This window comes from Archocentrus centrarchus, chromosome 3 (genome assembly GCF_007364275.1).
Source record: "Archocentrus centrarchus isolate MPI-CPG fArcCen1 chromosome 3, fArcCen1, whole genome shotgun sequence".
Lineage (NCBI taxonomy): Eukaryota > Metazoa > Chordata > Actinopteri > Cichliformes > Cichlidae > Archocentrus > Archocentrus centrarchus.
The window spans coordinates 3,362,786-3,426,445 of record NC_044348.1 but is presented as its reverse complement, the minus strand read 5'-3'; the positions used below and the strand labels follow the sequence as shown (position 1 = coordinate 3,426,445).

General features: G+C 40.9%; 1 long non-coding RNA gene across 1 annotated transcript; it reads left to right on the top strand.

Annotated features, from left to right (window-relative positions):
• The first annotated feature begins 5,572 nt into the window (after positions 1–5,572).
• On the top strand, positions 5,573–14,591 carry LOC115778391 (uncharacterized). The gene is made up of 3 exons (XR_004019776.1): positions 5,573–5,882; positions 14,278–14,346; positions 14,478–14,591. It is a non-coding gene; the product is annotated as an uncharacterized LOC115778391 (long non-coding RNA).
• Positions 14,592–63,660: the final 49,069 nt, after the last annotated feature.

Here is a 63,660-nt window from a genome sequence, read left to right as displayed (position 1 = left end):
TTTAAGTATAGAGAGAGATGACTATTCAAATGGCTATACATTATTTGTCTTTAATCTCAGCCCCACCGAGGATACAGGAGCCCTCTCGGCTGTGAGCTCTGGGAGCTTAAGACTTGAAATGCGTTTCAGGAGGCCCTTAAGCCATACAACAACTTTGATTGTTTATGCATGTTATGACAGCATATTAGAAATTAATGCTAAACATCATGTCTTAGTTGATTATTACTGAATAATGAATAATCATCAGCTGGAGAGTATCCTTCATACTCTAATTGGGAATAAATTCTGCGGAGTTTGGGCATCTGATGAACTGGTTTCCCTAAATAAGACTTTTAAGTTACCAGCATATTTTGTAGTGAACACCGACCCGAGAAACCTACCAGGAACTCACTGGCTTGGATTAAGCTTGGATGAAGATGGATGTGGTACATTTTTTGATTCATTTGGACTTCGACCTGATTATCCATTTTATCCTAAAAGCATTTTACAGTTTCTCCAGACACGTGCAAAAAGAATATCATTTCACGAGAAGCAGCTTCAGCATGTTAACTCCACTGTATGTGGCCAGCATTGTGTTTTTTATCTAACCAACAGATCAAGGGGATTATCGTATCAAAATGTATTGTCTTTATATCATAAAAATTCTGAAAAAAATGATGTCATGGTTGATAATTTTGTTAAAAGATATAATAATTGTATAAGAAAATGTCGTTCAGGATCCTTTTAATCATTCATCATGCTCTTTGAAGACATTTAATAAATATTGTTGTGATTAACAAAAAAAAAAAAAAAAAAAGTTAATAAAGTATTCATGTCTGAAATTTAAGATTTATGTGTGTGAATTTGCTTTCATAAAATGAGCCAGAACACAAGTAACTTAAAATAGCAAAAATCTTTATTGAGACTTTACTGAATTACTTTGATCACAAAAAAAAAAAAAAAAAAAAAAAGTCATCTCTGTCTCATGGGAAAGTCACCCAGTTTGGTGACATCTGGAATATCCTCTTCCTAATCCTCTTTCTTTTATTTGGAGGGTCTTCAGATGACATTTGTGATGTCCTGAGATCAGGAGCGGTTGTAGAATCAGATTGTCTCATATCTGAAATCTCCATCCTAACTTGGGTGTTACCCACTGTGGTTAAAGGTATTTTTAATTCTGTTAATACATTCAAAAGCTCCTGCCATCCTAGAGGTCTCTGAGAATGCTTAACAGACCTTGGGTTTGATATAAATTTCATTAAATCAAGCATGTGACTTCCACGAACTGGTATGTTGTTATGTATTAATTCCCCATGAGTATTCCAGCCACTCTTGCTTTTAGAGTCCACAAGTTTACGCATAATATATTCAGTGTTTCTCTTAAATCTTGGATTTATATTGCTTAATACGTCTGTAAGCACAGTGTTGTCCTCAATCTGAGGACTTGTCACAGACATGTCTTCTCTCTTGGGCTCTTCAGGCAGGGTCAGAGTTATTTTCTTGGTTTCAGTATTTGATTGTTTTTGCAAATTGAGAAAACGGTGCAAAAGTAAATTAAACTTTTTAATTTTTTCATCCGGTAACAGTTCAATTTTATGCAGTAACTCTTGCATCTCACGTTCCAGATCATCTTGCGCTTTCTGGAGAATATTTTTTGGTCCTGAATGAGATCCTTGATCATGCAGATGTTTAAGCTGATCTTGTGTCATTAAGTACATTTTTTGCATCTTCACAATAAAATAATTTACCCCCTAATAGCCCCTGTAACTAAGCTTGAAACGATAGGTAACAGAGTACTAAGGTAGGATGAAACCTCCTTTTTGAGTCAGTATCAGTCTCTTCTTTTTGATTCCTGTACGTTTGGTAGCTAGAAGTCTGATGTTTTTCTTGTGTACTTTAAGCTTTTTAATTTGACATGCAGTTACGGGTATATTACCTTTCAGAAGATTAATACACAGTTCCCCTAATGCATGTATAGCATCATCTGAGCAAGTACCTAATAGTACTTTACGCTGTGAGGGTGTACATTTGACCAAAGTTTTCAGCATTGGGAGGTTTCTGTTCACACGATTCGACATATTATTTCCTCTTGGGTATATAAACGCACTGTAGTTCATGAGGGAGTATACTGGACCTCAATCTCAGATGATCTGGGCATGTCGGTGTTAAATCAACTAATAAATATCCGTGAGGGGTTTTGGTTGCCTCTTCAAAGCTTTCCATGAAAAAGTGTTTCCTTCCAGGATAAATTTGCTGGGCCAATATATTCATCTGTAATTTATCACGGGGGTTTTTAAATAACACAAAATAATTACTGTTTAAACTAATTGTTCTGGAGTGTTTACCTTGCATAAACACATTCTGGGTAAGCAAAACAACACTCATATTTTTATGGTGTCTGTATTGTGTAAAAAGCCGTACGACTTCTGGATGGTTAGAAGCTTGAAAGATGACATCATCCAGGACAATTAGATGGTTCAGGCCATGCGGAAAGAGATTCTCATCGTCAAATGAATCAGGCAAGCCTTCAATAAATTTTATATTTTTATTGTTCTTGCGCAGTTCATCATACAAAGGCTGAAAAGATGTATATATCCACACAATATTTTCAATTGGCTTATTCAATACACACATTGCATTATCCAACAATGATTTTACAAAAAAAGTTTTCCCAGATCCACTTGGGCCAGAGACCAGACATGAAAAAGGCACTTGAAGCCGATGATCGAAATCCACAGTATTAAACATCTTTTATCTCAGTATCCAAATGGCTGTGTCTGGCCGTCTGATAGCAACCTTCGCTTGTCAAAAACAACCCTGAATTTTTTAATAAACCTGGAATTTCTGAGTGAAAACTCAGATTTATCACGGACTATATTGTGCTGTGGTACTTCTATTACAGAATCCACCTGTGATTTATCAATGTACCCTTCAACAAGAGATTTTATACTCTCGAAATTCACTTTTTCACAACAATCATGTGTCTGTGTTATTCCTTTAGCTTTTAAAACAACTTTTAAATTTTTGGTTTTATAACCATAACTTTTAGCCCCTGAAGAGACAAAATCGATAATAAAATCATCAGGATCTAATTCACTTGTTAACTCCCCTAGATATTTACCTAAAGGCAGAGGACAATCCCCATCTCTATTAATATAGATTAAACTGTCTGTGTCTTAATATAGAACTTTTTCCTGTAGCTTATCTAAATACTTGTACAGCTCTAGGCGGCCATATGCTGTGGTGAAAACAGCAACAAAGATGTCTGTGCGGTTTGGTATGGAGATACAGATGCAGCCACCTAATGTTGCCGCATCCAGCCAGACATCGGCCAGCTGAAGTCCAGCTCCCAGCTGGCCGACGTCCGGCTGTGGTCGGGCTGGAAGTCCCCCTCCTTCTCCTGGGCATATCTACTTTCCAGCATGAACACACCCCTTTTACTTGTTGCTTCTGTGGCTAGCTTGGAAATTAGCAGACGAAACTTGAGCATCGGTAAGAGAGAAACTATTCTAATAATCGATTTGCAAAATGTAAGGTCCAAAATAGTAATTTCATGCTTATCGAACTGTAGAAGCTTCTGATGCGACCGGGTTGGAAGCTGGAAATCTCTGACGTGATTGCACGTGCTCAGTTAGCATTTTAGCGCAGGCAATGCACTGAAAAGTGGCTAACATCCTTAGTCATCACTAAACTCAGTTAAAGATAAGTTAATGCTTTATGGTGTTGTATAACTATTGTTGTGTATGTTGTATTTTTCATAATGTATTTGCCGTATTTTATTATTAGCACCTGTCTAGCATTTTCACTGATGCTAATTCCGTTCATGGTGCTACTGCCTATGTGAAGTGCCTTTTATTAGCACTTGCTAGTATTTTAATGCACTTTGCTACTGTTCTGATTGAGATAAAGCTAATGTGTTTTTACAATCCACCTTCTGATGGGAAATCATTACACTACCATTAGCTGTATTGTATTGCATGTATTTCATTAGCTCTTTAAAAGATTTGAATCGTATTTTTGTATTACCACATATAAGCTAATATAATTAGTTTTATTGAAGTGTTGGTAATATTTGACAGTGAACTTTAACTATATTGTTGTACAACAGAAAAAACTTGAAAAGTGACTGAAAAACCCTTTAAATTGTAGCTTTAAGCTAATGGATATTAGTTTACAAGGTTTTAAGCTACTTTATTCTGGCCTTGTTCTAGGTCAGGTTTTTTGTTGGTGCACTATTTGATCCATAGTGCTACTGTGAAGACTGGATTGCATTTCCAGAACTGGATGGCGAGCCCCAGCCCAAGGATCGGACAAACCGGTAGATAGTGACCCGACTGGTCACTATAACTGAGACATTGCATGAACAATTGATGGACACTGTGACAAAAGACTAAAAAGGAAAAAAGACTACATACTGGATTATTTATTTCTAATTGTTTATTTTCCTTGTGTTGTTTTTGCTTTGGGTTTCAAAAGGGAAAAGCGCGCAGTTTGTTAATTGTATATATATATATATATATATATATATATATGTGTGTGTGTTGGTTTAATGACATTTCATTCAGTATATTCTACTCTTTCTATAAACTGTGCATCTTCCTCTGTTGTTGCTCACACCTAGGCTCCCCCATGAATCCAGAGTCTTCTGATTAGGCCAACATCCCTTTATGTGTGTGGTATTGGTATTAGTTATTGAAGTAATTTACTCTACCATATTTCACAACTGTCAAGGGTACTTGAAGGTAACCTCTTGTGGGTTACACATGTGTTACACACGTGTTACAAATGCACGAGGAGTTCAGAAACAATTTGAAATGAGGCGCAGAATCTTTTTGTGGTACGCCGTACCTGACCGGCTTACTTTCAGCCCTGCACATATAGTCTATAGATGCAGCTTGACCAACCCAGTTTACTTTCTCACCCTATAAATTAGCACTTACTACTATACTGCGCAGAACCCTCAAGCTCCCAGGCCTCTGGTACAGGTACATTTTGATTTGAATGGTTTCACAATAAAATTAGTGAGCTCACAAAATGCAGGTCATGCTTTTACATTTGATATCGTCACTGCATGTCACTTCAGTCATGACTGTAAATTAAGCAGAGAACCAAACCAAAAAAGTAAGGAAATGTATGTTTTGTTGATTTTTTTTCTTTGTTGTAACAATGCTTCTTGGCAATACATCTTATACTGTTGGTTTATTTGCCCTTAAACGTTGCCACATTTGTAAGGAAAATGCAAAAATTGTTATTATACAACAAGCTGAAGTTCTCTCCTTACCTACAACAGCCGAGTCTGTTACTGCAGAAAGCACCTGTTTGATTTGTGTTCAAATGAAAGTTGAGCTTTCTCTGAATGAGAGGCACAGCTGGTTTGATCTAAAAATCCACCTCCAGCTTGTTCTGTACAGTCTTGTCATCCCCTCAAAAGCTTTTCCAATAATACAACATTACTGATGCTAGCAGTATGGTTTGCACAGTTTCCACACTGCCGCTGAGGTTACAGGCATTTCTACCTATTCTTATATATCAGACATACTTTATGCTTTAAGGCTGCTGCTGCTGACACTAACACTATAAATGATGTGTTCAATGGAAGTTCACTGAAGTGTTGCTGCTTGTGTGGTTACAGGTGCAGAGTTGTGTTTCCCAGGCTGCCCCTGAACACATCCTAAAGCCTTCAACCTGCAGCAGATAGAAGAAAGCGTGCTGCTGTCCCTGTATAAGAAGATGCTGCTGCTGCTGCTCCACAGACACAAACAGATTTGGATGGAGGACTTTATGGTGCCAGAGCTTTTTGTTAGACATGTGAAACTCTGACATTTCCTAAAAACTGGACTCACAGATGAAGCAGTGACTTATGTCCAGAGATGCAAACAGTAGCTGAAGCAGTTTGTTCCTCGGTGAGTCAAACACAGTTCTCAGTGGTTCCCACACATTTACAGTCTTTCTGTGGGGTGGGTGGGATGTATGAGGAGGTTTCAAAACTCCAAACTTGAATGTAAGACAGTCTGACTGGTTTCCTTAGTTTGGTTCATCTGAGCTGTAAATAATGATTTAATTGCCCAAAACTGATGTCTGGATATCTTGAACTGCTGTTGAAGTTCAAATGTTTAAGATGAAGTTTTTGCCACAGTTTATGATCGTTTCCTTTATGAAATCATTGTTCAGTGAACATCACACTGATGGGCTGCAACAAGTTTTTTTTTTATAGAGGATTTCATTATTTCTGCTTTACTGGATACAAAAAGCTTTAGCAGATTTCCAGACAAAAACAGCAGCTTTGCTTTAATGTAAACATTTATAATCTGATCTAAGATCTGCCTTCACTGATAGATGATGGCTCTCTGACAGCCACAGCATAGTAACTATTAAGAATAAACTCTCATACAAATGTGGCAGTTGGTACTGAAGGATGAGCATCTACTGAGGCGTTCATGCAGAGGAACAAGTCCAACATTCAGGAACGGCCATCTCAGTCCGCAGACCTGAATATTATTGAAAATCTGTGGTGTGATTTAAAGCGGGCTGTCTGTGCTCAGAAACAATCAAACCTGACTGAACTGGAGATGTTTTGGAAAGAAGAATCGTCCAAAATACCTTCAACCAGAATCCAGAGTCTCATTGGAAGCTATACGAAGCATTTAGAGGCTGTTAATTCTCCAAAAAAAGTGGCAGTGCCGCAGTGGGTAGGTGCTTGCCTTGCAGCCGGAGGGTTGCCGGCTCGAGCCCCTGTCCCTGCGCTGCATTGTGTCCTTGGGCAAGACACTTAAACCACATTGCCTAACAGTAGCGCCAGTCTCTGGCTGCATGACCGCAGATGCTCGTCTCTGGAGTGATCTGGAACAATCATTTCGTTGTGTGCACAATGAGTTGAATCTAACATCTAAAAGGAGGATCTACTAAATATTACATTAGAGATTCTGTTGGGGTGCCCAAAATTATGCACCTGCCTAATTTTGTTGAAATAATTATTGCACACTTTCTGTAAATCCTATAAAATGTATTTCTTTATTCTTTATTTCACTTCTCAAATATCACTGTGTTCCTCTGCTATATGATATATTTAACTGAAATGATTTATAAAGGAAAATCATAAAAGTTATCAAACTTTTACATACCACTGTACAGCATCTATTTATGATCCCCCCCACCCTGTGACCCTGAACTTGAAGGATGGGTGGGATATATAAAAAAATAGCAAATTGTAGGAAATATATACCCCATCCCTGAGCAGTCCTGGCATATCACCTGATGTCAGTGCCAGCCCAAGTCAGCTGATGGCTCTGCTAAAACCCTAATAAACATGCACAGCAAAGCTCATATAGAACGTGCAGTTTAAACTGCTTAAGCCTCTGCCCATAGTTGTTGCACATCCACAGCCAACCTCCACCAAAGCTACTCCGTTAATGCTAATCAGTGTCACTGAGATCTGCTGGGAGCTGGGATCTGCCGCTCACTACTACTGCAAATGGAAATAATCTTTTGACTGTAGTGGTGCACATGAAGTGGAAATGCAGGCTACCAGCAACAAAAGAGAAGTGCAGTGGTTCCAATTGAATATAACATAAATCCCAATTTATATGAAAATCATTTTATTTGTATTACTACTACTACTACTACTACTACTACTACTATTACTATTATTCTAACTGCTGCAACAAAATTACTTCTTACCTTCATAAAATATTAGCAAGACAGAAGCTTTAAATGTGTTGCTGCTGTATGGAGTTGTGGGGCGTTATCTCCTTCCCTTTGTAAAGGACGCTCACACAAACACACAAATGTAGTAATCTCACGATGGTTCGTGACAGGAAAAATCGAACTATTTTTTTGGGCTTACTGACATGAACTGCCACTTTTTTTGGGTCAGTGAGCACAAGCTGGTTAATAATGTATTTTTAGATTTCATGTGAGAATCATGTATTTTCTCTAGAGAACAACACTTTAAAAGATGTGGCAAACCTGGATTTGAACCCAAACCCAACTCTTTTTTTTTTTTTATGTAACCAAATGATTTTAATGTCTAAACCTAACCAGGAGCCATATTTTTTAGGTAATAATGCATTTAAAAATGATGTAGATCATGTGTGAAGTCTTTTTCTTCACTGCTTGTTTGCAAAAATCACTGATTTTAAAATTCCAAATCTTGTTATTTTGTGTGCAGGGCCTCTGAACAGCAGCATGAGCTAACTATGTAAAATTAAAATGTACCAAAGCTCCCACTGTTTTCATTGAATACCTCATCATCTTTTGGCCATCCACTCCATCTCTCCCATTTGCATTTTCGTACAAACAGTCTACATCACAGTGGAGATTGTTCCTTTCTTTTAATCACAGCCAACTGGCCGTGCAGCAAAACAAATAGGGTATTTTGAAATTGACATAGACAAACATTACAGCGCAATCGAAGCCATGATCTAAAGTGTTCTATTTAATGTCAGCCATTCATATGCTGATTTTAAATTGCTACAGCACCATGCTGTGCCAAGTGTCTATAATCACAGTGACAGTATACAATATTCTGGCCTGTAGGCGAGAGCTCCCTCGCCAATTATGTTTCTCTTGGCCTGAGATTGAATCTATTACTGTGTAATTGCCTCTATATCTCCAACTATCACCCGGAGCAGTTCCGTGGATTATTCACACATATGGTGAGTAAATGTTTGGTGGAAATCAATGCTATTTTTAGGATGTTGTTGATGTTGAAGGAGCAGTGTCCTGATACTCCCAGAAATTGCTGAACAAAGTTATTCAATGGACTGTTATATAACTGTTAATAACGGTGACCTGGGGAGTACAACTTCTTTGGATTGGAGGAGTTTTTCTTTAATGTTTCCTCTCGTTCCCTGTTCCCAGGTGGGTGCACTCACTGAGTAGCTTTAACATTCTTTTACATCCGGACAAAAAGTCCCACCATCATCCATCGCATAAACTTTTTTTCTTCAGTATCAAGGTGTTGCCATTTTTTTCCAGGTGAAATGACTGTGCAGTAAGCACAGGCATTTATTGGCTCCACCTCAGCTCTGATGCATACATGACACCTGTGTGGAGAGTTTTTGCTGTTTTACCACAGTGCCGTCCAGGCTTGCTTTGGTGGTGCTTTGCTCAAGGGTGCAACATTAACATAAAAAAAAACAAAAACACATTTGCTGATGGAAGGAGGAGTAAGGTGTTCTCAGTGGGATTATGCGAGGCAGTTTGGGAGGTTCGAACCAACACGAGCTTCAGGTCTCCTCTGCAGAAGGGAACAGAAGTTCAGCAGCGATCTCATAACACAGGCAGACAAACGTGCAGATTCAGAAGAGCCAGTTCTACTAACGAATGTCAAAGCAACAATCAGGCACTGGTGCCTTCCTCCAGCGTAAACAGGGAGCCACTGATCTCATAACTCCTCACAGGTGCATTAATCAACCCAGGTGCATGAAGGAAGGCCCGCCCCTGGAACACAAGGTGTGGTTGACACAGAGAGAGAGAGGGAGAGAGAACTAGAGAGGAAATCTGAGTGAGTCAGCCAGGAGGACCGTGACAGTGAGAGTTCTGACAGTGACAGGAGCACAGATCTGTGGGTGCAGAGAGCCATAACAGATCCATTTTATTAGTCTGGAGACCAGCTAGCAACTCACTGTTGCTGTGGCCCAGCCCAAATTAACACAACACTGAACACGGCATTATTTTTAAAAGACATCATGACAACAGGAAAGGAGTTAGTTGACATTTTTAGCAGGTGTTCCCCTGTTTATTGGCACATCAGTTTGGTAAGTTTGGTAGCATGGTATGTTGCGTGTGCATCTCAGTTAAGCATGCTGAAAAGCCCATAAACAAAGCAATGTTTGTCATTCAGTGTAATGATCACACTTTCCTGGTCAGCGATGTGGAGTTGGTTAATCAGTGGACGTTTCCGTCTGTTTAATACAGCTAAAATGTCTGGGGAAAAAACTGCAACATCAAATAGCTTCTTGCCATTTAGCAGCTGTGTTCCTGTTCTGCAGTTGCACAGCAGATGATAGCTCAAATGACCTCTTATCACCACACAGCATGGACAATGGGAGGGGTCAGGCTGCATGTAGAGTCACTTGCATTGACCAGCTATCGCCCAGGAGACAATTACAAATGAAAAAAAAAAAAGGAGCACTTTCTTTCTTTCCCATCCTGCATCCTATTACATTTTTTTTTTCATGTGCAGCTTCTATTCTGAATTCAATCACCCAGTGTTGATAAAGAGGCTCTCTAGGCATCTTCCAGTTCCTGAGAATGATTTACCATCCTGTTGTAACAACCATTACTTCAGTGATTGTGAAAACATGCTCCAGATGACATGTTCCAGTCTTGAAATATATAAAATGCTGGATATAACACCAACTACATTACCTCCAGTGAATCTTCGATCAGTACTGACTGATTCTGGCCATGTCCACAGCACGTTACACAGTGTACCGCTGATGTAAGTTTGACGTGAATTGATAAAGTAACAGTTTTAGCAGGATATCGTGACTGTTTTAGCTCTGATGTTGAAAACAAAAGTTTGGAGATGTTGTTTTTACTCATTATTTTGCCACAGAAAGGTGACAAAGAAAGAACCAGCATGAATGTGATGAACCTCCACAGAACAGCTTTGATTGATTCAACAAGTCTGAAACTCTACAGAGGGATGGAAAACCAGTCTTTCAAAAGTTTTCCTTTATTTTGAGGTGTAAAACAGAAGTCCAAATTCTAACAGTAGAGAAGTAAGGGTCAACTTTAAAGGATCACGGTCCTATCAGGGAAAAATCTGATAGATAACAGGTCCACAGTCGATCTTTAGATGTGATTTCAGCAGCATCCCTGATGGTGTTTATTGTCTGAGAACATGTAAAGATTAAATATCAGAATTCAACATCAGCTTAATAAATCAGCTGCATAAATCATTTATAAGATTTATTAGTTCTTATAAATGCTTCCAAACAATAAAGTTGATGTAAAATTGTTTGCAGCCAACTGGGAAAAAAAGAATAAAATGTAATATAAGATTCTAAATTGATCACAGATGCACATCAAAGAAAGCTTTTAGATTCTATTAAACTTTAGACCCACTGATCATCTGTGTATAAAGGAATCATCGGGGAACAGTGTTGTTATTTTCAAGAGAATTGATTGTTCAGTAGGATCAAGGTGATTTCATACCTGTTGATTTTGAACATGGCAGTGTACTCCAGGAGGAAGTGAGCTGCTTTGGTAATGCTGAAAATCCAAGGTTAACCCTTAAGTTAGCTAAATAAGAACAAATCCTTCTTCACAGAACAGGCCTCAAAACTCATGTTAACTATTCAGAACTACAAACAAGACTGAATTGTTGCTCTTTCCTCCTCACCTGGTGATAAGTTGGCCCGTTTATGGTCTGCAGGCTTGCTCTTGGGAACTACTGGCAATATAGCACCACTGCCAGCTTCAAATTTCCTCTTTGTTTTAATGTAATGCTCACATTTCCAAATTAGTATTTGATTGTAAAGATCCCCAAGAGGACGAACCACAATATTTTCTTTGACCACAATTTCTGTCCATGATCTGGTCATTTCATGTAAACAGAAAAACATCTGTCATTTAAAATCATTTCAGTTTGGTCATAGAATTTTAGTGACATTAATCTTTAGTCGGTTACAGTTTGGAACTATTAAATTTCCAGGCTTCAGGCACACCAGTTAAAAAATGATATGCAAAGGAAGACTTCTACGGTTTGTCTAAAACCCCCCAAAATCACGTGACCAATGTGGACACAATTGTCTAAGATGTTGTACTGAAATATTGAAGTTGCACATTGTGGACAGCGAGCATCTCTATTTGAAAAGTGCAAAGCATCATTATGTGGACTTACAGCTTTGAAACAACCCAAATCAGCTGGCTAGACTCGGTCACAGCAGTTCCAGTAAATGATGGCTGGTCCTTCAGGGCAAAGAGGAAGCAGATCAGAGTCTGCTTTCACAGTCACAGTCCTGCAGGTGATCATTTGTTTTTGAATATCTGAGAGGAAGCTGGGGAAGTGCAAACACATCTGACCTGGTAATGATGCTGCAGCAGTTGTCATCTCACAGCCACCGAATGAAAGACATGAATAAGTTTTCTGAATGCATGGTGTGGGTACTGAAAGGTGCTTTCATGTTGTTTTCTGAAAGCAATAAAGAATAATACATGAAGATTGTGGCATATTTCATCCAAAAAAACACCTCTGGACATTTAAACAATGAACTAAACCATAACTGTCTTTTTCATTAAAAAAAAAAAAAAAAAAACATACACATACATTATGCATAGAAAAAAATATATGAACATTTACATCTAAAGCTTCACTCTTCAGATACTGCATAAGGTATGACAGCAGTGAGAGTTTAGGTTACAAGAGGGGAAGAGTTGGAGAATGTTAGTATCTGTCAGCAGTAATAGTAACCAGTCACGCTCAGCAATGTCAGACTGCCTTTTGATTCAGTTTCTTGTTTATTGGTTCAGTCACACTAAAGTAAAAACAGCACCGCATCCTCCCTGCGAGTAGGGAACAGTCAGAGGTTGCCAAGTGACGGCATTAATTATCCCACCACCAGAGGAGGGAGCGGGGATTGTTTTTCGTATGTCTGTCTGTCTTTCTGTTTGTTTTTTAACAAAATTACAGCAAATTATACCAGTCCAGTTCATAACGAATTTGCATGAAAGATGGCCCCTAGATCACCTGATTACATTTTTGTCATAATCGGGTCAAGGTCAGAGGTCAAGTTTTTCTTAAAATTGTGTGAATGCAATAACTTGATAATGATGTCACCTACGATGCTGAAACTGACACCGTCGATGCTAAAAATCTTGGATGAGTTTGAATCATCGGAGGTCAGAGGTCGGAGTCAGAGGTCGAGTTTTCTGAGCATCTTGTGAACGTGATAATTCAAGAACGATGTGACCTAACATGTTCAAATTCATACCATGGATGCATCTACTAAACATCTTGGACGACTTAGTTCTCACCATAATAATACCAATCACAGAAAGTGACAGTATTTTCACTGGTTTATATTTATTATGATTTTAGCCTTTTTATATTCCTGGTTCATATGCACCCTATTAAAATCTATTGAGACCTGTAATTATGTGTTCAAGAACTTGTGCTTCCAGGGGATTTGTGTCACCTAAATATTCTACTGCCAGGAGGCTGAGGGGGAGCACTGGCATCTGGCAGTATTTTTTTGTTCAGTCACTGAAAGCAAACTGATCCGATCCAGATTCTGGCTTTGCAGACTACTTGAATTTAACACAGAAAACTCTGTTTACATTCATGAATGAAAGTTATTTTAGTCCAACTTTTTAAACCTTTGAAAATTATAGACACATTATCTCAGCGATTCAATATTTGGAGAGGGACACTCACATGAACACTCTTCCAGAGGCGGGGTTTGGTGTGCCCAGCATTTTTTGGCATTCAGCAAGTAATTGCAAGTATTTGCAGCTGCCAAGTGGTCACCAGAGGTTGAGTGTGCTACACCCCAACCTGTGAGCAACCACTTTGGATGACAAGGCGATTGCACAGGTTGCCTGGTGGGAGGCAACCTGTCTCTCAGCAATCGTGGTCTGACTCAGACTGACAGCAATCACTCTCAGACAGGTTGGTAAAGATTTGCAAACAATTGCCATCTAATTTATAAGCACAGACAGATTGCTACCACATTGCAATCAACTGGAGCCAGTCTGCCTCAATGAGCACAATTCATCTGCATTGTATCTCATTGCTATAAGGGGGCTTGACTGAACTGGTCGTCAGCTAGTTGTTTTCTGGTATACAGAAGCAAGGTTGACATTTTGCAGTTAAATCGTTGTGCTGCAACAACTGTTTGTGGAGGAATTTCAGTTTCATATCTGAGGTTCTGGCAATTGCCAGCTTGACCCATTCAATCACGAACTGATAGTATCTCCATCTTATTGTTGTTATATTACTGTCTCGATGCACCAGAGCTGCTTTGAAGATCCAGAGTGACCGTGAGTGGACACAGACCTGGTCCTTGCCTTTGAAGCAACCATTTCAAAGCCACAAAGATCCCAAGTTTATTGTTTTGGTTGTGCCGAGGCCTCCAACCACTGTTTTCCCTAGTGTGACTGTAGCATTAAACAATTGTCATTTTTGACCTTGGAAACAGTACCTGCCAAAGTGGTCTCACCTAAAGTCTCATATTCCTAGTCCTCATATGCTGACTCACCATATTCTATCTTTAACTCCTCTTTCTCCCGCTTTTCTCTCAGTGCGAATGTATATATGTGTCTGTGCATTAACCCGGTCTTGTGTTTCAGGGGTGGTGTCTTTGTCTGGACTCACGCGCACTGGCTTCATGCACCTGGCGGCAATCATCACACCTGTTGGTAATCACTCGTCACTGGCTGCTATTTAAGTTGGAAGAAATCCTTAATTCGACTCCTGATCATTGAACTAACCACAGTAGTTAAAGTCTGGCTCCTCACGCTTTGGACTCACTCTGCTTGCTTTGGTGCAGAAACCCTGGAAAGAAACTTGGAAAGATTGTTTGGAGATATTCCTGTGGCGAGAAACGTACAGTAGCTCTTTGCCTGACCTTGGACCTCTCTTCAAGAAGCCTCTTACCTGTGTTGTAAATGAACCTTTGAACTTTTACTTCAGAGTCCTGCATTTGAGTCCACTCGCACTCCTAGTTATGACATAAAGGTTTTATCACAGAAGATGCTCTTTTAGTCAGAACTGTTACCATAAATTTCTACTATATTGGGGTGGCTATGGCTCAGGAGGTAGAGCAGGTCACCTACCAATCAGAAGGTCGGTGGTTGGATTCCTGGCTGCTCTGGGCTGCATGCCAAAGTATCCTTGGGCAAGTATCTTGCCCAAGTTACTCTCCAACGCAACTATGAATGTGTGTGAATGTTAGGCAGTAAGCACTTAGCTTAGTTTCATATAGAAGGGAATTTGTAAATAGTTACATTTACCCATTCACACAAGTTGTGTAAATGCTTTGAGTGCTCAGACAGAGTCGAAAAGCGCTATGTAAGAACTAGTCCATTTACTATGGGATTGCTAGTACATCAATAAGTGATTAGTAACTCAAATCAGCTTTATCAGGACAGTGTGTGTATGGTTTGATCAAACTTGATTGCCATGTGAGCGATCATTTGCTGACATCATTCATGATTTAAAAGGGAATGTGACATCAGGTTTGAAATCACTGGAGATGTTTTTCCTGTATTAAACCAGAATATAAACCTTGACTGACCTTAACTGAGAGCTGTGGGTTTCTAAACTTGAGACTGTCTTACACTGAGATTGCACCAGTCATGACATCATTGAGCCACCACACCTCTCTTTGAAAATACAGTGAAATACTGATAAAGATGGCTCACATGCAGTATTCTAAATGATATGTGCAATATTGAAAACGGTGTGAGAATGGTGCAAAGTGCAAGGTCCTATACCTTTGATGAGTCTGACACTTTTTTGTAGCTGTGTTTTTGAGGAAATTCATTGGCATAATACGTCCTCTAGCACCATATCCTAGCTTTAACCATTCTGACTTGGTGTCAGATATAAGTTAGACTTAGGGTTAACTATTAAGTCTTGGTATTAGGGACCCTCAAACAGTCATATGAAAGAGCATGAAAACAATAACAGCTCCACTAACCTGTTGTGGCTGGCAATAAATGCACTCAGTATGCACAGATGTTGTGTTGCATTATTAAATACATGGGTGAAATATGCAGCTTGCTAGATCCCTTAATCACCAGCAGTTCCTTATTATATGCATATCATATTTGCTTTGGCTGTTTCTTTCATGCAGGTATGTAGTATGTTTGTTTTTGTTTATGTCTCACTGTTCTATCAGCTTCCTGTCTAGACCTGGACCAATCAGCGCCCTCATGCATGAGTCTCCACGGCAGGTAGATATGAAATTGGTTACTTACAGTATTTCTGAATTTCTGCAACCTACATGTACTGTTAAAACAACCTTACATATACAGTACCAATCAAAAGTTTGGGCTGAGTATGTCCAAACCTTTGACTTTGACTGGGACATTGTTTCAAACCTTATTAAAAATTTCACATCTGCTGGAGAATAGGTGAAGGAATTTCTTGTCATCAGCTGCAAAACAAGGCTGCTGCATTTTTAAAAATGCATGGCTTCATGTGCATCACCACACTGCCACTCTTTGTGTTCCCAGATCTCCAAAGCTAACGTTCTCTGTGGAAATGGAGCTGACTGCTGCTGAATGAATGCGTTGGCGTTCCTCTGATGTTTGTGACATCTGATTGATTTATTCATCTTCCTTGGCTCTGCCTCGCCCAGAAACTATGAACATTGCAGTCCTGATCTGGCACCCTGACAGAGGTTGGGGCCTGGCTGTGACAAATGCAATAGAAGTGAATTGCAATGCTGCTTCTTTTTTTTTTTTTTTTTTTTGGATGAAAACCCTGATGTAGTTTTAACAGGGAAAATCCTAGAACCTCAGTCCCGGGAATTTTCATGTTTACATTGAATTTAGGACTTTATAGGCAAAAAAGTATCACAACCTGTTCAATAAATGTATAAAAATGTCACTCTATGAAGCTCCTCTGCAGAACTTCTAAAAAACTTTTTGATTTGAGGACAGCGCACAGCTTATAATGATGTGCTTATTAGTGCTTCTCAAAAGGCTGGCAGACCATGTCTCACTAAACCTGGGCCACCAGCGTTCTTACCACACAGGTAAAGAGAAAGAATCAAACCAGACAGCAGGGTTTATAATAGAATAACAGACCTGGATAAAGGCAGGTTTAAATACTTGCAGTTGTTTTAGACTGAAGACTCAAAATGAGGAATTTCACGACATCAGGATGGTCGAGGTTTCACCAATACAGAAAACCAAGGCAGAGGTAGAGGCTGGTTTGGAATCTGGGGGAGGTGGTGTTCCTGTTGCACCCAGTTGGATTCTGCACAACTCCACTTTTTGCATTTTAACAGATGATTTGCATCTGTTTTCAGTTTTTTCACCTTGCCCCACTGGAACACTTGAGTTGAATTCTTCCATTATAAAACAAGAAGTTAAAATTTATTTCCCTAAGCATTAGGGAATACTTGGATGAATGAACCATTAGATAAAATCTGGAAAATTCTGTAATTGGCAGCCAGGGGGGATTTTTTTATTCTAATAACCTGATTCCCATCAGTTTAGATCTGTTTATGTGAAATTTCTCACAGCACATTTGTGTATTCCAACACGGCTGCTCTGTGAGTTCTATAATCACTGATTGCTGGTAAATACAGCTCTACTTTTACATATATTCATTTGGTAGTGAACCAGTTAAAGTCACAGAAGAGGAAGCATCACATGCTCATCCCATGGCATCACTGTTTTGCGCGGTGCTGCCTGCATCTCACGATTACACACAAGCTGTCTCCTGTCATTGATTCTTTGATGCATTAGGCTGTTGATGGGTGGCAGCGGCATTACTCACAGGTTTATCAGCATGAAGACTTTGGTTCACATCCTGTCTGGACCTTGTGTGTGCTGCACTTGGTTTTTCCCTTTTCACTTCCTGTTTAGCTTCATTTTCACTCACTTTTCAGTTTCACTTCAACCTTCTGGTCAGTTTAGACAATTAAAAGGACTTGTTTGTGGTTTGCAAAAGAGCGTTTTTTTGGTTTTCAGTACACCTGTTTCCACTAGTGACCTTTTGCATTAATGCTGTAACATGGTGCATCACAAGCCGCCGCCATAGGGCACTTCATGGGTAACTGAGACGCACCAGTGGTTTTGACAAAAACAGCACCACCTGGAAACAGAATAGCTAAGTGAAAAAAAAAATATCCATAAAATATTTAGTACAATTTTGTTTTTTATTTTTGTAGCACTGGCCAACAGCTTTATCAGAACAGACGTTATAAAGCAGCAGAATCACTACAGAAGCAACATGTGTATCAGTTTATGTTTTTTACTTCCCAGTTCATATATGTGAAATGACACACAGAGTGATTTTATTATGAACCTTTTCTGGATTGACTGGGATCAAGTTAATTGGTGATTCTAAATTGCCCATAGGTGTGAATGTGAGTGTGAATGGTTGTTTGTCTCTCAGTGTTAGTTAGCCCTGTGAAAGGCTGGCAACCTGTCCAGGGGGTACCCTGCCTCTCACCATATGACATCTGGGATAGACTCCAGCCCGCCCACGACTCTGAAAGGATAAACAGAAGAAGATAGATGGATAGATGGATAAATGGATGGATGGATGGATGGTTGGAGTTGTTGCATTGCATTTGGCAGGTTGACTGTTAATGCCAAAGGAATCAAACATCAGAGTTTAAAGGAAATCTAAAGTATGAATTGCATTAAAACTGTAGTTGTCATTTAACTTTGGCCAATAAACATATCTTAATGTGCAAAACGGCCTCATTAGAGTGTGTCTAAGTCTGTTTCTACATTAAAAGCTTTTCATAAGTTAAACTGTAAGTGCTTATATCACCTTGTTGACCTTGCATAATGCTATCTTGGTTGAAGCTGTGATGAAGTAGGAATGTATCTATCCAGTCGTGATATTTTTCAGGAACAATAGCAGCACTCAGACATTCTTGTTTACTGTCATAAATGTATAAATTTGCCTCAGCAGCATTGTGAAGCTGGAGCAACCCACAGCTTTTTGTGCCTAATGAGGTGTCTAATGTATCTGAGAACAGTCAGGCTTTGTGGTTTGCCAGCACAACATTTTCATGAATCTTTGTCTCCTGTGCGCAGGAAGTAATGGAAGATGTTACAGGTAACAGAGGGTAAGCATCTGATGATGCAAGACTGCACGTCAAAGCAGGAATCTGATCAAAAATGACTCATATCGTGACATTTTCTGATGTACTGTAATGTCAGTTTAACCAGAAGAAAAAAAATCTGGGCCAAAAATTTCAATATATTATAGTGGAAGAAAAGTTGTTTTACTAAACACTCACAGCGACATTACATATGTGTCACATGTCCATACTGATAAAATGAATCATACCCTGTACTGTAGAAAGGAAGAAGTCTCTTGCTTAACATGCCCAGATCATCTGAGATTGAGGTCCAGTATACTCCCTCATGAACTACAGTGCGTTTATATACCCAAGAGGAAATAATATGTCGAATCGTGTGAAAAGAAACCTCCCAATGCTGAAAACTTTGGTCAAATGTACACCCTCACAGCGTAAAGTACTATTAGGTACTTGCTCAGATGATGCTATACATGCATTAGGGGAACTGTGTATTAAGTATGTGTCTTATGTGGTGGCAGCATTGTGCTATGGGGGTGTTTTTCAGCTGCAGGGACAGGACGACTGGTTGCAATTGAAGGAAAGATGGATGCGGCCAAGTACAGAGCAGGGTTATTATAGTTAACGAAAACGAAATAACGAAAACTGAAATTGAAAAAACATTGTCGTTAACTGAAATAAATAAAAACTACAATTAAAAGGAAAAAACGATAATTAAGTAAAACTGTCACTGCACGAAAAGAAGCATATCCGTCCCCGTATACTGACGCGGGAGCCGCTAGTAAACGGCAGCTTTCGTCAGCATACGGGGATGCGCATATTCGTTCGCCTGAGACGGATATGGTCGTTTACGTACCACTAGAATCAGCGGGGGGTAGAGGTACGGGGGGAGCCGGCAGTTGCGAGGTGTTAACGACTCCACTTTACATATGAATAGCAGCGCCTCAAGCCAAAGCAGCGGAAAGAGACCCACGTGGCTTCTCAGTCATTGGATGATAAAAATGACATCAAAATTTAGTATTCACATGTGATTGGTTGGTAGATCTGTCCCCCCATTGGCCTTTATAAAGACAGGCCTGGGTAAGCCCCTCCCTAATAAATAATAACCCAGTAATAAAAATTATTTTTAATTATTATTTCTGTGATATACCTTGTATGTTATGTTGTATTCATGCCATGCTAATAACCTCAACTAAAAGGAATTCAATTAAGAGAAACAAATTGTGAGGCACAAGTTTGAATATTTTTTTTTGTTTTATTTATAAAGCAATATGCATACACACACACACACACACATCATATAATCTATATATATAAAGAAAACAAAAACATTATGACATATAATGCTTTGCTACTTCTGGGCCATGTGGTAGTGGCTTTCTCTCAGCGCATGGTCCAGCATACAAACACTTATGGTGCACGGCGTTGTATTTAGGGTGAGCTTCTAGTCTGTCTTGCAGTTTGGCTCAGAGGTCACTGAGCTCCTGGCTGGGGAAGCTTGGGGGTCTTAATCCAGCCCAATACGCCCTCTGAGACGCCATCCTCCTCATCCAACATGAGGTCAGTGGTGACACCGTCCCAGAAGGCAACCTCCTCCACTGCCAGGACACTCGTCCTCGCCTCCAGCAGCTGTTGACACAGAGCACACATTAAGTCATTATGAAACTATATGAAATATTGTGAAAAATCAGGAAACTACACTGAAAGTTTGAGTCTCTTGACTTTGAATGTACACATAGCAGATAAGACCCTGAATGCAAAAAAAAAAAATTAATGAGCCCATCTTTGTCATCAGAAACAATGGTTATGTGACAAAGTACCAACTCCTGTGCATCCTGTGAAAAAAAGACAAATGAACAAGTACTTTGAAAACATTTACCACTGATAAAAGTACTAAAGTGATTTTGGTCATTAACCCTTGAGGCACCTTTAAACTGATTATACAATTTTTATCTTTAGGTCCCAAAATGTTACAGCTGCTGAAACTATAAACATTCAGTGTTTATTATTTTCCCCTTCACTGCATAACCTTTTTATATACATTTTGGGTTGTTCAAAAGAAGCCAGATTTTATATAAAGTTAAAAAAAAACAATAAGTAATATTTCCCAAAAATAAAACTGCATTTCCAAGCTAACTACACAAATACAGCAGACCAACAATACAATCCAACACGTCTTACCGGCTTCCTTCTTGCACGTCACCGGGCAGGATTTTTAATGGCTGCCGCCTTTTCCGGAACGTTAGGCTGACTGTAGCAGAAGCTGCGGCGGACCGTCTGTAGGTTTAACAAGAAGCTGGAAAACATTTTTGTACATTGTAAATAAAGAGCATAAACACAGTGTATACATAAACATATTCAGGCAAAAAACACACAAACAAACAACACCAATAGATACTTACACACAATTATATCACGGTCCACGCATTAGGAACACTAACACTCGCGTTGTGAGGCGAACACAGTCGGTGGAAAATAAAGGTGAAAATAAATAAGAGTAAAAACATTTGAAGTTCTTCTCTCCTCCACACATTGAATACTGCTGCTTTGTTTCTGATTCTTACCTCTGCAGAGGATCATACAGGCTTTTATTGGATTCGGAGTTGTGCAGGAACTGCTTCCTATAAGATGAAACCAAATAAAAATAAGAAACCAAATCACAATACGTCTGTCAGCTTACTGTGACCATTCCTCCACTCTTAGTATTTATGTTTTAGAAACGACCAAGTCTTACCGCAGTTTTCGGATTGTGCTGCCGTCTTTTCCTCTTTAGTAGGTGAGTCTTTGTTAGAGCATCGAGTCTGTACACAATAGACGCCATCTTATCTTTCAGCTGCCCTAGTAGAAACTTGAGTTAACTGAGGAGATAACCCACTCACTGCAGCCAGCAGTGTCTTCTCGTCTACAGCGGGGCTGGTTGAAGCTGGCCGGTAGAGAGGCCCGCTTTCACGAGGAGCTTCTGGGGTGTTGAAAATATAGACGACGTCCTCCATTGTACCAGGAAAGCAGCGTAGACAAAGACCGCCATTCAGTTTGAACGGAAGAGAACGACCGCGCTGATTTCCTTTGGTCTTGCGAGACCGACCTTCAGCGCGATCCTGCACGTGATCTGTATTGTCCAATCACAGGCGAGGAAGTTGCCACACGGAATTCAATTAATTTCGTTTCAACTCAATTAAATTTTATTTATATAGCGCCAAATCACAACAAACAGTCGCCTCAAGGCGCTTTGTATTGTGGGTAAAGACCCTACAATAATACAGAGAAAACCCAACAGTCAAAACGACCCCCTATGAGCTGGAAGACACACATCCACTGTCCGTTTTATTTATTTTTTTTACATTTTACTTTTACTTTTTTTTTTTTTTTTTTTTTTTTTTTTACATTTTTCTCATGAAGGTTTTGCTGATATCTCTTATGTACATCCATGTATAGCAAAATGAAAGTTTATATGTTTTATATGTTTATATGTTTTCTTATTACATCTGCCTTGGTAGTCTTTAATGTCATTAATGCATGTGAACATTAGATAGAATAGAATGCCTTTATTGTCATTATACAGGATGTACAATGAGATTGGAGACATTCACTGAACGTTTATAGCAGCGTTCATGCGATGTTGTCTGAATGTTCAATGCTAGCTGGGAAGCCACTGCACAGAAGAGGATGACGGTGTGACAGACTTTTTGTTACAGTGAATTAGACTGAAAACTGAGTATGCTTTTCAATGAAAATAATGCTTGTGGTGTCACCAAAATCAAGTTATAGCCTTTGTTTATCTCCCTCAGTCCACTAAAGTTCAGGGTTCACAAAAAACTCCATGACAAAGGCTCACAAAACAGAAGCTCACAGCCTTATTGGAAAAAGGGACAAAAGCTGAAAACGTCCAAAAGTATATTTCTAACTAGATAATACTAATTTATAAAATAGAATGACTTCTTCTGAGTTTAGTCTTGTTTGAATGTTTCGCTGTATAATTTATGTGTAGTCACATTGTAATGGAAAAAGGCTTAAAAGATGATAATGTAAATTTGATTATATATATCTCAAAATAAAAATATGTTACAACTGTTGGGAGGGGTAGACCTCTGGTGAGTACTGGTGACCACTGGTGAGTACTTGATTTGCATTTGTATGACTCACAGAAACCTCCTTTACATATGAGAGCCTGCCCCAGACCTGAGGAGAGGGGGGGGGGGGGGGGGGGGGGGGGGGGGGGGGGGGGGGGAGCTGAGGGAGCACTGACACAGAGAGTCCATGGCAGTTTCCCTACAGTTTATTGTTCTGGCCAAAGCCTCCTGCTGAGAGCCCTAAAGCTCAAGGCGCGCGTCGATATTACATACAAGAAACTGTCAAAAAACCCACTTTTCATGCAGTGTGTATTGTGAGTTTAAAAAACTAACTGAAATTATTGTGAATTGATCATTTTTCCACTCTCCAAGTTTAAGCTGGGAGCACCATCGGGCAGCTGTGTGCGTGCGTGTGCATGAGAAAGCGGCAGAGTCGGGTTCAGAGCGGGTCCACGCTGCCACAACGCTGTGATTAACCTGTTCAGTTCTTGTGCGTTTCCGGCTACTTTATCAGTGAGAGAATAACAATCAGGAATATAATCAAAGCATCAGCATAAGGACTCACAAATGTCAGCAAATTCCTGGAGGGAGACTGCTGTCGGAATGGACGTGAGGAAATAAGGAAGTGGAAAAACAGGGACAAATATGTTTGCAGCTGTTGGAATATTCATAGTATATGCCACTTATATATATATCTTACATACATTTACTTCCCTGAGAAATTTGTCTGGAAAATAACTTAACTGACTAAAAATACAGAAGCTTATAATGTTCTGTGTCATCATGACCTTTGTATTCTGACTGTACACTGATGAAGCAATGATAGAAATGGAGAGTTCGAGGTCACCCTGTTGTTGAAATTCTCTGTTTTCCATATTCTGTTTTGTAAATGATGTAATCAAGACTGATATGCTGTGACTATATGAAAACTGTAACTTGAATTAGAAAGGGCCAATACTTCATGCCATCTCACACGAGTATGGTAGGCAGTTCTGACCCGGATTAATCTGTAACCTGTTTGGAAATGGCTTTATTAAATTTAATATTTGGACTCCTTATTCCGTTGTGTATGTCATTCCTGTTTGAGAAACGAACACGCAGAAACATAAAGGCTTAAACAAGCAACAGAACACACACTCTTCTTCTTATTATTTTAAATTCCTTCACAGCCAAAAAACTGAGCACAAAGAGCGAGGACCAAAAAAGTCCCAGCTGGCACCGCAGCACACGACCACAAGGTAATTAATACACACAACACACACAGCTACACCAACATAAATGCCAAACACCACATGTAGGTGTTGTTAATCTACTGCACTGACGCTGAACTTTATTGGGAGTTTATTGAAGAATTTATTGAGTTTGGGAGTTCGTATTTTTCTTTGTTTCTCCCTGTTGATGTTCAGGTGTGTCCTAATTATTACACATTTAGCATGTAGTGCTGCTGTCTTGTGAACTGTTGGTTGTTGAATATATTTCTTTATGGTATCTTTTGTTGAGCTTTTATTACACAATAGTCACTTATGCGCATTGAATCTTGCACCTGACAAAGTATGAAAATACTAAAACTAATACTGAAACTAACGAAACTAAACTAAAACTAAGCATTAAACCTAAAATAAAAACTAATAAAAACAAGCAAAACCACTCTGAAAACTAATTAAAACTAACTGAATTAGAGAAACAAAAGTAAAAACTAACGATAATGTAAAATCCAAAACTATTATAACCCTGGTACAGAGATATCCTGGAAGGAAACCTCTTCCACAGTGCTCAGGACCTCAGACTGGGCCGAAGGTTCACCTTCCAACAAGACAAAGACACTAAGCACACAGCTAAAATAACAAAGGAGTAGCTTCGGAACAACTCTGTGACCATTCTTGACTGGCCCAGCCAGATCCTGGACCTAAGGTCTGAATACTTATGACCAGGTGATATTTCAGTTTTTCTTTTTTAATAAATTTGCAAAAATTTCCACATTTCTGTTTTTTTCTGTCAAGATGGGGTGCTGAGTGTACATTAATGAGAAATAAAATGATCTTTTTTTAATTTTAGCAAATGGCTGCAATAAAACAAAGAGTGAAAATTTTAAAGGGGTCTGAATACTTACACACTGTATATATATATATATATATATATATATATATATATATATATATATATATATATATATATATATATATATATATATATATATATATATATATATATATATATATGTATTACATTCCCAGGAGAATGTTTTTAGTACTACTCTTTTAGCCTCAGGCTGGAATTTGCGCTTTGGTTTTGTTGATTGGGTTTCCCGCATCCCATTTGGGGGATGCGTCTTCAAATGGGTTGGTTCTTAGAGGGGTTTGTGGTATGTGTGTGTGTATGTGTATGTGTTGTTTTGATGGCTTCGTGTTTTTGTCTCTGTTTTTTTTTTTTTTTCCTTTAGGTGACCAGGGTGATTTTTTTTTTTGTACATTTCTTGCTTCACTCTGTCCTAAGGTTATTCTTCACTCGACTCCATCTACAGCAGTAGGACAAGATATCTGTTTCATCAGCTTTAACCACAAGGAGCTCAACAATCCCATAAAGCGTAATAAGTTATTTCACCACATGCAATGATTGGGGCATGTATAGCTTTTCTACACACCTGAAGACTGTAAACTATGTGAAGATAAAGCATGGCTGGGTCAGTCCTCATTTAACAGTAAATCTAGAGGAGTGGCCATTCTCATCAGTAAATCTGTCCCTTATGTGCACTCTCAATCCATTTCTGACTCTTCTGGTAAATATGTTATCATTACTGGTACCATTTGCAACATTCCTGTGGCACTGGCCAAAATATATGCTCCCAACTGTGATAACATATATTTTTTTAAATGTATTTTCCAGCTACTCCCTAATCTGTCCACATACCATTTAATGTTGGGTGGAGATTTTAACTGCTGGCTTTATCCTCAGTTGGATTGTTCCTCAATAAACATACCCACCCTCTTACGCTTAACTAAAATCATCAACTCCTTTATGTTTGGATTTGGTACGATGCCTGGTGTTTTCTCCACCCCTCCCAGAAGGTATATTCGTTTTTCTCTCCAGTTCACCACACCTTCACACGTATTGATTTTTTTCTTGATTGATAACAGATTACTGTCCTCTCTCACTAGGTGTAAATATGATGCTATTGCTTTATCAGATCACGCCCCAGTTTCTTTAAGTATTAGATTTGACTCACACCCCACTGGATGGCCATTGTGGAGGCTAAGCACCCATCTGCTATCAAATGAAAAATCTACTTTACTTACTTTACTTTATTACATTTTTAGAGCACTTTAAGCACAGGAACTGTAACAAAGTGCTGTACAGTCAACACACTTACACATTCACATAAAATACAAAACACATAGCAATAAGAACAAGCTAAAAGCAACAGTCTTAACTCGGGGTAAAAGCCAAACGGTAAAAATGGGTCTTAAGAAGAGTCTTAAAAGTAGATAATAAAGGAGCACTCCTAACATTTGATGGAAGGTCATTCCACAGTTTAGGAGCAGCAATACTGAAGGCTTTATCTCCTCTGAGTTTAAGCTTTGACCTAGGTACTCTCAGGAGCAGTTGGTCAGCTGACCTGAGTGAATGAGTCGGAGTATATGGGTCAAGTAGCTCAGAGAGATAAAAAGGAGCAGAGCCATGTAGACATTTAAAAACAAGTAAAAGGATCTGTTATTGAATTCTCAAATGTACTGGCAGCCAGTGCAGGGAAGCCAGCGCAGGGGTAATATGTTCTCTCTTTTTAACTCTGGTTAGTAACCGAGCAGCGGCGTTCTGAACCAGCTGGAGATGCTTTATGGACAACTGGCTAATTCCAAAATAAAGAGCATTACAATAATTTAAACGGGAAATAATAAAAGCATGAATTAAAGTTTCAAATTGTTGCTCGAGGAGAATGGGCCTTACTTTAGACAGCTGTCTGAGATGATAAAAACAAGACTTAACCACTGACCTGACTTGGCGATCTAATTTGAGGTCACTGTCAATCTATTGCTTTTGTTGCACAACAAATAGATATTTTTACAGATAATAGAGGACCTGAGGTATCAGCTTCAGTATTGTGAGAGACGCTTAATACCTATATTAGAGGGGAGGGGAGTTTGATGCGCTTATGACACAACGTACTACTGAGCTGCTGCCCAGTTTTATGAACATGGGGACAAGGCTGGTAAACTATTATCCTGTCAGATTTGATGGACATCAACCTCTCGTCACATCTCCCAATTCCAAACTACCCAACAACTAATCCAGTGGAGATTAATCTGACCTTCAAGGACTTTTACATGTCATTATACTCCTTGGAATGTGCTCCTTCTATAGCCAATTTTGATGACGTTTTTTTGATTTGGAGATTCCTACCATCAATCAGGATGTAGTGGATAACCTTGAGAGGCCCATTGTCATTTCTGAACTCAGTGAGGCAGTCAAGTCCCAGCGGGGCAAATATCCAGGTCCCAATGGGTACCCTTCTGAGTTTTATAGAATATTCTGGGACAAGCTTTCTCCACTACTTTTAGAGGTATATTATGAGTTCTTGACTTCTGGGCATCTACCTCAGACTCTTAATTCTTTAACACCAGGCAGTCGCCGCTGAAGCCCTGGTTACATGCCCTTACTAGCGACGAACAGCTGTTTAAGACGTAATGTATCAGTGAAGAGTCGGCTGATCAAAGGAACTTTGATCGGCTGGCTTCTTACTGTAACTCTGCAACCGTTTGTCTTATCGGAAAAAATTCAAACAGTTCCTGAAAACTTAGAAACTGCACTTCACAGCCATATAGGGGTATTACGGTATTTGTTGCCAGAAGTCCGCGAACGGTGGCACTTTTGAAGTACGCTGTGTCACGTTCGACACGTTCGGAGGTATAAGGTTAATCAGGTAGTTACTGCTTTACTTGCTAAAAAAGGCAAAGACGCCCAATTCTGTTTTTCTTATCGTCCAATAAGTCTGCTCAATGTTGACTCTAAATTGCTAGCAAAAATGAGAGCACTTTGGCTAAAAACCATGCTTTCCAATGAGGTTGGGACTGATCAGATCAGCTTTGTACAAAATAGACATTCCTTCTCCAGCATAAGGTGCCTTTTCAATGTAATATACAGTCCATCCTCTGTCAATACTCAAGAAGTTGTGATCTCTTTGGATGCCGAAAAGGCCTTTGACAGAGTTGAGTGGCCATATTTATTTAATTAAGAAATTTGGTTTTGGGGAAAAATTCCTGTCTTGGATTAGGCTACTGTATTCTGACCCTTATGCCTCAATTAGGACAATTAATGTCCAATTAACTACTTTCATCTCAATCACTCAACACCAGGCCTGCCCGTTGAGTCCTTTAATATTAGCTTTGGCAGTTGAATCCCTTGCAATTGCGCTAAGATCTAATCCAGATATTATAGGTATTCAGAGGAATGATATAGAAACCAAAGTTTCTTTGTATGCTGGTGATCTTTCTAATTTGAATACTTCTATTCCTGCTGTTCTCACCACACTTGGTAAATATGGCCAGCTATCAGGCTATAAATTAAACTTAGCAAGAATGAACTGTTCCTGGTCAATGCTTTAGCTAAGAATTACCCATTGCATACATTACCATTTAGGGTCATAGATCAGAGCTAGGATCTTTTCAAAGCTGACTTTTCCCCGTCATTGTTGCGTGTTAAGGAAGATTTTGATTACTTGCATGGCTCGGCTTAATTCAATTAAAATGAACATCCTCTCATGTTTTTCTTATCTATTTCAGTGCATCCCTATTTTTCTTCCACAGTCTTTTTTTTTTTTGTCAAATTAGATAGTATTATCATCAAGTTTCTCTGGATTATTATTATTGGACTTTGTATAGTAGACTCTTTAGATACTGGCTTCAGTCAGATAGCCCTTCTCCACTGGCTTGGCTTGTTCTGGAGGCCAACTCCTTTAAACCTGTATCTTTGGCAGCCTTATTATATTCACCATTACATTCCTCAACCAAACCCTATACCTCTAATAAAATGCCAATGCATCTCTAAAGATGTGGGTGCAATTTAGACAACATTTTGATTTACAACCTCTCTCTGTTTGTGCTCCTATCGCTGCAAACCATGTTTTTCTGCCTTCTCTCACGGATAGTATGTTTCTGTTATGGAGGAGAATGGGGATTTCAACGTTTCATGACCTGTATATTAATACTATGTTGGCTTTATTCTAGGTTTGGTCTCCCACACCATCAGTTTTTCAGATACTTGCAGGTACGTAGCTTTGTCTGCGCTACCTTTTCAGTTTTCTCCAACTTTGTCAGGACTTCACCTTTAGATATTTTGTTAAAGCCAGCTCTTAAACTGAATGGGGCTGGTTCTCTTATTTATAATCAAATCATGCTACACCACCCACAAACACTGAAATCCTTTAGATCACTTTGGGAGGTGGACCTCGGACAGGCCATTTCAGAGGACCTTTGGAAACAAATGCTGTCATTAGTTTGTAAGTCCTCTATTTGTGCCAGACATAACCTAATTCAATGAAAACTTGTGTATCACACTTATTATTACTAAAGTCCGTCTGGCCAAGTTTTATACCAATGTTTCCCCTGTCTGTGATAGATGTCATTATTCTCCAGCTAATTTGATCCACACTCTTTGGCTCTGCCCCCATCTTTTCAATTATTGGTCCAAAGTCTTTGCTTTTCTGTCAGATGTTTTTGATAAGGAATTAGAGCTTAAACCATTGACTGCTTTGTTTGGAGTTGCCCCTCTTCAGCCCATCCTGTCTTTTCAAAAATCCTCCTTAGCTTTCTTGACTTTTCTGGCACGGAGAGTGATTATAATGAAATGGAAATCTCCTCAACCTCCTTCATACGATCATTGGCTTCAAGACACATTGCATTTCATTTCACTAGAAAAACGTCGTCTTACTTTGAGAAGCTCTACTACTAAATTTTTGGGATTGTGGGATCAATTTTTTAAAACTCTCAGACAGATCAACTTCCCTGATGTCCCCGACTGAAAAGTTGTTAGATATATATTGCTGGTGACTTATTTTTTTCCTTCTCTCTCTCTCTCTCTCTCTCTCTCTCTTTCTCTCTCTCTTTCTGTGTGTATATATATATAAATATATATATATATATATATATATATATATATATATATATATAAATAAATAAGCTCTTTTTTGAGACAAATTTGATGACTCATAGGATGTATTCCCTACCCCCCCCCCCTTTTTTTTGTTTCATCGGGTGTGTGTTTGTTTGGGTCTGGGTGGAGGCAGTGACGCAAAAAGTGGGTATGCACAATATGCAATGCATAGGGGTGCCGCACAGGGGGGGGGGGGGTTTAAAGCGATGCGGGGAAATTATTTCTCTAGTTGCATTTTCTGTATTCAACAGCTGTGCATATGATATGATCAATAGAGGCACGGATTAGGCGCCCATGTGTTCCTTTACACCCCCCCCCCCAAAAAAAAAACACACACACAAAGGTACTCCAGCGTGCACTTTCGAGAACGCGCTCGATGTTTTATTTGAATTGCGCTATCATCTGACAACAGGTAGCTAAACATGGAGAGGCAAAAAAGAAAGCTCTCTGGGACAGAAAATGGAAGAGGGAGAAGGATAAAAATGGTGTTGGGATGGAAAAAAGCTTTTCAAAGTGGTTTAAAGACAGTTGGTAAGTTATGCCATAGAAGTAGCCTAAAAATGTGTCTGCATACACCTCAGAAAGTATATAGTTGCGCCCCTGGGTGGAGGGAGAGAGATATGTATACATGTAGGCACTACATTCATTTTCTGATTTATCTGTTTCTGTCCGTTATCACATTATGGTTATTTCAGCCTGTCATCATTGGAAAAAAAACACAGATACTGGTCGTTTCTGCAGGCACATTTTATGACCAATATCTACGTTTTAGAATGAAATAAATTGACAGCTAGAGGTCAAAGACGGAAGTGTGTATAAAATTTACACACACTTTTGTCTTCAACCTCATTATTTACACTGTACATAATGTTTACAGTGTAAACATTATCATTATTTACACTGTAAATAATGTGTGGGGTTTTTGTTGCTCAGGAGGTAAAGCAGGTCACCTACTGATTGGAAGGTCATCGGTTCAATTCCTGACTAGGGCAAGATACTTAACCCCAAGTTGCTCTCCGACGCAACTGTGTGAGTGTGAATGTTAGATAATAAAAGCACTTAGCTTAGTTAATCATAGAAGTGCTTGGCTGAATGGGGTAAATGTGTTGTATAAGTGCTTTGAGTGCTCAGAGTAGAAAAGTGCTATATAAGAACTAGTCCACTTACCATTTTTCTCTAGCATTTCCTGAAAAAATATTTATTATATTTGAGTTTGGATTTCTGGTTTATTGTTGTTATTATATGTTTGAAGTTTTAATTTTTAAGTTTGGTAGGCTGAGGTTTGGATTCCTGTTCTGATGCTATCTTTGAATTCTGGCTTCTGTTTAATTTTCATTATTATTATTATTATTATTATTATTATTATTATTATTATTATTATTAGTTTATTTGACAGGGACAGTGTACATTAATTAACATTACAGTAAATGCACCAGAACTAGCCAAAAGGCTATTTTTCATCTGTTGTCCCTGGACAGATCTTAAAATTGTCTACCTAAAAAACAACAATAAGAGAATTACAATGAACAAATATAAAAGAGCAATAAAACAGATTATAATTCTTCAAATCCTGTTGATAAAAACAGAATCCAAGTTAAGTATAATACAGACAAAAAATTATACTACATAATAACATAAAGACACAAGTGGCAACAGGGTTGGGTTGAGGGGAGACACTGTCCATAATCCTATTAATGCTGACATATCTGATGTGTTATGAACCAGTTTTTTAGATGCTTTTTGAACAAAGTGTTGAATTTTTTCCTGTGGCTATGGAGTTAGTTTGAGTGGTTTTGTATTAGTTTCTTGATCTTCTATTCAGCTTCAGTTGCAACTTTGACTTTGATTTTCTCATTTCTTTTATTACATAGTTTGATCTTCTGCTCCTCACTCCATCTCATCTTTCTGTGTTTATGCCTTTGCTCTCCAGAGTCATTTGTCTGTGTCTCCATGTTTAGTATGTGTCCTTTTGGTTGTTTCCTATTTTACCCAAAAAATTAAACAGAAGTTTTCTCTTGTTTTACTTCCTGTCTGTCTGACATTTACTTTTATGTGGGTCTCCCTCTTTTTCCAATCCCCAATTAGTACTCACTGTGTAAATCAGGGGTGGGGAACTCCAGGCCTCGAGGGCCGGTGTCCTGCAGGTTTTAGATGTGTCCCTGATCCAACACACCTGAATCACACATAGAAGTCATTAGCAGGACTCTGGAGAACTTGACTGCAGACTGAGGAGGTAATTCAGCCATTTGATTCAGGTGTGTTGGATCAGGGACACATCTAAAACCTGCAGGACACCGGCCCTTGAGGCCTGGAGTTGCCCACTCCAGGTGTAAATAGTCCTGTCTCTCTGCCTTGTCTTTGCCCTTCCCTGGGCCCTGTATTACAAAACAAGTTCAGCATAGCCAAAGTATCTTTCCTTTCATTTTACTACTGCAGTTGTGTTGCTTTTAGTGTGTATTAGTGTCAACTGACATGTTAAGACTAAAAAAGTTATTGTACTGTGTCTGTGGAGCCTATACTAGAATGAAATGAATAGTGCCTTTCAGCATATTCTCAAGTGCAGCCCAGTTCACCCCTGAACAGCATACCCAAATACTCAGCATGGACCAAACCTATGTCATTCGTCTGACCTCAGATAAGTTTCGAGCTATCTTGCTGAATGTATTATTCATGTGCTGCCACCATCTGGCACATCAGTATACCAACTACCTTGGCAGTCACACTATCAAAGACGTACAAGCAAGCAAAGGGCAGTAGTGTTTATATTATCAGAACAGTCTTTGCTCTACTGTCTGTAGTGTTCATGCCAAATGAAGGTGAATTCAACTTAAAGTATTTTAGACATTGGCATGTACATATGTATCTAAGAAAGATGCTTTCAAAAAAATGGCAAAGCATGAGGACAGTAGTTTACCCATGGACCACTTGAGGGGGCTAGAGTCTTTGAAACATCACTTTTAAATAGACCGGCATTTATACAGACATGTGACAAATTAATGGAATAGATTAAATGCTTCTCAACATCGGAGGTGTCATTTTGTTGAATCCTGTGCATCACTTCATGTTTTAACTTGTTTATTTGGAAGACACAAAAGCACACTGATTGGATTTGCATGCACTACTCTTGCTTCGAGCCACACCAAACAGTTCTGCAGTAATTTTTGTTCCTGAGTCTGGAAAGTTTTGTTATAAAAAATAAGCACCACAGTTTGCACTTGTTTAAATCTAACCTGATTTTATTTTATTTTGTTTTATCTAACCATGTGTCCTCCATTTGCTCTCTGAAGGTGATTTCCACAGTGATCATGGAGATTGGGCATTCACGGGGAAAAAGCTAAAATTGTTCATAATTTATTTGAAAGTAAAGATTTCAAACTGAATGATGCTGATTTTAAACTTGGAAGCAAACTTTGTGATGAGTAAAGACTCAGTTGGCTGTCCAAACATGAAACACAAACCAACCTGGTTGATGGAGAATGACTGAAAATAAGAAGGAAAAAACTTTCCCAGGAAAACCTTTCATGTGTAAGTTAATAGTCTTAGAATTCCATGTGGAATGGCTCAGGAATCAAAATTAAGCAAGACAAAGCTAAACTAATAGGCAGAAATAAAATGCACAGTCAAGAAAACACCACAAGGTGGGGCTCAAAGCACAACAATAAAAGGGACAAGAAGCGCAAAATACTTTCCACACAAAGGAAAATACAGGATGACTGCAGTCATACAAACGCCAGCAGAGACATCAATAAACAATTACAAGAAACAGCAATGGTTCTGCATCATTGTCACACTAGAGGTTTAACAGTTAACTGTAACTACACAGCAGCAACAGTGCTTTACTATATTATAATCTCCTCAAATTCCTTTTCACTGACCCTTACTTCTTGTATGTCTGCTTACAGAGCGCCCCAGTGCCTGCTGAGAATTTGTAATAAAGCTCACAAAATTCTCTGCTGCAGCACTCAAAATCTGCAGAAATAAACATGAAACATGACCTTGCTTCAAATGACTCTGCCAAAATAAAGCTCAAACAGGAGAAGCAGCTCACAACACAAATTGTTTGTGTTCACATTTGTGCTGAAAATAAAAACAGTAGAGGGCCAGGTGGGGGGCCCAACATGATTAACCTGCCTCTCTACAGCACAGAAGATCCTCTCAGGCATCGTACCCACCAAGCTGAATAGCCTCATGAGTCAATCCAGGAGCACAGCTCAAAAAGACAGCTCCTGGTTGATAGAGCGGTACACCTGTACTCTAAGGCAGTGGCCCCCCAACCCCTGGGCTGCGGAACGGTACCGGTCCATGGGTCATTTAGTACCGGGCCGCACTTGAAAACTAAATAACTTACATTATTTCTGTTTTACTTACCTGAGTCTGAAATATGTTTTATTTCGAAAAATGGGCGGATTCTGTTAGATGTGTCCATGACTCCCTCTTAACGTGTCAAGATGCTTGTCTCGGTCACGTGATATGTCACCGCTAAAATTCACTTAAAGCCCAAGCCAAGCTGAGATTCTCCAGCATGCAACACTGCGGCTCTGCAACCACACTCCATGTGAGATCCAAGCTGTGCTGGCTGATACTTGGTGAGGCCGAACCCAGCCAACCCACAAGCTAGCAAAAACGAGTTGCTGAGAAATAAGCACAAGGCTCACACTGATTCAGGGTTATGGTGAGTTGTATTTTTCATGCGCTTTATACAGTAAAAATCGCCTAAGCTGAAGTCGCAAAAATCGGATTTTCGCTCTAGTTGGATGGCTTCTGCAGGTCCTGATTTTTTCCCAATGCTAATTCCAATAAAATCACCTAAATCACTCAGATTTTCGCCTACCTTGGATAAAAAATCTGGTCCCATTGTAATACATTTCCAATTAAATGTGATTGCAAAGTTTAGCGCTAAAGCCCTCCTCAGCTCCCGTCCACCCACTTCCATGCATCAGCTCGTTCATGCACAACTACACACACTAACAATGCCTGGAGATCGCTTTAGTCCATATCAGTTCATTTCACTGGAGACAATCAAGGCAAGCACATGAGGCAAGCGTAAGCTACAAACTCACACTTACGAGCAAAAATGTGAGATTATTAAATTTGCAGAAGCACATCCAGAGATGAAACAGAAGCAATTGCAGCGAAATTCAATTATAGACCCCAAGCTGGGCCGTTTGAATCAAACTGAAGCGATTTTTACTCTATTTGTGTATTTATTTTGAAGGCATGTTTAGACGTTACCATCTTGACCAGAGTTGATGTTATTTATGCTGTAGCGCGATGTTACAAGATTGCTACTTAAAGAGTTGCACACGAATACACAGTGGATTCACATTCATTGCTACACTTAGTAAATGTCACACTTTGATTATGGTCGTATCATTAATTTTGACGTATTCATCCACCCCACCTTAAAGGCCCGTCCGTGGAAATATTGTCTAACATTAAACTGGTCCGTGGCTCAGAAAAGGTTGGGGATCACTGCTCTAAGACCAGGCTGACTACAAAGCCAATGATTCGAGTATCCACACATGGATACTCTGGTGTTTGGTATTGTACAAGGCTATTAGTGTGCTAATAACATTCTTCAGGAACTCAGTGTGACTGTGGAAGACAGCACAGGAGGCCAACTCCAAGGCAGTTGCACAAGTTGCTATCAAATGCAGAAAATACCAAGGTGAGGCACTGTCCCTACTGCTGTTCTGCATAGGCCTCAATGTGGATATAGATTCAAGAAGAAAACACTTTGGGATGTCAATCAGACTGGACAAGGGTGGCCAAATGGTTGCAAAGAGAGGGAAGGTGATCTGGACTGAAAGGGTGGAGTTGCTTGAAGGAAGAATAGCACATATACAGGACAGCTAAAAGTACCTGGGTACAAGGCCAACGGAAACCATGATAAAGATGCACAAAGGTCAGCCACAGCCAAATACCTCCAGAAGGTAAGACAGGTGCTGAGAAGCCAGCTGAATGATAGGAATGAGATCCAAGTTATCAATGCATATGTCCTACTGGTCATCAGATATTCAGCTGGAATAATAAGCTGGTCACAGGAGGAGATGATGTCACTTATTTCAGGACATGAAAACTGAGAATTCCACCCAAAGTCCAGCACCTTGAGGCTCTATGACTACTGGAAAGATGGACAGCGGGGATTAGTAAGTGCCAGAGCCACAATCCAGGATAAAATGGAAAATTCATGAATACATCAGGAAGATGGACTGCTGAGATGACAGACGTTAATGAGGAACAAGAAAAAAAACTATCATGGAGAGCCCCTGCAAAGGATGCACCATGGACAGATAGAGGAAGTGGCAGACATCAACAAATCTTTCCAGTGGCTAGAAAAGGACAGCACAGAGGCTCTGATCATGGCAGCACAAGAACATGCCCTGAACACCAGATCTATGGAGGCAGGAGTCTACCACAGTCGACAGGATCCAAGTTGCAGACTGTGCAAAGGTGCCGCGGAGACTCTCCAGCACAGGGTACCAGGATGTAAGATGCACGCTTGGACTGCGTACACTGAGAGGCTCAACCGAGTGGCTGGGATATATATAGTTTGTTTGTTTGCCATCTCACTTTCTCTTGTTCCTCGTGCACCTTGTGCTGCCTTTTTTTCCTGCTTTCTTTCCCTTTTAAATTCTGTATCTTAAATTTGTAATAGCCAGTAAAGGGTTTTTTATAAATTTTTGCCTCTACCACTTACTTTCCACCAAACCCTGATAGTTTTGTAAAGAATGTAATTCTATATCATTTTTTTCTCTCTAATGTGGTATTGTGATAAGTGCTATAACCAAACACTACACTTGGTGACCATTTAAAAGTGGATTATCTATAAGTTCAATGTTGTGAAAGGTGTCTAAATTAGAATAATAAATTAGCTGCTAAAAACTGAGATCAACTAGAGCTTGCTAATCTTTCAACTAATAATTCTAGAGCATTTTAATGCAGTTGGAGTTCTGGAAGAAAATTTCGAAGTGTACATTGCTTAATATTGTCTGGCAAAAATAACTCTGCTACTTTATTATATTTTTACAGAAATTTTAGACAAGCCAAAACTATTTTGTCATTTAAAAAAAAAACATATTTAGGTTAAACTTACTGTGCAAAGAAATGCTTGTCGCAATGTGCGCTGCTGTACACTAACGCCAGACTGAGACAGATACAGTATATGACTTCAGCTGCTGGAATGAGAATTACAGCAGGAGGTGGAGGGTGCGTCCTGAAGAATCCATGGATTACAGAGCTGATAGCATTTTCTTGTAAATTCTTCCAACAACATCATCACAATAAATCCTCAGCTTAATTCTTATGTGTGTGTGTCTAGCACAGTATAAATAGGTGGGAAAAAACTTTTTCACAAGTGGCTTTAAAGATAAGTTGCTGTTTTGTTTGTTTGTTTGTTTATTAAGTTAAATAGAAGCTTTTGCCACATAATTAACTTGAGTTCTATTAATACAGGTTTTGTTTTCTTGTTATTTGTGGCTCCACAGACCCCTCTGAATGCTCTGAGTGTAAATAATCAATAACTAGAATATCTTTTTAGATTTCTGACCAAGCTGGAAAGTCAGAATCAGGTATTAAACAAATTTATCTCTGAAAAAAACGGACACTACCACGAAGAAGAAGAAATTCCATCTGAGAGCAGAACTAGAGTTAAACATCTGAATTTGAACTGAAGCAATGCATCTGATCTCCAGGAACCCCCAGCAGAATATTAGGCTATGTTAAAATGCAGCTTTTGTCCACTTCTTCCCTGCACCATCATCATCAAAAGACTGAATGAAGGAATAACTTTTGAAGGGTTGTTTTATCCCTCCACTTCCAGAGACTTGCAGACTCAATGCCAAGGTACACTGAAGCATTTTGTGACGCACATAGTGGTCCAAAACCTTACTGAGACACTTAGGTCAGTTTTAATCTTTATTGGTCAGGGACATTGCACAAAAACACTGAACTCACAAGAAAAATGATGCCTTGTTTCAGCTTTAGATATGATCTAATTTCCAGGTACATTTCATCCATCCATCCATCCATCCATCCATTCGCTTCCGCTTATCCTGGTCAGGGTCGCGGGGGGGCTGGAGCCTATCCCAGCTGTCACAGGGCGAGAATTAAATAGAATATAAAATACAAATGAATATCCAAGATAAGGTTATAAAAATATAATCAAATACATATTTACAGCCAAGATGCCCTCTAGTCTCACTCCCAGCTGAGAATGCATACACCCTGTAAAGCCTTCATGTATCACCCTTATATATATATATATATATATATATATATATATATATATATATATATATATATATATATATATATATATATATATATATATATATATATATATATATATATAAAGCTTCTTTGGAACATCTGCAGGTTGTTCAAAATTATGCTGCAAGGCTTCTGATAAAGGCTTCTAAGTACTCACATGTCACACCATTGCTAATTCACTTGCACTGGCTCTCCATGAACTTCAGAGTCCACTTTAAGATGCTGGTTTTGACTTTTAGAGCTTTACATGGACAAGCACAAGGCAGATCTCTGAGATCTTGTGATCAGAGCCTGCTGGCTGTGCCGCATACAAGGTTGACAACTAAGGAGCTGCAGAGGATTAGCAACAGTGGCCCCCACACTCTGAAACTCTCTGCCACTGTGGGCTCAGTGATCTCTTTTAAAAAACAGCTAAAAACCCATCAGTTTGAACTTGCTTTTGGGGAACTTTTTCTCTTTATGTTTTTAGCTTTTTGCTGTGAAACACTTTGTTTTTTATTTAAATGAAACTATCCATCCATCCACTTATCCTGTTCAGGGTAAATGCATGTCTTTGGACTGTGGGAGGAAACTAGAGTATCCAGAGGAAACCCACACAGACACCAGAAGAACATGCAAACTCCACACAGAGAGAGAGAGAGAGAGACCCAGGCCAACGTGGAATTGAACCCAGGCCTTCCAGCTGGTATTCTAACTGTGCGGCAGCAGTGCTAACCACCGTGCCACCATGCTACAGAAGCAAAACTATATAAATCCAATTTTTTTTTTCTTTCTTTGTTACTTTCCTTTAATTGGTCATTCACTTGTTTACATGTGTAAACTGAATTTGTACACCACATGTAATAATCCAGCACTCAGAGTAACAATGTCTTAGAAAGCCTTAACAAAAATGTTCCTTAAAGATATTGAAAACAGCCACCTGAGGGGAGGTCATTAAGAGGTTGAAAACCTGTCACTTGTATGTTTAAGCTGCACAGTAATCAAACTCATCCACTGTATCAATAGTGTGAAGTGTTTTTAATCAGAAAGCCTGTTAAAGTCTGTGTTTTCAAAGCACCAATTTCAGGTTGAAGCATGCTGACATAATTTTTGCTCTCATATTTTACAAGACGTGACATCTATGTTGAAACCCAGCTATGAAAATATGGAGGTGAAGTGGAATTATATAACCTACTGGCACACAAACATCATGGTCAACATAATAACAGAAGTGTATGCACACCTGCATGGGTTTCTGGTATAGCAGGTGTTGAGCCTGCAGAGCTGCCAACCTACAAAAACAAAATTAAAACTCATAAGGGAGTAAACAAAAACATGAATGAAGGTGTCAACCAAACCACATTAAAGGAAAAAGGACCTTGACAGAACTGTGTGGTACTGCACGCTGCCCCTTGCTTGTTTTCTTTCTAGAATATAATTGATAAACACTAGTCAGTGCCTAATTTGAAAAGAAAAAAGAAAAGAAAAACATATCCTAATGGTACTCTTAGTACCAAAACCTTTTGCACAGTACTGCATATGTAGTATTAGGCATTCTTGAGTCTTGGGAGACCATGGACTGGCATTCTGGCTGTTGATCACTATCTGGTACAACGTCAGGTGTGACTGGCAAGACCAATATGGGAATAACAGTCCTTCCAGCATAATTGGCAGGTGAAGACTAAAGATGGTCTATCAGTCTGATTTGAGGTATTCCATCTATGTCTCCTGGCTTTTGACTGCAGGCAAGTGTCTCTTCAGAACTGGAGAAAAAGAGAAGGAGTTGAAGATGGCTAATCTTAAGTACAGGAAATCACGGACATCTAGTTTGTGGTTTGAGATGCAGATGTATGGTGAATATTCTGCATCTTGCACCATGACGTGTCTTCTTCAGGCTGATTGTAAAGTCGAAGTCTTGGCAGGCTTGGCTAAACTGGGTAATGAGCTACTGAAGATCATCAGCTGAGTGGGCGGCGATGGCAGCATCATCAGCACAGAGGAAGTCTTTGAGGCGTTTCAGTTGGACTTTTGCATTAACTCTTAGTCTGGAGGGATTGAAGAGCTTCCTGTCTGATCTGGTGTGAAGGTATATGCCTACTGTGGCATTTCCAAAGGCATGCTTGACTGCAAAGAATATCCCATCAACATGAGGACAGAGCCCCATTTTAACCCACTCTGGATGCTGAAGGAGTCAGATGCTGAGCAGCCGATGTGGGCATCTTATCTGAAGCCTGAAGGACTTGCAGATTTCTCTCACTAGGGCTGGTTTTTTATGCAGGGTGTTTCTTTTCTTTTCGATGACAGGTCTTGGGTCTTCGGCATGGGCTTCAAACCAGTCAACCAATTTGCTGGTCTTTCTGCCAAAGGTGTCCATATCGGTGTTGTATACTGCACCCCAGAAATGTACCCATCTGTCACAGGCAGTTGCTGACGATGAGCCTGGCAAATATTTCTCCAGAGCAGCAACAAATTCCTCGACCTTTCTCTGGTTGTCTTGCTAGCGTTGATGTGAGGTCCAGACACCTTTTTAGTATGTTACAGTTTCTTTGTGTGCAGCTTGACCTTGCTACAGATCAAGGAGTGGTTGCAATCACAGTCACTGTTCTTGTAGGTGCAGGTAAGCCTGATGTTTGATAGGCTGGGGCGTCTCTTAAGGATCTGGTCAAGTTGGTGCCAGTGCTTGCACTGGGGATGTCTCTAGGAGACTCTGTGCTGAGGTCTGGTGTTGAAGAAGACATTGATGACACTCAAGTTGTGCTGGCAGCAGATTTCCAGCAGGCACTGTTTGTTCTCGTTAATCCTCCCAGTGCTGAACATGCCGAGGTCGGAAGGCCCACTCTGTTATTGAAATCGGCAAGGATAAACAAACTTTTTTTCTCAGGAATCAGGCTTATGGCTGTGTTTGTCAGTGCTGTAGAAACAGCAGCAATAGCCAGCAGTGCTAACTCTGAGCTATCACACTTGATGCATCACAACAGCCGTGGAAGCACACTGCATATATAAAGCATTTATATATTAAGTGTGATTTAAAATTTGATATTTTGGCTTCAGATGATATCAGCTATCATACTGAGATACTGAGAAATGCTTTGTCCACAATTTTATGTATGCTAATTGCACTGTCTACAGGATTATCTTAGTAATCAAGCACATCCCAGTGAGCTCTAACAAACCTTGACTCCTGCTGTACTTGAGCACTCAAGCAAAGCTCATGTTAGACGAGTGGGCATTCACAAATGCTGCTAGTAGAAAAGAGCCATTGTTCTAAGGAGGTTTCAGGCAAAGTTATCTGCACAGAAAGCATCAATGGAACAATTATTTTTACTGTTTTATTTTTGACATTTTTTCAGACATACAAGCAACGATATCTAATGATTCTCGAGGTACACAGGAACATACCTCACAGAACTGCAAAAACTGAAGTTAAAAGAAGTTCTTGTGGCTTATCATCTTCATTTCTGATTTCCGAGCTTTGTTTATTGGAATAAAGGGCAGATTTTAGAGGTTTCTCACTCAGATTTTTTGACTTTGATGAAACTTGCTTTAGCATAGTCTTAAACACAGTAGGTCCCTGCAACCTTGCATGCTCCTGCAAGGATATGTCAAGCCTGTAATATCATACTCCAAAGTATCACTTCAGCTCTCCACAGGTCACATTCTTTCCTGCTGGTAGAAGACATGTGAATGGATGTGAAGGGAGAGATAGGAAAATGAGAAGTGTTAAAGCCAAAGGAAGGAGGAAAGGGAGGAAGAAAAGTAGAGAAAATTGAAAGGAAAAAAAAGCAACAAAGAGGAAAAACAGAGTTATGAGATCGAAGTTCACCAACACTGAGCAGCTCCTGGCATGGCTCATCCTTTCTCATCATACACATTCCTGTCTGACATGCTCACAAAGCACCATTGTACTGAACTGGGTCTGACTCATATCCTCACCGCTACCTACCTTATAAGCTACAACCACATATTGTTCACACCAAGACACACACATTTGGCCTTGAGCCACCTCCATTGTGTAGAGTTATGGGTTGACAGTTTTAATACTGCCTGTAAATGATTCTCCACTGTAGAGAGAGGAGGTGTGAACTTCAAACGATAAGGGGAAAAGAGAGGAGGAGAGGCGAGGACGAAGGAGACATGATATGGTGCTACTCCAATGTCATGTGACCTAAGGTTGAAGGGGACTCAGTATGCACCAGTGCTCAATGTGTGCAGTGTGTGTGGTGTGCTGTTTTTTTTTTTCTCCCCTCACTGGTGTGTCCTGTCAGCTCTGACTGTTCAGAAAACTCCAGAACATTAAATGCCACTTTTTATTTGCTTGAGTAAACCTGAACATGTACCGAACAACAATATTCTTGAAGGCGGTGTTTTGTAAGGGAGAGGAAAGCAAGAAGTGAACTCTTGACACAATTGGCAAAAGATGATTGGAAGGTGAGCCGCTTCTTAATTTTTCTATAATAGTTCTATTATCACCATAAAGAGGGTACAGCTCATTGCCGCTGTAATTATTAGACAAGATCTCATAAAGCAACATTCCTGCAGTCATTGGAGGATATTAGATAACAATGTAACAGCTCACACTGCCAACATAAGTCAGCCAGCAAATGTGATATTCATCCTCAGTGTAATTCAGCAGGGAAAGCTCAATGAGGAAAAGAAAACAAAAACTTTATTTGATGCTTTATTTGAATAGAATAAACTAAAAATTTCAGTTTCTCCAGTGGCCACTTGAGGCTGGCCCCAATCCCTGTACACTCCCAATCTGAAATGATGAACTTGAGCAATGAAACTGTCATATTTATCACCTAAGCCGGCAAACAGCTTGGCCTCAGCCCTGCTAATTCGAGACACCGAACTGGACCTTGTGTGGCACAGCCCATCCAAAAACTAAACAGTGTAATCTTCAAAACAATTTGCATCCTGGTTTGAATGCTTCTCATCATGCTGAATGACAAAAAGAAGCAGACAGCTAAATAATTCTGGCATAACTACAAAGTGTAAAAAAGTCCATTGTTTGACCTGATTCTCTCATCACAGACTCAAAAACAAGTTTTATTCATGGATATCACATTAGCTCAAGTTCAAAGCAAACAAGAGAAAAGCAGCAGGGTTCGGCCTGCTGTTTTTACCTCATCGCATTAACACTTAAATAGACGCAGCGAGTGTTTGCCCACAGTCATCGTGAAAAGTGCAGGCAGGTTTGTGGGTAGCGCTGCACCTACCAAGTCGAGCGTCCCTGGGGCAGAGGTGTGTGTCCGTTAAATGGGACAAGAGAGAAAAATCCCCAAATTCCCTCTGTGAATGGCAGTGGGTAATTAATCTCCAGCAGGGGTTTGCCCTCCTCTCTGACATGTGAGTGACACACAGGCTCTGTGTGTATGCATGTGCGTATCTGTGTGCGAGAGAGGTGTTTGCCTCTCCCCCAGGCCTGCTCCATCATGTCTGCTTCTTCTTTTGATGTTCCCTCTTTCTTTTTTCTCTTTCTTTCCTCTCTTCTTCCTCTTTTCTCTTCACTGCCTGCTGTGCTCCTCAGTGTCCCTTTCTTCTTTTTTTTTTGTTTTTTTTCTCAAGTAAAATGAATCATATAGTGAATGTGTCCATGACAGGCCAGAGCCAACAGTACGCTGATATGTATAGTTGAGGTACATCCAACTTAGATTGCTCTGGGGCCTTCTTCTTTCTTTCTTTTTAGGTGAACTGTTATTCTTACAGCAGTGTTTAAGTCTTTGGATGTAAAGCTGAGTCTGGCCATTACTTTTCTATTACCAATCAATCAAATGCCAATGTATCTAAAATTGTTCTGATACTCCATTATTAGTGAAAAAAAACTGTAAAAGTAGATGAGCATTAGTAGCAAAACATGGTTAAGTAACAGTAAAAGTACTATTTTGGTCCCACTGCTGGAAATGGAAGTACTTTGAACTCCTTCACATGCGGGGATGGTATTCTGTTCTTTTTTTAGTTTTTAGATTTTTTCTCTAATATTTGATTTCTTTTTTTTAACAAATATTGTATCATTTGAACTGTGAGCAACATAAAATATGTGAAAAGTTTAGAAGTGCAAGCACTATTTGGTGTAGCTGTTAAACTTTACCTGACTTTGTAAGATGAAATACTCTAAACCAGTGGTTTACAAATAACCAGTGTAGCGTATTGAAAAGGTTCCTATATTATATATTGTCTACAAAGTACAAAGTATGAAATTTCCCTTTTAAATTTAGTGAAATGTACTAGTTAAGCTAGATTTCTGGCCCTGCACAGCATGTGCCTATTTGCATAGTCATTTAGCTGCAGAGAAGAACTGCAAAGAAGTTCTTTGTCTCCTCCGTGGCTGAGATGAAGCCAAAGAACCAACAACAGCACAAACATAATCAAGAGCAGCCTGCTTTGTTCCACATATTTATGACACTATCACCAGTTGAATCCCAGCTGACATAGGGCAAGCGGCAGCGTATACCCTGTACAGGTCACCAGCCTGTCGCAGGGCCAACATGGAAAGACAGACAACCATCCACACCCATGGGCAATTTAGACTGGCCAATTAACCTAACCCCAGTAAGTGCATGTCTTTGGACTGTGGGAGGAAACCAGAGTATCCAGAGGACACCCGCACAGACACCGGAAGAACATGCAAACTCCACACAGAGAGAGACAGGTCCAAGCCAAGGTGGAATTGAACCCAGGCCTTCCAGATGGTATTCTAACTGTGAGGCAGCAGTTCACTTGTTCACTTGTTTACACGTGTAAACTGAATTTGTACACCACATGTAATAATTCAGCACTCAGAGTAACAATGCCTTAGAAAGCCTTAACAAAAATGTTCCTTAAAGATACTGAAAACAGCCACCTGAGGGGAGGTCATTAAGAGGTTGAAAACCTGTCACTTGAAAACCTGACACAGGGAGAACATTCAAACTCCACACAGAGAAAGGTCTGGGTCAAGGTGGAATCAAACCCAGACCTTCTAGATGGCATTCTAGCTGTGAGGGAGCAGTGCTAACCACCGCACATATGTCCTAAATACATAGTTTCTAATATTTAAATAGTAGTTAAATAACTGTTTAATATATATCAGTTATATATCAGTGATAATATATCAGTATTGTGCTTGTACAAAGGCCACAGGGTACCTCAATAGTCACTGCAGTTCTAATCTTCAGCTTAAGAAAGTAAAAATAGTACAAATGACTGAGGTTTTGCCAAATTTGAACAGTAACAAGTTGCGAATCCATTAATAGTACACTGATTGTGAAAGCTGCCGACCTCCCATGCTATATGCTATATGTGCTTACTATTCAGAGGGTTTTTCAACCTCATACTGTGCCCCCCCATTGGGCAAAATATGAGATTTTTTTTTCCTCACCTGTCCTATTGTTTCGCTTTGTTTCCCTCTTATCTCTTAAACGGCAGCGCCTGTGACAGCAGCAAGGCCACAGAACACTCATCTCTTGTTTGTCTCTGTCTTTGGATGGCTGTTCTGAAACACTCATTATATGTTTGACATGTAACAAAAATAATTTGGTTCCTAATTGATTCATGAGTCTAAATTTATGTACAGCACTTTGGTCAACTGTTGTTGTGTTAAATGTGCTACATAAATAAACTTGACTTGACTTGACCTGAAAGAGAACATCACGGCTAAGCTGAACACTGGGACCCTCTGTGATTACCAAGACTATGTGAATTACCCTCTGAAAGTCTGCTAGAACATGTGAATGCAGCACTACAGATAATCCCTACTGTGACCATTACTGAAGGCCTGGAAGTACTAAGGTCAGACTAGGATAGGTGGTTGAAAATAACCAAGCTAAGATCCTGTTGCCAGATGCAGATAGATAAACTCGTGATGGCTAACCAACCAGACATAGTGGTGGGCAAGCAGAGCAAGAAGGTCGTAGTGAAAGATGTAGCACTACTTAAGATAGTAACATCAGGAAAAAGGAGCATGAGAAGCTTGAGAAATACCAAGGGCTGAGAGAATGTGGAAGATGAGGGTGACAGTGGTCCCCGTGGTTATCAGAACACTCTGCAGATTCCAGGAACGACAGCTGAGATCTCTGACCAGAAGAGCGCAGTCCTGGGAACAGCTAAGACCTTCAAGGTCCTGTGCAGGTCCTGTACCAGAGGACCTGGAGGACAAGCAAAGACTCGCCATAGGGCGAGTGGGGAAATGACAAAATAGAGCAAATGCTGGGCCAAACTTAAAAACAGCCACGTGTTTGCATTTATCATCAGTAAATACTAGAACATTTAATTTCACATAAGTGCGCTGCTTTAAATAAACTGTTTTACTGATAAGCAACAGAGGTGGGCTGGATCCATAACCTGAGAAGCAGCTATTTGTAGGTAATGCTAAGTGTGCATTAGTGCTGCAAAGGATGAAAGCCTGCCACATTTATGACAGCTACGCTTCTTTAAATCTCCACGCAGAATTTATAGAGTCAGCTGGGCACAGTTAGAAAGTCCAAAAACCACAAGTCATGGCAGACTGTACATGTACATGATGCACATGGTACACACAAAAGTAAAAATGTGTTGCAATCAAGGCAGGAGCATTCAGTGGTGAAAGAGCAAAAAGTCAAAGTAGAGGTCGAGGGAGATGAAGAGGCAAAAACATTTATATTGCATCTTAACTCAAGGAAAGTATATTTTAATGCAAGTGTGTAGAATGTTTACAGATCCAGCCCGCGAGATACTTTTATTTGAACCATGAGATAATTTTATATGGCTATAATTAATAGCCTGACGGTAAGTAGTGCTCCCACTACCCACCCCCCACCCCACCCCGACCCCAACTCACACACACACACACACACACACACACACACACACACACACACACACGCACGATCTGCGGGGAAAAGAGTGAAATTGTGGGACGGATGTGGGAGAAAATGCAGAGGAAGAAGTAAAACTGGACAGTGGTGGGAATCAATCTAACAAATAAGGCTGCCAAAACTAAAAAAATGGTCTAAAAATGCAGCTCAAACCTCAGTGAAACTGCAGATATGATCAAAAATTCTCTCTGGACTCTTCATCATAAGTGATCTTTTTCACATACATGACTAATGGATGCATTACTAATTATTTGGCTGCATCCGGGTATTTTGAGCCCAAGGTGGATTTCTTCTTGAACATGAGCATTGCCACCAAACTCTGACGATGTTGCAAAAGAGTGGGGAAGTAACATTTTCATCATTTAGCATACACACTACATAAACTGTAGTGATGCACCGCAGTAAATGGGTTTCACACTACACTGCTGACAATTTACACTCCTCCAAAGCCCTAACAGCATATTAGTTGCTTTTTTGGAGTTCTCAGGCGACCAGCAGGATGTGCGCACAGTAACATGACGGGAAAGGCTGTCCACTGGAGACTCATTTCTGTCCCCTAGAGAATGAATAACCCTCTCTTCAGTTATCCATCCATCTATAATCTTGTTTCATAGAGCCTGAGACATGTCCACAATCATTTTCCACAGCATAAATCTGCTTTTACAGCTGGAATATCTATTCATGCCTCTGTATGGTTTTAACAATATACAGCTTGTTGAAAAAGAGTGAATCATTCAACAGCCTTCATCTGTGTGCAGATACAAAACCTCTGTGGTTTATGCTAATACTTCGAGACCTTTTGAAGTTGTTTAGCGTGGTGTGCTCAGGTGTATATGGAAAAATAATAAGGTGTGTACTACGTAATGACTGTCATTACAAATCAGAAAAAAATGTGTGTTGTGTGAGACTCTTAAACATAAGACACAGAAAGTCACTAAAAACATTCAGGCTAGAAATCTAACTATAAGTACCTGTCTAGTCATAGTCCTGACCCTAAACTTTTCCTAATTTTTAAAGATGTCTGCACCTTAAAATCTAATGATTTATGTTGTGAGGACTTGCTTTTCATCCCCATAAGGAAGATGTGTCTGAATAATGTGACTGTGTAAAGAGATTGGTGTCCCCACAACATGAGTAATACCTTGATTGGGCACACATAAATAAGCATAATGGTAAGATGAAAGGACAGCAGCTGCCCCATCAAGACCACAAGGACAAACCAAGAAAACAAAACTCACAGTGTTGACAGTCCTTCCATTTTCAAACTTAGTTTTTTCCTCTGTTTTGTGACTGTTGTCTCTTTCTTTTGTTTGCTCTGCATGTCTCTCAGCTCAGCAGGTGCTGTGCTGCAGTGGTGTCTGCTCCAGCACGAATATGGTAGTTATTTCCTGTGAGCTCAACGCCTGGGAGGCTGATTAAAACTGCTGGAAGTTCAAACACACAAGACAGAATGTCCCCCAAGTCCCCAGGACAAACACAAAGAACCTGCAAAGACAAACCTTTCTCAGCTTCTCTCTTTCACTCACTCTCTCTCTCACCCTCTGCTGACTTTCAAGGCCAGGGGTGTCTCTGCAGTCCAACCAGTCCTATTGCGATACCTCTGCTCACTTTCCTTTGTCTATTTCATCACCTGCTTTCTTTAAAGGTGAGGTTCCTGTTTTTATTGTTGCAGCCACTGGTGTCTGGGTATCTGTCACTTTGTTTGCCCCCCCCCCCCCCCCCCCCCATCCCCCCAAAAAAAGAAAGAAATGAATGAATATGGTAATATTAATTTAGGTAAAAACTGAACACAAGCATATATGAAGTTAAGGATATATTAATGATACAGTGTGTTACAGCCTGTACAATTACAGTATATTGAAGGTCAATTAAATCTATCAATATCTTTGGTATATACTTCTGTGTGTGTGTGTGTGTGTGTGTGTGTGTGTGTGTGTGTGTGTGTGTGTGTGTGTGTGTGTGTGTGTGTGTGTGTGTGTGTGTGTTCATGGTTCCCACTTGCTTGTGGGATTCCAAGGTACTTGTAGTTGTCTTCAGTGTCTGCAATGTTGCCTTCTGGTGGTGCAATCCCCTCAGTTCTGACTACCTTCTTTTCCTTTGTTACCATCCGACTACACTTCTCCAGTCCGAATGACATTCCAGTATTGTTGCTGTAGATCAGAGATCCTCAAATCCAGGCCTCAAGGGCCGGTGTCCTACAAATTTTAGATGTGTCTCTGCTTCAACACACCTGAACCAAACAAAAAAAAAAAAAACACCTGAGTCAAATATAGAAGTCATTAGCAGGACTCTGGAGAACTTGACTACATGCTGCATTCAGCCATTTGATTCAGGTGTGTTGGATCAGGGACACATCTAAAACCTGTACATTATAGAACTAAGTGCTTTCTAACATTCACATCAGGAGCAACTTGGGGTTCAGTATCTTGCTTAAAGATCATTGGCATGCAGACTGGAGCAGCCAGGGGTTGAACCACCACCCTTCAGATTAGTAGATGACCTGCTCCACCTCCTGAGCCTCTGCTGTTCTTTTCCACATCCCTTCTGAATTCTTGATAGAGGATCTTAGGATCATGTTGATCCTGTAAGGTTCTAGGCATTCCAGGATCCATGTGTGCGGCATCAAGTCATAGGCTTTCTTGTAATCAATTCAAGTGGTGCACAGGTTGGTCAGTCTGGTCTTACAGTCTCGAGTGTCTACTCTATTAACCAGTAGCTGGTGTTTTGCCCCTCTGGTGTTTCTGCCAGTTGCTTTCTGGGACCCACTCATGTATTGAGCCATGTGACTGTTTATGTTAGCTGTTATGATTCCTGACAGGAGCTTCCGTGTTTTGCTGAGGCCGGATACTGGCCGGTGGTTGGATGGTTCTGGTCCCTTCTGAGGATCTTTGAGGATCAAGCTTGTCCTGCCTTCAGTTACCAATTCTGGATGCATCTCATCCATTAGCAGCTGGTTCATTTGTGCCGTCAGGCGCTCATTGAGTGCAGTGAGTGTATTGCGGGGGAACAGTGTATTGTTCCCCCACTACTGAGAATGCACCTTGGATGATTCCTGTATCCATAACAAGGCTTGTGATATAACATCAAATGTAAAAGCAAGGAAACAAACAAACAAATAAATAAAAAGCTATTATTGGCAATAACACAAATGCTGTTTTTTTAAACTTTACTACAAACATCTGATTTATTCTCCTGGCTTTTATCTTCTTCAAACAGTTAGCCAAGGCTGTGAGTCTTTGGAGCTTGAAAAAAGGGTGACTGGACTACTTTTTGTTTCTTGAAAACGTTTCAGCTCTCATCTAAAAGTCTTCTTCAGTTCTCAAACCAAAAGGTGGAGGTATTTAAACCCCAGTGGGTGTAGTCCCCTGGAGGTGGTTGTGACCCACTATTGTTCATGTGCATAATCACATGTGCCAAGGTGTGTAAGGAGGCATGGGTCATTGCAATCAGTGGTTTTGGGTGAAACCAATTTGGGACTTTGCCCCATTGTATCAAGTGACCTACTGAGGTCAGGTGAACAAAGGTGTGAATGGGGGTTGAGTTGCCTGGGGAGGGAGCTCAGGACAGCATTGTAAGTGGGGAAAGTTGGTGAGGTTATCCACCTCCTCTGTTATGATGGTTGTTCACAGTGGATATAGATTGCTTCTTTTTCTCGTCTTTCAAACCATCGGTCTTCCCCGGTCCAAAATGTGAACATTGTCATTCTCAAAAGAGTGCCCTTTCTCCTTCAGCTGTAGATGTACAGCTGAATCTTGTCTATTCAAGGTGGCTCTTCTATGTTGTGCCATTTGTTTGTGAATAGGCTGTTTGGTTTCTCCAGTATAGAGGTCCGATCACTCTTCATTGCACTAGACAGCACACCAAATGTTGCTTAACCACAGGTTTTGTCCTTGGGATGGACCAGTTTTTGCCTTAGACTGTGACTTGGTTTGAAGTATACTGGGATGTCATGCTTGGAGAAAATCCTTCTGAGTTTCTCTGACAGACCTGCCACATAAGGGATGACAATGTTGTTCCATTTGTCATTCTTATTCTTCCTAGTTTGTGTTTGACCTTCTTTCCTGTGCATCTTGGCTGATTTGATGAAAGCCCAGTTGGGATAACCACATGTTTTAAGGGCTTTCTTTACATGTGTGTGTTCTTTTATTTCCCTTCTGCCTTAGAGGGAAAACTTTCTGCCTGGTATTGCAGGGTCCTGATCACCCCAAGTTTGTGTTCCAGTGGATGGTGGGAGTCAAAGAGCTGGTACTGGTCTGTGTGTTGAGGCTTCCACCTTCCTCAACAAGAACCGCACAGTCCAGGAAACTATTATCCCTGGTGTCCTCCCTGGTAAAACTTATGTATTTATCCACTGAGTTGATGTGGCGAGTGAAGGCTTCTACTTCTTGGGTTTTGATTTTGACCCAGTATCATACACACCAGTATCATATACACCAGTGGGTAGGTGCCTTCCCTTTGAAAGAACCAAGAGCTTTACTTTCCAGTTCCTCCATGTAAATGTTGGCTACAATGGGGGAGCTGTGAGGCTGTGAGTCTTTGCTTGGCAGTTTCTAAGGCCTCAGGTATGGGCAGCCTGTTGTACTTATTAGGCACCCCTTTCTTCAGCACTGATAGCTGTCCAACTTCTGTTTGTGCTGCCTTGATCTTAGTCTCTGGTTTTCTTTTCCATGTGGCTGTAGTTCACCATATAGGCAAGTATAAAATGGTTGGTTTCAGTGACGGTCAAAGTAGTGATCATCTGTAGTGCTGCATTCACATCTTCTAGTAGGCTTTCAGAGGGTATGTCACATAGTCTTGGTAATCAGATACATAGGGGTCTGTGTTTCCAGCTTAGCCATGATATACTCTTTCAAATTAGCTTCTCTGGTATTCAACGTGTAAATTGTTCTTGGGGCTTGTTACCCAATCTCGGAGTGTCGGGATGATGATATCTCCCCCTGACCTGATGTCCTGGCTCCCCCTTCATCTCTAGTTGCAGAGTTGTTTTGATGTTAATCTAGAGGTTAGGTTTTGAAGAATCCATAGCTCCGACATCCTCTTCATGTAACCCCTTTCACTAGGGTTATATGTGTAGTAGCATTCTAAGAGTTCACTATTCTCCTCCCCTTTACACTTATGTCGTATCTGTATCAGTAGTACATGTAACCCTGTTAAAATCTGTTCATGTAATGTATGCGGAAATAAATAAGTTCATAGTTCGTAAATGGTATTTGTTAAAAATTCGTTAAACAGCAAATGAGGTTTGATGTTTAAAATTGTTTAAGAAAGAAAAAGACAAAAGTTGTATATTTTATTTCTGTAACCTTTTGTGAGGGAAGTGATCACATCTCCGGTGAATGGACAGGAAATGAGGTGAGAGAAAAACGTGAGGGATACGTGGTGGGGAGAGCAAGAGAAAAGTGAGAGAGAGAGACGAGCGAAAGAGATGCAGGTGTACACTGCGGACTGTTAAGCCAGCTTTTATCATCGTTCAGTGAAAGTGCTCGACAAGGACTCTTTTCCAAAACCTGAATGGTGGTGAAGTTGGTGGGTTTGAGTGGAAAACTCAACCGAGGACTGACGTTAGCCGAGTGAGCTGCTAATACAGTGGCTAATGCTTTCGCCTGTGCCATGCTAAGAAGCTAGCAACCCGCGAACTCAATTAGCAGAGCCTGCGTGAAGCTGTGAGCGGACGACGAGGACAGAGAGCCGACGGAGCTGGTCAGCGCTGTGTGTGAGGGCTGTGCCTGCATCGTCTGCTGCGTGTTTCCCCTCGTCTTCCAGGCGAATCACCTCTTCTCATCTTCTTCTCCTGCGTCCTTGACTGTGTGAGTGGTTGAATCCATCAGCAAAAGGTACCGCTTTTTATTTTGCCCTTGAGGTGAAACGGCCATTTGTTTAAGGCTACAGCGTTCCCGAGCAGCGTTCAGGCCTGCAACGATTGGACCTGAGTATCATTTTATTTTGTTTTCTTGCCGGCTGTAGGTTAATTATTGGGGCCCATAGGAGATATTTAAGTTTGACGTTTTTATTGAATGTTGAATGCATTTATTGGTTCAAAAGAAACTGAACAGAATATGTAAATAATTCCTTCTATTTTGCTAAGTAAATGTTCTATATATTTTTCAATTAATTGGTGTGTTTATTGACTGTTCTGATATTATAAGTGTATTAGTCAATGCAGGGTTTAAAGGGACATTTATTTAAATTTCGTAGAGAAACCCCAGGTTCTGTGAATACTTAAAAGAACTCAGGTTAGCCACCTCTCGTTATAGCTGTACGCACTAGAGAGGCGCTACATAAATTGGAGGCACCGCTGGGATCAGGATTATTGTGTGGGTTTCTTGTTTTTTGTGCATTATCTTGTGAAAAGTATTCTGTTGAAACCGTAAATGGTGAAAAGTTTTTCTCTTTAACATGGGAACTCGAGACGAGTTGGTATTAGAGTTAAAGGGTTGGTGCCAAGGGGAGTCAGTAGATGAGGCTCATGCAGTCTTGGTGCTCATGCAAGAAGATGTAACTGCAGCAGTTATTGAGGAGACTATGCAAACAGTGAAGAGTCTGGGACGTGTTCGTGTCAGAGGCCGAACACTAAGTTTACGGCAAAACAGATTTCTTGTCTTGTGTGAATGCAAGGAGGCCGTAAAGAGAGACATGGTTCCCTTTGAGGTGTTCCCCATTGAGGGGGGAGGGCCGTGGTCTGTGGTCACAGTTGATGAAGGTCTTCGAGCTAGTGCACAAGCTCAGGGGTCATCTGGACCACAGCAGGCTAAAGATAAGCCTGTAGATGAACAGTGCACATTATTCCCAGAGGGAGATACTGTTGCTAAGTCAACAGAAGCTATTTTGCGAGCTGTGAGTGAGATACTTGACAAGAGCAAGTCTTCGAGTGAGCATGGAAGCTATCGCCGCTTACGAACCTTTTCGGGGTTGTTGCCCACCCCGGCTGGAGAGGAGCAGTTTGACCACTGGTTGAGCCAAGCACGGCTCATGGTGGAAGAGTGTGATTGCTCCCTCAAAGAGAAAAGACGGCGACTGATGGAGAGTCTTAGGGGCCCGGCGCTTGAGATTGTCCAAGCAGCACGCGCTGGCAATCCTGACGTTAGCCCTGAAACCTGCTTGGAGGCACTTGAACATGCTTTTGGAATAGCAGAAACAGGTGAGGAGTTGTATTTTGCTTTTCGTTTGTTGCAGCAACAACCAACTGAGAGGCTCTCTGACTTCCTTAGACGTCTAGAACAGTCGTTAAACCGGGTCGTGCAGAGAGGTGGCCTTCCTCCTGGTTGTGCTGACCGAGTAAGGCTAGATCAGTTGTTGCGTGGTGCTACCGCTTCTGATCTGATGCTGATTAATCTTCGGCTTAGGGAGAGAAAAGATAAGCCACCCTCTTTTCTCCAATTGTTAAAAGAGATTCATACAGAGGAAGAATATGAGGCCTCAAGAAAAAAACTTCATCCTGTTGTGCAAAGTGCATATGTAAAGCAGGAAGTTGTTGACAAGCAGACTGAATTTCAGAATTTGAAGTCTGAGATGAAGGAGCTCAGGTCCTTAGTTGCTGCTGCTGTGTCTAAGCCAGTTCGAGACACACTAGCTAGCACTGATCAGACTCCTCGTAATGCTGTAGCCAGTGAGTGCAGTCCTGACAATGAGATAACTGCATTGAAAAAGCAGTTAAAGCACTTGCAGCAGAAGTTCACAAAGAATGTGGCTGAACCACAAGCAGCTGTTTCATCCGTAAAGACATCAAAGCTAGCTGCTAGCTCTCCACAGAGATCACTCAAAGTCTCAGAGGAACATTTTTGTTATCGGTGTGGAGAGAATGGACATTTCGCAGGGAAATGTCAAAATCCGGAAAATCAGGCTAAAGTTATCAAGAGATTAATTCAAGCCCTGAAGTTGTCTAAGACCAACAAATCATCTGGTGATGCCCCTGCTAGCACAATGAACTGTTCAGTCGAGAATAGTACTGCAGACATGCCAGAAAATGTGAGCATTCCAGATGGGCTGGTGGGGCCGCCTAGCCTGGTCCCACTGAAAGTTAATGGGCAGCCCTGTACTGCTTTATTGGATAGTGGCTCCCAGGTGACAATCATTTTTGAACACTGGTACCAGAAATACTTGTCTGATATCCCCATTCAGCCAGTATCTGGTCTATCCTTGTGGGGCCTAAGTGAGTCAGGTGTTAGCTACCCATACACTGGATACGTGGTAGTCGACCTTGAGTATCCAGCTGAGGTGCTAGGAACTGTTCAGACAGTAACTGTCCTTGCCCTCATATGCCCTAGTCCAAGAGCTGATGACAATACCTCTGTCATTGTAGGTACTAATGCTAGCCATGTCAGACGCTTGGTGAACCAATGCAAGGACAATGGTGTTGATGTCACACGGGCCCTGGGCCTTCGTGTTTGTGTCAGTGAAGGCCAACCTGTACTCAAAGGCGTTACTGTTCCTGTCCAGGATGACGACGAGGCTGGTCGTGTCCGATGGATGGGTCCAGGCCCTTTGACTGTACCACCACACGGTGATGCACCAGTTGTGTGCAAAGTGGAACTGAAGAAGCCTGTTCAGCAGGAAATCCTCCTGATGGATTCCTCACCAGCAGTCACTCTACCTGCTGACGTGTTCATCCTTCCCATGGTAATGCCCAGTGGGGCATTAGATGCTAATAGGTTCAAAGTCCTAGTCAGGAATGAGTCTACAAGAGAGATTTCTATACCTGTGGGAACAGTGATTGGCAGTGTGTTTCACATTGATTCAGTTTCTACCATTCCACCGAAAGAGACAGCTCCCTCCAACTTTGATGTGAGCAAAATAAACTTTGGAGACTCTCCCATCTCCGAAAAATGGAAGAACCGGCTGCGTCAGAAGCTAACCCAGAAGTCTCATGTCTTCTCAATGAATGAGTGGGATGTGGGGTTAGCAAAAGGGGTGGAGCACAGAATTCGACTGTCGGATTCCAGGCCTTTCCGTCAACGATCACGTCGATTGGCGCCAGCCGACATTGAAGATGTGAGACGACACTTACAAGAGCTGCTACAGGCAGGGATCATAAAAGAGTCAAGAAGTCCCTATGCATCCCCGATAGTTGTTGTTCGGAAGAAAAATGGCACTGTCAGGATGTGCATAGATTACCGACTATTGAATAGCCGAACAGTACCAGATCAGTACACCACCCCATGCATTGAGGACGCACTGAATGCCTTGACAGGGAGTCAGTGGTTCTCTGTGCTTGATCTGCGTTCAGGCTACTACCAGATTGCCATGTCTGAAGAAGACAAAGAGAAGACGGCATTCATTTGTCCGTTAGGCTTTTTCCAGTTTGAGAGGATGCCGCAAGGCATCACAGGAGCTCCGGCAACCTTTCAGAGGTTAATGGAGAAGGCAGTCGGAGACATGAACCTCTTGCAAGTGCTAGTGTACCTTGACGATCTGATTGTTTTCGGAAAGACTCTTGAAGAGCACGAAGAGAGACTGCTCAAGGTCATAGATCGTCTTGGGGAGGTAGGACTCAAACTTTCAGTCGACAAGTGTCAGATCTGTCTGCCCAGAGTCAAGTACCTGGGGCACGTAGTGTCTGCTGACGGTGTTGCCCCAGATCCAGACAAGATAGAGGCTGTTACCACCTGGCCTATGCCAACAAACCTAAAGACACTGCAATCGTTCTTAGGGTTTTGCGGCTATTACAGAAGATTCATCCAGAACTATTCTGCAATCGTTCGACCGTTGACCGAGCTCACCAAGGGTTATGCTCCTACCCAAAAGGGAAAGAAGCAAGCCCCTGATGTCAACAAAGTCTACTTGAAAGAGTCAGAGCCCTTTGGAGACAGATGGGACAAAGCATGCACAGATGCGTTCCACCAGATTATCCATTGCCTGACCCATGCACCTGTCTTGGCATTTGCCAACCCACAAAAGCCATACACTCTGCATGTTGACGCAAGCTTGAAGGGTCTTGGTGCAGTACTTTACCAAGAGTACCCTGAAGGCCTGCGGCCAGTTGCTTTTGCAAGCAGAAAGCTGAGCACAGCTGAGAGAAATTATCCCATACACCAACTGGAATTCTTGTCTCTCAAGTGGGCAGTAGTCGACAAGTTCCACGACTACTTGTATGGGGCAAGATTCACAGTACGTACCGATAACAACCCGCTTACGTACGTGCTGTCAACAGCTAGGCTTAACGCGGTAGGGCATCGCTGGCTAGCTGCCCTGTCGACGTATGAGTTTGACATCCAGTATCGTCCAGGTCGACACAACATCGACGCCGACCTGTTGTCACGGAACACCCCAGATGTGGATGACAACGGTTGGGTGACTATACCGCAGTCTGGTGTCAAGACTATTTGTCAGCAAGTCTGTGTACCAGAAGCTGCTCATTTGACACCTGTATATGTCGCGCAGCTAGGGGCATCTGCACAGTGTGTTCCTGACCTGTATGCATATCCAATGCATATGAACTTGAAATCGCTTGAGCTCATGTCAAAGCAGAGTCTCAAGAAAGCTCAAGAAGGAGATGAAGCCATTGGACCAGCCATCCAAGCTGTCAAGCATGGACAGTGGCCTGATGAAGTGTCAAAGAATCTAGAGTTATTGAGATTGAAAAGAGAAATAGGAAAGCTTTCCATGAAAGATGGATTGTTGTACCGTTACAGTAAGAAACCATCTGGAGAAATGGTCACTCAGCTTGTCCTTCCAAGGGAGTTTCGACCGATGGTCATGCGAGCCATGCATGATGATCTGGGACACCTTGGGCAGGAGAGAACTATTGACCTTCTCCGTAGCCGATTCTTTTGGCCAAAGATGTCAATGGAGGTGGAAGAGTATATCAGGGACTGTGGAGAGTGTGTTGCTCATAAGACCCCTCCACAGAAAGCTGCTCCATTGCACCAGATTGTCAGCCATGGGCCAATGGATCTAGTGTGCATGGACTTCCTTTCCATGGAGCCTGACTCCAAGGGCATAGCTAATGTCTTGGTAGTCACAGATCATTTTACAAGGTATGCTCAGGCTTTCCCAACTAAAAGCTAGAAGGCCCAAGTAGTGGCTAAGACCCTGATGGAGAAATATTTTGTTCATTATGGGCTGCCATCAAGGATCCATTCTGATCAAGGGAGGGATTTTGAGAGCAGACTGATCCAGGAACTACTGCATCTGATGGGGATACGCAAGTCACGGACTACTCCCTATCACCCGCAAGGAGACCCGCAGCCAGAAAGGTTTAATAGAACGCTGATCTCTATGCTTAGCACGCTGGGTCGTGAGAAGAAACATAGCTGGAGCCAGCATGTTCCTTACTTGGTCCATGCGTACAATTGCACAAAGTGTGACGCTACAGGGTACTCACCCTACCATCTAATGTTTGGTAGGGAGGCAAGACTTCCTGTTGATCTGTGTTTTAAAACATCCCCAGATGGCCTAGAGGATGCATGCCACACCCGATATGTCACTAAGCTGAAAGAAGATCTGAAACAAGCCTACAAGTTAGCCTCGGAGGCTTCAGACAAAAGGCACCAGAGAAACAAACGGTTGTATGACCAGCGAGTTACCTTTCAGTCCCTCGAGATTGGTGACAGAGTTCTACTCCGAAACTTGGGTCTGAGAGGAAAGCATAAGCTGGGAAGCAAGTGGAGTACTGAACCTTATGTTGTCACGGGAAAGCTGCCCAACCTACCTGTGTTCAAGATCAAACGGGAGGATGGAAAGCCAGGGACAAAGACTATCCATAGGGACCACCTTCTACCTATTGGACAGTTTGTGAGAATGCCACTCACCAAACAGATTGAGGATCCACCTGCCAGGCCCAGGACCAGAGCATTCACTCAAAAGAAAAACCAAAGAGACCAAAGTCCAGAGACTCCAGAGTTACAGGAGTTCTCTGACTCGTCTTCTGATGTGGAGTATTTTGTCACTCACCGGGCTATGCCAAAAGACCTTGCCCGTAGAGTGTTGAATACTGCCAGGTCAGTTGACATAGATGATGAATCTGATCCAGAGCACGACGCTGACTCAGAGTATGATAATGACACGAGAGTTGAACCTGTTGATGGACAAGACTCGGATATAAACAATGATGGTCACAACTCTGATCCTGAACTAGAGGATGAAAGGGGTAAGGGGTGTGAAAGAGGAAAAGTTCCAGAACATGTCAGTGAGAATGAATTGGAGTCTGGAGAAGAATCTGTAGTTGAGGTCCGGGAAGAGAGACTGAGAACCAGAGCTGAACCCAGACCAAAAAGAACTATTAAGCCTACCATTAGACTCACCTATGATGAGCCTGGTAGATCCAGTGACAAGCCCTTGACCATAGTCCACAGGGGAATTGTTATTAAAATAGGACCACCCTAGAGGTACTAGGTGTTGTGCCCTTAGGACTCCTTAGTTTGGTGTCTGGTGAGGACACACAGACATTTCAAAAGGGGGAGGGTGTAACCCTGTTAAAATCTGTTCATGTAATGTATGCGGAAATAAATAAGTTCATAGTTCGTAAATGGTATTTGTTAAAAATTCGTTAAACAGCAAATGAGGTTTGACGTTTAAAATTGTTTAAGAAAGAAAAAGACAAAAGTTGTATATTTTATTTCTGTAACCTTTTGTGAGGGAAGTGATCACATCTCCGGTGAATGGACAGGAAATGAGGTGAGAGAAAAACGTGAGGGATACGTGGTGGGGAGAGCAAGAGAAAAGTGAGAGAGAGAGACGAGCGAAAGAGATGCAGGTGTACACTGCGGACTGTTAAGCCAGCTTTTATCATCGTTCAGTGAAAGTGCTCGACAAGGACTCTTTTCCAAAACCTGAATGGTGGTGAAGTTGGTGGGTTTGAGTGGAAAACTCAACCGAGGACTGACGTTAGCCGAGTGAGCTGCTAATACAGTGGCTAATGCTTTCGCCTGTGCCATGCTAAGAAGCTAGCAACCCGCGAACTCAATTAGCAGAGCCTGCGTGAAGCTGTGAGCGGACGACGAGGACAGAGAGCCGACGGAGCTGGTCAGCGCTGTGTGTGAGGGCTGTGCCTGCATCGTCTGCTGCGTGTTTCCCCTCGTCTTCCAGGCGAATCACCTCTTCTCATCTTCTTCTCCTGCGTCCTTGACTGTGTGAGTGGTTGACTCCATCAGCAAAAGGTACCGCTTTTTATTTTGCCCTTGAGGTGAAACGGCCATTTGTTTAAGGCTACAGCGTTCCCGAGCAGCGTTCAGGCCTGCAACGATTGGACTGGAGTATCATATTATTTTGTTTTCTTGCCGGCTGTAGGTTAATTATTGGGGCCCATAGGAGATATTTAAGTTTGACGTTTTTATTGAATGTTGAATGCATTTATTGGTTCAAAAGAAACTGAACAGAATATGTAAATAATTCCTTCTATTTTGCTAAGTAAATGTTCTATATATTTTTCAATTAATTGGTGTGTTTATTGACTGTTCTGATATTATAAGTGTATTAGTCAATGCAGGGTTTAAAGGGACATTTATTTAAATTTCGTAGAGAAACCCCAGGTTCTGTGAATACTTAAAAGAACTCAGGTTAGCCACCTCTCGTTATAGCTGTACGCACTAGAGAGGCGCTACATACACCTGACACAGAACTTGTTAATCTGAGTGACGTCTGAGCCAGTATTCTCACTCATATTGCAAGGTAGGCTTTGGTAGCGTGGAGGGCCTAATCTATTGGTCCAATGACATCATGTTGCCACTACACTATCCAGTTTTTTATATATATATATATATATATATATATATATATATGACTTAATTATATTTAACACACACAATGTGTGTGGAGGGGGCAGACGGTTATGTTGTGTATTGTTTTCTCCTTCAGCAGATCAGCAGCTTTGGAGAGCATTCATCCATCTCTGTCAATGAGCTGCTGGCCTTCTCACTGGCTGACACACACACACACACACACACACACACACACACACACACACACACACACACACACACACACACACACACACACACAGGTAGGTGCAAATGTGCTGATTCATGGCATCACAGTGTGTTGGCAGACTGGTCTGTCTGAAATTTCTTTGGTCTGTTTGCTTTGTTTATAGCTTGTACTGCCTGTATATTTTATTCGTTCTGTCAATAATAACTGAATGACCATTGTCCAGTATTGCACAAAGATATGGAGCTGGTAGAGCCAACAGACATTAGATGCTTCAGTCTTACGCTGCTTTTCTCCATTGGAAGGATGGTGGCATCTGGCAGCACTTGACAGTCAGCAGATTTATGACCCTTTGAAAGAGTCACTGTGTGAATACCTGTATCGCAATGAAGCAGCTTCCTTACTTCCCCTCCTAACTTCTATTAAATCCAAGGGACAGATACTAATTTTCAACAGAAAACACATTATGTCAACAAAAATCTAGAGGGCAAGAGAAAAGCTTGTATAGGTGCCCAAAACTGAAGAATAAGGTGAAGTATTATCCAAAAAAAAAAAACTCAGTAAGCAGCTACTGCCTACAGTTTGACCCACCATTAAAAATGTAGCTTCCCAGAACTACTTATATCTATTTACTCCAAAAAGATTTGACTAAGATAATGTGACTGTTTGTGTCTCTGCAGGCTGTTCATCTGTAAATATACTGCCCTTCTCCAAAGTTCAGCAGTGATTGTGGTGATTAAACTGTTATCATAACCAACTGTAATGAGGAACACAACAACAAAATTAAGACACATATTGTAGAAGATAAAGGATTCATTGACCAAAACTGAATGATGAGGCTGGCCCAGTGTTATGAATGACACATCATTCCTTTTCTTAATAAAAACGGTTTTCAGTGAATATTTTCAATTTCCTTTCGGTCACCCATATCAGTCCCCAGCGCTCACTACCACCAAAGACAAAAGGTTTCATCCCATTCCCAATTGCTCTGACTGTGCAGCGGCTGTACACTCAGCTGTGTCCGAGTCTGTTCCAGAGAGTCTGAGTAATTCATCAACAGACACAATAACAGACCACTGATTAGATTACATTGTGTGTGTGTGTGTGTGTGTGTGTGTGTGTGTGTGTGTGTGTGTGTGTGTGTGTGTGTGTGTGTGTGTGTGTGTGTGTGTGTGTGTGTGTGTGTGTCTCTCAGTGAATACATCTCAATGTACAGCCTGGCGGGGCAGACTCAGTCACAGGGATTGACGGCGTGTTGGAGATAGAAATGAAGAAGCCAGTCCAAATCTCTGATTCTACAACTGTGGAACTGTTGCTTGGAAACAAGGTGTTGTGCAAACAGTGCACACTGTACAGGCTTAAGAAAGGTTAAATTAGCCACTGAGGCTTTTTTTTTTTTTTGCAAATCCTCAATCAAAACACACGTGTTTCTTCTTCACTGCTGTCTTCTTTCATTCCTGGAGATACATTAAATTTTGTTTATCAGCAGAGCTACAGAGTCCTGGTCTGAATTATATGTATTAAAAAGAAAATCTGCATGATTTGACATTGTATTTTTGTTCTAATTCTGTTTAATTATTGTTGACAATAAGTCAAGAATTGAAAATAAATAAAATCCCTGTATCCATACCAAGGCCATTTGCTTGTGCTATAACAGCATCAAATGAAAAAAACATCAAAACAAACAAATAAATAAAACGTTATTCTTGGCAATCACACAAATGCTGTTTCGTAAACTTTAATCCAAATAACGCAAATTAACTGTAGCTGCACAGAGGCTTCAGTCATCCAGGTTTTAGACTTCACTGGGATTTTGAGTGTAATTTACAGGCCAATGTTTCAAAATAAATGAAGCAATAAATAATAACATGAGTGTTAAAATTCATTGTTTGTACTCAGTGAAAATTTACTCAGTAAAAACATCTGAAAGAGGAAAACTTAATATCTGGATGATGTGAACATTCTTCATAATTTGTGTGTGTGTGTGTGTGTGTGTGTATGCACTAGCTGTTGTGTTATGAACTGTGCTAATGGTATTCCTGGCCATGTTTCTGTGAAGGTGGCCCCCCAAGCACATTTTGCCCCTAATAGGTTATTCCCCCTGTCACCATCATTCCCATGATGCTTGACGCCTTTAGTCCTCGCTGCGCTCCTCTGTCTGCAGCCAACCAGCTCCTCATTGTGATGTTCTAGCAGCAGATGGGGGCCCATTCAACAACATCAGCTGGGGCTTCAGCCCACCAAGACATTAGTCATGCCTCCAGGCTACTAGCAACACAAGAGGGCTAATTGGAAACAGATCACACACACTCACACTTGTGATCAAATTTACACTCAAAATCACACACACAAACAAGCAAATCCACAAGCAAATTGCACACACACAATATCGCGCACTTAATTGCTCGGACCCTCACACTAATACAGTCTCACACAATGTGTCACACACTTGCACTCTCTGTCTTTCAGAGGCCCCTCCATCTCCCCAAAGGATGCACCTCAGGGTGAGAGGAAGGGGGTCAGTTTATTGTTTCTTGTGAAGAGCATCTGAAGCAAATGAGGGACTCCACAGACGGGTAATCAGAGAGGGTTAGAAGCATTGAAAGACAGAGAGAATGAGAATCCTCCACCTCCATTACTGTGGCTTTTCCGTGCTCTGTATAAAGGACAGCTCTGTCCCCCATACACATTGTATGAAGTCAGCCCAGCGTGAATCCTTAATGACTAGTAGCAGAGTACACCCACAATCCCCAGTCTGGCTGCACATCAACTCTGCAGGTCCCA